Consider the following 72,089-nt stretch of genomic DNA (forward strand, 5'->3'; position numbering starts at 1 on the left):
TTGGCATGGCGAGTCTTGGTCTTGGCATGGCGAGTCTTGGTCTTGGTCTTGGCTTAGCGGGTCTTGGTCTTGGTTTGGCGGGTCTTGGTCTTGGTCTTGGTCTTGGCTTGGCGTGTCTTGGTTTGGCGTGTCTTGGTCTTGGCATGGCGTGTCTTGGTCTTGGCATGGCGTGTCTTGGTCTTGGCATGGCGTGTCTTGGTCTTGGCATGGCGTGTCTTGGTCTTGGCATGGCGTGTCTTGGTCTTGGCGTGGAGGGTCTTGGTCTTGGACTTGTTGAGCTGGTACCGGAGCTTGGCGTCGTGGAGCTGGTACCGGAACTTGGCGTCGTTGAGCTGGTACCGGAGCTTGGCGTCGTGGAGCTGGTACCAGAGCTTGGCGTCGTGGAGCTGGTACCGGAGCTTGGCGTCGTGGAGCTGGTACCGGAGCTTGGCGTCGTGGAGCTGGTACCGGAGCTTGGCGTCGTGGAGCTGGTACCGGAGCTTGGCGTCGTGGAGCTGGTACCGGAGCTTGGCGTCGTGGAGCTGGTACCGGAACTTGGCGTCGTGGAGCTGGTACCGGAGCTTGGCGTCGTGGAGCTACTGGTGCAGGTGGAGGTGGTCTAGCTGGGGGTTGCGGCTTGGCATGGTGAAAGACCGGTGGTGGTGGCCGTGCTGGAGGCTGTGGCTTGGCGGGTCGGTAGACTGGTGAGGGCGGTCGTGCTGGAGGCTGTGGCTTGACAGGTCGGAAGACTGGTGAGGGCGGTCGTGCTGGAGGCTGTGGCTTGACAGGTCGGAAGACTGGTGGTGGCGGCCGTGAGGGAGGCTGTGGCTTGACATGGTGATGCAGAGCCACCACACCTACACAGCTCCCGACCCCAGCCCCCCCCTCAAGGGGCGGATACCAGACGCGCTCCCTGCGGTCTGGAACTCTCTGTAGGGGTGGGCGGGGGAGGGCAGAAATTTCCCCTTTATTTTGGCCACAATATTTTTCTTTATCCCCCACCTGGGGTTGTGTGGGCGGACAAAAATAAAAAAATTGTGATGGGGGCGGGACTTGAGTCCTGGGGGGCGGGGCATGAGTCTTGGGGGGCGGGGCATGAAATTGGGATGGCTGTGACTGACTAGACCTGATGTTCAAAATCATATTTTGGTAGTGTTGAATCATGGTCATGGGATTGGAGTCTTTTGCTGGAGGTGAGTGATCAAAAGAAAAAGAGTTGAAAAAAAATTCCTGGTCTGTGACGTCATTTTGGAGCTGCGGAGCTGGCAGCAGCCTGCTTCCGCCCGGAGTGGGAGGAGCCTGGGGGAGCGCTGCGTGCGGTCTGCTCGCCTTCCCTGACGTCCTCGGTCTGGAGCGGCGCTTCCGGGATTGCGGTGACGCAGCCTCGTCCTCGGACCAAATGGAACTAATGGGAATAAGCTTCCCATTTGGCCCCCCACGTCAGGTCTCGCTCCGCCATGGCTCCTAACGACTCCCAACTTCCTTGTTCGACCAAATTATTTGCGGGAAAGCGATTAGCTGGAGTCATAATGTCATGACTTGGACTGTGGAGTTTTTGTTTTCCCAAGATGCAAAAGGATTTGGATCGGACATGGCTTGAAGGTAAATACATATTTAATAATATAACTATAAAGAAAGGATCAAACAAAAAGCGCGCACAGGGGCGGAGGTACAAAACTTGACTAATGAAAACAAAAGACTTGCACGGGGGCAAAAAACTATGAACAATAAAAAACACTAACTGTGGCAATAATAAACAAACTTACTTGGCATGGACATGAAGTGCGCAGACGTGGACAGAGTGTGACAGGGGGCATAAATGCGAGGATAGCAGGGTGAGAAAGGCTATGACTCCAGGACGAACAACAGAAAATCAAAAGCTTAAATAACACAGACATGATTAACAACAGGTGCGTGACTCAAAACAGGTGCGTGACATGACAGGTGAAACTAATGGGTAACTATGGTGACAAGACAATGGAGTGAAAAGACAGAAACTAAACAAAACATGACTTAAAACAAAACATGATTACACAAACATGACACTTTATTTATAAAGCACATTTAAAATTTACCACAGGGGTAGCCAAAGTGCTGTACAAAGGTCAAGTTAAAAGATAATACGTGAACCGAGCAAACACAACACAACACAAACAGAAGACGATAAAAAATAAATAAATAAAATAAATACAACATAAAAACAGGTTCACAGCAGATGTATTATGGGGCGCCATTGCAGGATGGATATCACTCAGTGTTAAAAGCCATGGAATAAAAGTATGTTTTTAAGAGAGATTTAAAAACAGGAAGAGAGGAGGCTTGTCTAACACTCAGAGGTAGGTCGTTCACCTCTAAGCTTCAGCCTTGTGTCAGGGACCGTCAGTAGCAGCTGATCGGCTGATCTTAGGGATCGGGTGGGGCAGTAAGGCTGAAGGAGGTCGGAGAGATATGTTGGCGCGAGGTTGTTTAGACATTTAAAAACAAATAGAAGGAGTTTAAAGTTGATTCGGTAACGCACAGGGAGCCAGTGAAGGGACGCTAATATAGCTGTCTCAGAAAATTAGAATATTGATAAAGTCCTTTATTTTCTGTAATGCAACTAAAAACATGAAAATGTACATTCTGGCTTCATTACACATCAACTGAAATATTGCAAGCCTTTTATTATTTTAATATTGCTGATTATGGCATACAACTTAAGAAGACTCAAAAATCCTATCTCAAAAAATTAGAATATTTCCTCAGACCAAGTAAAAAAAAAAAAATGTATAACAGCAAAACAAAATCAAACATTTGAAAATGTCAATTAATGCACTCAGTACTTGCTTAGGAACCCTTTTGCACGGATTACTGCATCAATGCGGCGTGGCATGGAGGCAACCAGCCTGTGGCATTGCTGAGGTGTTATGGATGCCCAGGATGCTTCAAGAGTGGCCTTTAGCTCATTTGCATTATTGGGTCTGGTGTCTTTCAGCTTCTTCTTCACAATACCCCACAAATTCTCTATGGGCTTCAGGTCAGGGGAGTTGGCAGGCCAATCGAGGACAGTAATGCCACGGTCAGTACACCAGTTACTGGTGGTTTTGGCACTGTGGGCAGGTGCCAGATCATGCTGGAAAATTAAATCATCATCTCCATAGAGCTTTTCAACAGATGGAAGAGGAGCAAAATCCAAGATGCTTGAAATCCAGTGTAAAGTTCCCACAGTCAGCAATGGTTTGGGGAGCCATGTCAGCTGCTGGTGTTGGTCCACTGTGTTTCATCAAGTCCAGAGTCAATGCAGCTGTGTACCAAGAGATTTTAGAGCACTACATGCTTCCATCTGTTGAAAAGCTCTTGGAGATGATGATTTCATTTTCCAGCATGATCTGGCACCTGCCCACAGTACCAAAACCACCAGTAACTGGTGTACTGACCATGGCATTACTTCATCACAATATTCTAATTTTCTGAGACAGTCCTGTATATGTATGTATATGTGTGTGTGTGTGTATATATATATATATATATATATATATATATATATATATGTATGTATGTATGTATGTATGTATGTATGTATGTATGTATGTATGTACCGTATTTTCCGCACCATAAGGCGCCCTGGGTTATAAGCCGCGCCTTCAATGAACGGCATATTTCAAAACTTTGTCCACCTATAAGCCGCCCCGTGTTGTAAGCCGCATCTAACTGCGCTAAAGGAATGTCAAAAAAACAGTCAAATAGGTCAGTCAAACTTTAATAATATATTAAAACCAGTGTGATGTGGGCGCGCATGGAATCGTATATCAACATGGACGGAGCTGCGTGAAAAAAGCCACCCGGCCTCTTCGCGTAAACTTAAACTTACCTTAACCACTCGCTCATCTTTTCTTCATCCATCCCTTCGAGTTAGCTTTTATGATGACGCCGGCTGGAAAGGTCTCTTTTGGCAAGGTCTTCCTTTTGAATATCACCATGGGTGGAAGTTAGCATGGCAAGCTAGAACCACAGTGAAGGATGACTTCTCATTCCCTGTGGTGCGAATATTCACCGTACGTGCTCCCGTTCCACAGTGCGGTTCACAGGAATATCAGTTGCTGTGAAATACGGTAGTAATCCGTGTGCGGATGGAGAGATTGCGTCCTTTCATGAACCGGATCCTTGTCGCTTAGTAGGAGCCATTTTGTGGTCTTTACAGATGTAAACAGGAAATGAAACGTACGGTGATATCCGCGCGTTTTTTCTTCTTCTTCCGGGGGCGGGTGGTTGCTTACAGTAGAAGAAGAAGCGCTTCCTGTTCTATGGGGGCGGGTGCTTACCTTGGCGGTTGCTTGCGTAGAAGAAGAAGCGCTTCCTGTTCTACCGGGAAAAAAGATGGCGGCTGTTTACCTAAGTTGCGAGATCGAAACTTTATGAAAATGAATCTTAATATTTATCCATATATAAAGCGCACCGGGTTAAAAGCCGCACTGTCAGCTTTTGAGTAAATTTGTGGTTTTTAGGTGCGGCTAATGGTGCGGAAAATACGGTATGTCATCTCTATTTAAACAAAAATAAATTAAATAAATAATAATAATAAATTACCTGCAACTTATTGGCCAAAGCAAATAGTTGAAGGGGGGAAATCAAACCCATCAGACTGCACTTTATAATCAAACTTGAATTATAATGAAAATAGACGGTCGCGACAAACAAAGCAGGCTAAATAGCCTTACATTGTAGCCAATCGGAAATGCGCTTCATTTGAAAGCGAGGCCAAATAATTAACACATAGTAGTATATCTCGAATAGAAAAAAACCACAATAAACAACGCAATTGCCTTAATTCCTTTGCATTGTAGTGCGCCCAAACAACACGTAACCATCAAAACTATTTAGCTGACCGAACTCAATATAGGTTAGACATGGGCTTATTTGGTATAGCCTATAGGTAACGTAGACTAATTCGTTTAACATATCCAACCGTATGTCTACTTACTTTTTTTTTGTTAGCACTATGCAGGAATAAAATGGCATCTACAGTGCCAGGATTCATGCGAGAGCGCCTGGCCTCTAAAATGCGCCCTGCTGCGCTGAAGGAGCGCTCACTTGCGCCACTTGTTGTTGGGACGCGGTGCCATCTTTTTCTTTTTTTCTTCTTCTTCTGTTGTGTTGTGTTGTGCTGCAGTGCCTGATGAATAATTGACTGTTTCAAAGAGTGCTGCTCGTTTTTCGTATGTGGGTAACAACATTTAACTATGTATATATATTTCCGAATTGGTTCAACCACCAACCGCCCGCATCTATTTAAAATCTGTTTTTACCCGCCCGACCCGCGGTTTATCCGCGGACTCCGCGGTTGTGTCCGCAAACCGCGCATCTCTAATATATATATATATATATATATATATATATATATATATATATATATATATATATATATATATATATATATATATATATATATACACATGATGATGATGACATTTTTAAAGAAAAAAACAGCCTGCATTGCAGCTTTGTGTTATTAGAGTCAACATTGCCACTTTTTCTCGTCACATTTCACTTGTTTGGTCTTTTATCCCCTATTTTTAAATTGTTGTTTACATAACATTTTTAATTGTGCTTCTGGTTCGTTACACATTAAATAAATAGCCCCTGGGCTACACTTTGGACACCTCCGCTCTAACGCATCCATAGTCAGACTGTGGTAGGAGGGCCACTGTTCGTACGCAAGCTAGGTACTCAAGAACACCAGATTTTCTTTTGTAAAATACTGTAATACAATCATATTACAGACACACATACAGTGGAACCTCTTTAAATCAACACCCCTTGGCGCCAACATAAGGCGGTTGTTGACATAACTGAAACCGAAAATAGCCATTGCATGCACATTTACCTGTGACTTTAGCAGAGACATTAGGATGAGTGATAAGGGATGTTCTTCCATTTTACGTATTTTTTGTGGGATTTTCATATAATTCCGACAAAAAACGAATTGTAGCAATTTCTTCCAAAAGAGATAATACAAAAACAATTAAGGAACTCATTTGTTAAACGCAATTTTTGAATGTAGAAAACTAGGGCTGGGCGATATGGCTGAAAACTATCACAAAAGACTGTTTTTATCGGTCAACATTTGTATGTATTGAGATTTTTTAAGGACCAGGACAAAAATATATTCACAAAAAACATTAATTGTACTGAGAATGTAACCTTCCTCTGATGATAATCCCCTCAGCTATCAAGGCGGAAAGGAAATGTCATCACAAGCAAGGAAAACACTCAAACAATATAAAAAAAATTGTAAAATCACATGGGGACGGCGTGGCGCCGTTGGGAGAGGTGGGAGAGTGGCCGTGCCAGCAAACTGAGGGTTCCTGGTTCAATCCCCACATTCTACCAACCGCGTCACGTCTGTTGTGTCCTTGAGCAAAATACTTCACCCTTGCTCACTCGTGTTAGGGCCTTGCATGGCAGCTCCCGCCATCAGTGTGTGTGAATGGGTGTATGTGGAAATAGTGTCAAAGCGCTTTGAGTACTTTGAAGGTAGAAAAGCGCTATACAAGTATAACCCATTTACATTGAACACTTAACAATAACCTTTTAAAATGAGGGTTTAAAAATAAGGAATAAGTAAGAAATGCTTAAGTGATGTAGTGCTTGTATCAAAATACTGTAAAGTGTGAAAATGTAAACAGCGAACCTGAGAAAAACTATTATTCTGCAGGTTTAATGTCAGGAAGTTACAGCTGTGTAACATTTATTTGGTCTGTTTTGCCTCTTTAAGTATAGAAAGGAATTTCTTATGTAGTAATTATTATTTACCTATCACTGGACCAAAATACTAATATTTTACTGTAGCACATGTTATGTTTTGTAATGTATTTTATTTATTCAGTCCTGCACTTTAGTTGCAACTTGTTTTTGTGTACCCGAATAGGAAATGGACGAGGGTTCAAAAGTACAGAAGTGAGCGCGGCTAAGGACTACGGTCTGTTTGAAAAACAAAAAGCAAAACTGCCATTCTGTCAAGGTAACGTTTCATGTTTTATCCACAATTTCTTCGCTCTCTGCAGCACTCATTGTGTTACTCTCTATATGCAGAGAATTAACCACAAGACGGGAAGCACGGTGGAAGAGGGGTTAGTGCATCTGCCTCACAATACGAAGGTCCTGAGTAGTCTTGGGTTCAATCCCGGGCTCGGGATCTTTCTGTGTGGAGTTTGCATGTTCTCCCCGTGACTGCGTGGGTTCCCTCCGGGTACTCCGGCTTCCTCCCACCTCCAAAGACATGCACCTGAGGATAGGTTGATTGGCAACACTAAATTGGCCTTAGTGTGTGGATGTGAGTGGGAATGTTGTCTGTCTATCTGTGTTGGCCCTGCGATGAGATGGCGACTTGTCCAGGGTGTACCCCGCCTTCCGCCCGATTGTAGCTGAGATAGGCTACAGCGCCCCCCGCGACCTCAAAGGGAATAAGCGGTAGAAAATGGATGGATAACCACAAGACACTAAGATGGTGCAACCAAACTTGATAGTTGATACTGTTACCTGATTAGCTGTTAGTGTGTCACTCCCACTGATCAGTGATCACTTCCTGCGTTGCTCGGTTACTAGAGCGCGAGTGCCTTTGTTCAAGCAACAAACCTTGCTTTGCAACTTCCAATTTCTTCCGACATAAAATAAAAAAATATTCTCACGTTTTATTGAACACATTTTTATTGATATTGAGGGAAAAAAGGGCAAAAACATAATTATATGAAAAGTGAGGTGTATGACTGTATTAGTCTTATCTAACTAAGCTGCTGACTACAATGACAATAAAGCTGTCTTTTGAAAATTACAAAAATAGGTGCAATTTTTATTTTCAGTAGTAAAATCCAGGCTTGCTTTTATTTTGAAGCCAAAGTAGGTGATGAATAGGAAGTCAGTGTTTGCATGTTTTAATGTTATGCAACTAGGTAGTATCATAAATTCCAGACTATAAGCCACAACTTTTTTCTTAAACTTTGAACCCTGCGGCCATATTATGGATTTTTTTCGCTGAAGGCCAAAATGCAAATAGCACTAAAAAGGTGTGCTATGGCGCCACCTTTTGGACTAGTTTGCTCACTGCAGGTTTTGCAATGTTCTGCTGTTTAGAGCTTTCAATCGGAACTGTTCCGTCTTCTAGTCGTGCATAGCGTTACTACTCGTACGGATTCTTCATTCATCACTCCAAGCAACATTTGTAAGTTTTCAATATAACTGAAACAATTATTACTTACTAAACTTCCCATGTGTGATGTCCGTAGGCGTGCTTTCAAGCATATTTGTATGTGCTTTCGTAATGTAATGAAGCCAGCGTCGTTAGTATTAGTTTATATGCTAAAACATTTACGAGTGTCTGTGTTAGTATTTTTAGCTTGCAATAGCATTCTGTTTGTGAATTTTTGTTGAAAGGTGATTTTATGGGGCTTGTTGGTCTAGTCGTATGATTCTCGCTTAGGGTGCTAGACGTCCCGGGTTCAATTCCCGGACAAGCCCTTAACAGTGTTTTTGAACTCTCAGCTCAATTTTCCAAACTGCGCACACTCAAGGGGTCAATCAAAATTGTAGTGAATCAAATTTGGTGGAGTTTGATACAGGGCTTGTTGGTCTAGTGGTATGATTCTCGCTTTGGGTGCAAGAGGTCCCAGGTTCAATTCCTGGACAAGCCCTAAGCAGTGTTTTTATACTCTTAGCTTAATTTTCCAAACTGCACACCCTCAAGGGATCAATGAAAATGTATAAAATCAAATACAGTGGGCCTCAAATTACGAGCTCTAATTCTTTACGAAAGAGTTTGTAACCCTTAGTTCTTTTTTTTTTTGCATCAAAATAGCCACACTTTTAAATTAGTGGTAAAAGTGCAATACACTAACGTAGTTTTAGATTGTGTTCCCTGTTAAAATCTCACAATTCATGAGAATTTTTGTGGAAAGTTAACTTTTTGGGGCTTGTTGGTCTAGTCCAGGGGTCGGCAACCCGCGGCTCTAGAGCCGCATGCTTTAGCGCCGCCCTATTGGCTCTCTGGAGCTTTTTCAAAAATGGAAAAAGATGAGGGGAAAAAATATATTTTTTGTTTTAATATGGTTTCTGTAGGAGGACAAACATGACACAAACCTCCCTAATTGTTATAAAGCACACTGTTTATATTAAACATGCTTCACTGACTCAAGTATTTGGCGAGCACCGTTTTGTCCCACTAATTTTGGCGGTCCTTGAACTCACCGTAGTTTGTTTACATGAATAACTTTCTCCGACTTTCGAGGACGTGTTTTATGCCACTTCTTTTTCTGTCTCGTTTTGTCCACCAAGCTTTTAACGTTGTGCATGAATGCACAAAGGTGAGTTTTGTTGATGTTATTGACTTGTGTGGAGTGCCAATCAGACATATTTGGTCACTGCAAGACTGCAAGCTAATCGATGCTACCATGCTATTTAGGCTAGCTATATATACATATTGCATCATTATGCCTAATTTCTAGCTATATTTGAGGTCATTTAGTTTCCTTTAAGTCATCTCAATTCAATGTATATCTCATGACACACTATCTGTATGTAATATGGCTTTTAATTTGTTGCGGCTCCAGACAGATTTGTTTTTGTATTTTTGGTCCAATATGGCTCTTTCAACATTTTGAGTTGCCGACCCCTGGTCTAGTCGTATGATTCTCGGGGTTCAATACCCGGACAAGCCCTTAACAGTGGTTTTGAAATCTCAGCTCAATTTTCCAAACTGTGCACACTCAAGGGATCAATGAAAATGTATAAAATCAAATACAGTGGGACCTCAAATTACGAGCTCTAATTGATTACGAAAGAGCTTGTAACCCTTAGTTATTTTTTGCATTAAAATAGCCATACCTTTAAATTAGTGGTAAAAGTGCAATATACTAACGTAGTTTTAGATTGTGTTCCCTGTTAAAATCTCACAATTCATGAGAACTTTTGTTGAAAGTTGATTTTTTGGGACTTGTTGGTCTAGTCCAGGGGTCGGCAACCCGCGGCTCCGGAGTCGCATGCGGCTCTTTGATCACTCCGATGCGGCTCAGCAGCTTACTTGCCGAACCCCTTGATTTTCCCGGGAGACTTCCGGATTTCAGTGCCTCTCGCAGAAAACTCCCGGGATTAATATTCACCGATTTTCACCTTTACAGTTATAATAAGGGAGTGCCATGATGGTACAGCATTTGGCGCCCTCTACAATCTGTATTAACAGCGTGCCAGCCCAACCACTTTATACAGTATGCATCTTCTGCTTGCACACGCACGTGACAGCAAGGCATACTTGGTCAACAGCCACACACCATATAAAACAACTTTAACACTCTTACTAATAATGCGCCACACTTTGAACCAAAACCAAACAAGAATGACAAACACATTTCGGGAGAACATCTGCACCTTAACACAACATAAACACAACAGAACAAATACCCAGAATCCCATGCAGCCCTGACTTTTCCGGGCTACATTATACACCCCTGCTACCACCAAACCCCGCCCCCACCCCAACCCTGCTCCCTCACACATCAACCCCCCCTGTGTGTCGGTTGAGGTGGGCGGGGTTTGGTAGCGGGGTGTGTATAATGTATCCCGGAAGAGTTAGGGCTGCATGGGATTCTGGGTATTTGTCCTGTTGTGTTTATGTTGTGTTACGGTGCAGATGTTCTCCCGAAATGTGTTTGTCATTCTTGTTTGGTGTGGGTTCACAGTGTGGCGCATTATTAGTAAGAGTGTTAAAGTTTTTTTTATACCGCCACCGTCAGTATAACCTGTGTGGTTTTTGACCAAGTATGCCTTGCTGTCACCTACGTGAGCAAGCGGAAGCCTCATACAACGTGTGGCCGATCAGGCACGCTGGTTGTAGTGGGTGCTATATGCTGTACCATCACGGCACGCATGACGCTGACAAGTAAAACCCGCGTGCCGCACCAGCATTCAAATTCCATATTAAAGTGTGGGCAGCGTGTCTGAGACCACTGGTTTATACATAGCACAAAGCAAAAAAAAAAACTTTGTTTGTATGCAGTGTTATTTCATTTTAAATTTCAAAAAAATTTTGTGGCTCCCATTGTTTTCTATAAGTTGTGAAACTGGTCAAAATGGCTCTTTGACTGGTAAAGGTTGCCGATCCCTGGTCTAGTCGTATGATTTTCTCTTGGGGTACGAGAGGTACCGGGTTCAATTCCCGGACAAGCCCTTAACAGTGCTTTAGAACTCTCAGCTCAATTTTCCATACTGCGACACTCAAGGGATCAATTAAAATGTAGCTTATAACCCTTAGTTCTTTTTTTTTGCATCAAAGTAGCCATACCTTTAAATTAGTGGTAAAAGTGCAATACACTAATGTAGTTTTAGACTGTGTTCCCTGTTAAAATTTCACTATTCATGAGAATTTTTGTTGAAAGGGGATTTTATGGGGTTTGTTAGTCTCGTCGTATGATTCTCGCTTAGGTTACGAGAGGTTCCGGGTTCAATTCCCAGACAAGCCCTTAACAGTGTTTTTGAACTCTCAGTTCAATTTTCCAAATTACGCACACTCAAGGGATCAAATAAAATGTAGCTTGTAACCTTTAGTTCTTTTTTTGCATCAAAATAGCCATATCTTTAAATTAGTGGTAAAAGTTCAATTCCCGGACAAACTTTTAACAGTGCTTTAAACTCTCAGCTCAATTTTCCAAAACTGCGCATACTCAAGGGATCAACGAAAATGTAGCTAGTAACCCTTAGTTTGTTTTTTTGCATCAAAATAGCCATACCTTTAAATTAGTGGTACATATAAACTCACATAGATACATCATTGCAGGCATTTTTAAACATAATGCATGTTTGGTTTTGGAGTTATGTTTATATAACTTGTGTCTTTACAAACCTTACAAAATGTTTTTTTTCCAGTAAAACTTACAAATATACCTTTCTCCAGGCATTATTAGCCTTTGAGCATGTTTGTTTTAGGAGTTATGTTTAAATAACTGTCATTTTGAATGTGGCAGTTATATTGTCATTATGAGTAAAACCTAATTTTTGTATTTGTAAACCTTACCAAAATACCGGATTCTGGTAAAACTCATGTATATAAAATATAAATATAATATAAATAATATAAAATATTACAGGCATTTTTAGACATAATGCATGTTTAATTTTGGAGTTATGTGTATATAACTTTCATATTTAGTATGACAGCTATACTGTCATATTAAAAAAACATCTTGTGTCTTTGCAAACCTTACAAAAGATACTTTTTCTATTAAAACTAACAACGAAACATGTCTCCAGGCATTATTAGAAATGTTGCATGTTTGGTGTAGGACTTATGTTAAAAAACATTTGTATTGCTTTTTTTGCATTATCTCTGGATTTAAGAACATTACTGTCATATTGAGTAAAAAAAACACTTTTAGTGTTTGCAAGCCTTAAAAAAGCATATGTTTCGAGTAAAACTCAAAAGGATGCATTGTTTTAAGCTTTATTAGCCTTTTTGCATGTGGTTAGGAAGTTATGTTTAAATAACTGTCATTATACTGTCATTAGTGTAAAACCTAATTTTTGTATTTGTAAACCTTACCAAATTACCTGATTCTGGTAAAACTTACAATGATACCATATTTTAGGCATTTTTAGACATAATGCATGTTTACTTTTGGAGTTATGTTTATATAACTTTCATATTTAGTATGACAGTTATACTGTCATATTTAAATAAAAAAACTAACTTGCATCGTTGTAAACCTTACAAAATATGATTTTTCTAGTAAAACTAATGTCTCCAGGCATTATTAGACATTTTGCATGTTTGGTGTAGGAATTATGTTGAAAAACATTTGTATTGCTTTTTTGGCATTATCTCAGGATTTTAAGAACATTACTGTCATAATGAGTAAAAAACTACTATTTGTGTTTGCAAGCCTTAAAAAAGCATATGTTTTGAGTAAAACTCACAAGGATGCATTGTTTAGGCTTTATTAGCCTATTTGCATGTGTGGTTAGGAAGTAATGTTTAAATAACTGTCAAATTGAATGTAGCAGTTATACTGTCATTATGAGAAAAACCCAATTTTTGTATTTGTAAACCTTACCGAATTACCTAATTCTGGAAAAACTAGCATATATACAATATTACAGGCATTTTTAGACATAATGCATGTTCAGTTTTGGAGTTATGTTTATATAACTTTCATATTTGGTATGAAAGTTATACTGTCATATTGAATCAAAAAAACTAACTTGCGTCTTTGCAAAACTTACAAAAGATACTTTTTCTAGTAAACCTAACAAAGATACATGTCTCCAGGCATTATTAGAAATGTTGCATATTTGGTGTAGGAATTATGTTAAAAAAACATTTTTATTGCTTTTTTCGCATTATCTCAGGATTTTAAGAACATTACTGTCATATTGAGGATATAACTACTTTTAGTGTTTGCAAGCCTTAAAAAAGCATATGTTTCGAGTAAAACTCACAAGGATGTATTGTTTTAGGCTTTATTAGCCTATTTGCATGTGTGGTTATAAAGTTATGTTTAAATAACTGTCAAATTGAATTTAGCAGTTATACTGTCATTATGAGAAAAACCCAATTTTTGTATTTGTAAACCTTACCAAATTACCTGATTCTGGAAAAACTAGCATAGATACAATATTACAGGCATTTTTAGACATAATGCATGTTCAGTTTTGGAGTTATGTTTATATAACTTTCATATTTGGTATGAAAGTTATACTGTCATATTGAATCAAAAAAACTAACTTGCGTCTTTGCAAAACTTACAAAAGATACTTTTTCTAGTAAAACTAACAAAGATACATGTCTCCAGGCATTATTAGAAATGTTGCATGTTTGGTGTAGGAATTATGTTAAAAAACATTTTTATTGCTTTTTTCGCATTATCTCAGGATTTTAAGAACATTACTGTCATATTGAGGATATAACTACTTTTAGTGTTTGCAAGCCTTAAAAAAGTATATGTTTCGAGTAAAACTCACAAGGATGCATTGTTTTAGGCTTTATTAGCCTATTTGCATGTGTGGTTATAAAGTTATGTTTAAATAACTGTCAAATTGAATTTAGCAGTTATACTGTCATTATGAGAAAAACCCAATTTTTGTATTTGTAAACCTTACCAAATTACCTGATTCTGGTAAAACTCACATAGATACAATATTACAGGCATTTTTAGGCATAATGCATGTTCAGTTTTGGAGTTATGTTCATACAACATTCATATTTGGTATGGCAGTTATACTGTCATATTTAAATAAAAAACTAACTTGCATCGTTGCAAACCTTACAAAATATGATTTTTTTTTTTAGTAAAACTAACAAAGATACATGTCTCCAGGCATTATTAGACACGTTGCATGTTTGGTGTAGGAATTATGTTGAAAAACATTTGTATTGCTTTTTTCGCATTATCTCAGGATTTTAAGAACATTACTGCCATATTGAGTAAAAAACTACTTTTTGTGTTTGCAAGCCTTAAAATAGCATATGTTTCGAGTAAAACTCACAAGGATGCATTGTTTTAGCCTTTATTAGCCTATTTGCATGTGTGGTTAGAAAGTTATGTTTAAATAACTGTCAAATTGAATGTAGCAGTTATACTGTCATTATGAGAAAAAACGAATTTTTGTATTTGTAAACCTTACCAAATTACCTGATTCTGGTTAAACTCACATAGATACAATATTTTAGGCATTTTTCGACATTATGCATGTTCAGTTTTGGAGTTATGTTTATATAACTTTCATATTTGGTATGACAGTTATACTGTCATATTGAATTAAAAAAACTAACTTGCGTCTTTGCAAAACTTACAAAAGATAATTTTTCTAGTAAAACCAACAAAGATACATGTCTTCAGGCATTATTAAACATGTTGCATGTTTGGTGTAGGAATTATGTTGAAAAACATTTTTATTGCTTTTTTCGCATTATCTCAGGATTTTAAGAACATTACTGTCATATTGAGGATAAAACTAATTTTAGTGTTCGCAAGCCTAAAAAAGCATATGTTTCGAGTAAAACTCACAAGGATGCATTGTTTTAGGCTTTATTAGCCTTTTTGCATGTGTGGTTAGGAAGTTATGTTTAAATAACTGTCAAATTGAATGTAGCAGTTATCTGTCATTATGAGTAAACCCTAATTTATGTAATTGTAAACCTTACCAAATTATCTGATTCTTGTAAAACTCACATAGATACATTATTTTAGGTATTTTTAGACATAATGCATGTTCAATTTTTGGAGTTATGTTTATATAACTTTCATAATTGGTATGACAGTTATACTGTCATATTGAATTAAAAAAACTAATTTGCGTCTTTGCAAAACTTACAAAATATATTTTTTCTAGTAAAACTAACAAAGATACATGTCTTCAGGCATTATTAGACATGTTGCATGTTTGGTGTATTGCCTATTTCGCATTATCTCAGGATTTTAAGAACATTACTGTCATAATGAGTAAAAAACTACTTTTTGTGTTTGCAAGCCTTATAATAGCATTTGTTTCGTGTAAAACTTACAAGGATGCATTGTTTTAGACTTTATTAGGCGTGGCGAAGTTGGTAGAGTGGCCGTGCCAGCAATCGGAGGGTTGCTGGCTTCTGGGTTTCAATCCCCACTTTCTACCATCCTAGTCATGTCCGTTGTGTCCTGAGCAAGACACTTCACCCCTTGCTCCTGATGGCTGCTGGTTAGCGCCTTGCATGGCAGCTCCCGCCATCAGTGTGTGAATGTGTGTGTGAATGGATGAATGTGGAAATACTGTCAAAGCGCTTTGAGTACCTTGAAGGTAGAAAAGCGCTATAAAGTTAAAGTTAAAGTTAAAGTACCAATGATTGTCACACAAGAATAACCCATTTATTTGCATGTGTGGTTAGGAAGTTATGTTAAAAAAACTGTCAAATTGAATGTAGCAGTTATACTGTCATTATGAGAAAAAACGAATTTTTGTATTTGTAAACCTTACCAAATTACCTGATTCTGGTTAAACTCACATAGATACAATATTTTAGGCATTTTTCGACATTATGCATGTTCAGTTTTGGAGTTATGTTTATATAACTTTCATATTTGGTATGACAGTTATACTGTCATATTGAATAAAAAAAACTAACTTGCGTCTTTGCAAAACTTACAAAAGATAATTTTTCTAGTAAAACTAACAAAGATACATGTCTTCAGGCATTATTAAACATGTTGCATGTTTGGTGTAGGAATTATGTTGAAAAACATTTTTATTGCTTTTTTCGCATTATCTCAGGATTTTAAGAACATTACTGTCATATTGAGGATAAAACTAATTTTAGTGTTCGCAAGCCTAAAAAAGCATATGTTTCGAGTAAAACTCACAAGGATGCATTGTTTTAGGCTTTATTAGCCTTTTTGCATGTGTGGTTAGGAAGTTATGTTTAAATAACTGTCAAATTGAATGTAGCAGTTATCTGTCATTATGAGTAAACCCTAATTTATGTAATTGTAAACCTTACCAAATTATCTGATTCTTGTAAAACTCACATAGATACAATATTTTAGGCATTTTTAGACATAATGCATGTTCATTTTTGGAGTTATGTTTATATAACTTTTACATTTAGTATGACATTTGTACTGTCATATTGAATTAAAAAAACTAACTTGCGTCGTTGCAAAACTTACAAAAGATAAATTTTCTAGTAAAACTAACAAAAGATACATGTCTCCAGTTATTATTAGACATGTTGCATGTTTGGTGTAGGAATTATGTTGAAAACATTTTTATTGCTTTTTTCGCATTATCTCAGGATTTTAAGAACATTACTGGCATATTGAGTAAAAAACTACTATGACAGTATACTGTCACATTTAATCTGACTGTTATTTAAACATAACTCCTAAACCATGCATGCAAAATGTCTAATAATGCCTGGAGAAATGTATCTTTGTAAGTTTTACTGGAAAAAAACTAGTTTGTAAGGTTTGTAAAGACACAAGTTAGCTTTTTTTTACTCAATATGACAGTATAACAATCCGTCTAAAAATGCCTGTAATATTGAATCTATGTGAGTTTTACCAGAATCAGGTATTTTGGAAAGGTTTACAAATACAAAAATTGGGTTTTACTAATAATGACAGTATAACTGCCATATTCAAAATAACAGTTATTTAAACATAACTCTTAAAACAAATATGCTAAATGGCTAATAATGCCTGGAGAAATGTATATTTGTGAGTTTAACTGGAAAAAAAAATTGTGTTAGGTTTGTAAAGACACAAGTTAGTTTTTTTTACTCAATATGACAGTATAACTGTCATACTAAATGTAAAAGTTATATAAACATAACTCCAAAACCAAACATGCATTATGTCTAAAAATGCCAGTAATATTGTATCCATGTAAGTTTTACTAGAATCAGTTGTTTTTGTAAGGTTTGCAAATACAAAATATTGGTTTTACTCACTATGACAGTATAATGTCACATTCAATCTGACAGTTATTTAAACATAACTCCTAAACGACACATGCAAAATGGCTAATAATGCCTGGAGAAATGTATCTTTGTGAGTTTTACTGGGAAAAAAATATTTTGTAAGGTTTGTAAAGACACAAGTTAGGTTTTTTTTATTCAATATGTTTGTATAACTGTCATAATAAATGTAAAAGTTATATAAACACAACTCCAAAACCAAACATGCAATCCGTCTAAAAATGCCTGTAATATTGAATCTATGTGACTTTTACTAGAATCAAGTATTTTGTTAAGGTTTACAAATACAAATATTAGGTTTTACTCACTATGACAGTATACTGTCACATTCAATCTGACAGTTATTTAAACATAACTCCTAAACCACACATGCAAAATGACTAATAATGCCTGGAGAAATGTATCTTTGTAAGTTTTACTGGAAAACAAATAGTTTGTAAGGTTTGTAAAGACACGAGTTAGTTTTTTTTTACTCAATATGACAGTGTAACTGTCGTACTAAATATGAAAGTTAAATAAACATAACTCCAAAACTAAACTTGCAATCGGTCTAAAAATGCTTGTAATATTGAATCTATGTGAGTTTTACCAGAATCAGGTATTTTGGTAAGGTTTACAAATACAAAAATTGTGTTTTACTCATAATAACAGTATAACTGCCATCTTCAAAATAACAGTTATTTAAACATAACTCCTAAACCAAACATGCTAAATGGCTAAAAATGCCTGGAGAAATGAATCTTTGTGAGTTTTACTGGAAAAAAAATATTTTGTAAGGTTTGTAAAGACACAGGTTAGTTTTTTTTACTCAATATGACAGCATAACAGTCATACTAAATATGAAAGTTAAATAAACATAACTCCAAAACCAAACTTGCAATCCGTCTAAAAATGCCTGTAATTTTGAATCTATGTGAGTTTTACCAGAATCAGATATTTTGGTAAGGTTTACAAATACAAAACTCATAATGCAACATTTACTATAATAATTTACATAATTTAATAATTTACATAATTTACTCATAACTGCAACATTTGATATGACAGTTATTTTAACATAACTCTTAAACCACACATGCAAAATGGCAAATACTGCCTGGAAGTTGTACTAGAAAAAAATATTTTTTAAGGTTTGTAAAGACAAAAGTTATTTTTTTTACTCAATATGATGATATAACTGTCATACTAAATATGAAAGTTATATAAACATAATTCCAAAACCAAACATGCATTATGTCTAAAAATGCCTGTAATATTGTATCCATGCGAGTTTTACTAGAAACAGTTGTTTTTGTAAGGTTTGCAAATACAAAATATTGGTTTTACTCACTATGACAGTATACTGTCACATTCAATCTGACAGTTATTTAAACATAACTCCTAAACCTCACATGCAATTTGGTTAATAATGCCTGGAGAAATGTATCTTTCTGAGTTTTACTGGAAAAAAAAAAGTTTTGTAAGGTTTGTAAAGACACAAGTTAGTTGTTTTTTTACTCAATATGACAGTATAACTGTCATACTAAATGTTACAAATGTATAAACATAACATCGTTGCAAACCTTACAAAATATAATTTTTCTAGTAAAACTAACAAAGATGCATGTCTCCAGGTATTATTAGACAGAGCCGATCAGTTTACGTTCACGCGCAGGTGTAGCGAGGCGCGCTCCCGTATCAAATGCTGGTGCGCGAGCCCGGTTATTGGACAGCTGTGTCAAATCAAGGAGTACAAAAGACGCCAGCGCAGGGTGGAGAAAGGTTTAGTTCATTACAGTTAACCCAGAGTTGTGCCAAAAGTGTACCAAAACCAAAAGCTGAACGGATAGCCGGTAAGATTGCACTTTAATTCTCTTTGTAGGTGTGGCACACTTGTTATGCTGGTGAGATGGGGGGGTGCAGGGGAGTTGTGTGCATGTAGCGTGCTTAGTCTGGAGGCTAAATACACACAGTGTTTTATGTAACTGTTGTTTAGTAAGGAAGTGTTGATAATATTTGCTTAGTTTGATTGTTGGAGCAGTTTGCTTCATCAGGAAGGTGAAGTCGCTTAATTTAAAGTGTTAGATTTAACTGTGTTGGATCATTGACTGCTGGTGAAGGCATAGAAAAAGGGGCATTTTTCTACCTGTAGACAGTGTTTAAGATTGAGTGTTTCACTGCTAAATTAATAATATATGTATATTGGATATGGATTTTAAATATGTATCTAAAATAGGTGGTTAATTGGCTACTTATTTATGTATTTAAATATTGGGTTTTCTGCTGCATTTATCTATTGTGTTTCTGGTGTTTAAATGTATTTTATATGTATCTTGCTGCATTTATGTTGAGACAATTTATTTAAAGTCTGTGTTAACTTAAAGGGAAAACATTATTCCATTTTCTTGCACTTGTTTAATAGTTAAGAATTTGATAGCCTAATTAATAATTGTAAATTATGGGACTGATAATTGATTGATTTTTTACAGCATGTTAGTTTTGTGGTGTTTTGTCCTTAAAGGTTTTTCACCTACTAAAGGCTACCAAAGGCTACTAAAGACAGCTAAAGAAACTAAAGTCTACTAACCCTGCTAAAGACTGCTAAAAAGACTAAAGAAGAAAAAAGGTTTCTTTGTTGGAAAAACTGTTGCAAACCAAAGGAAAATAGAAGGAAAAAAAAAAACTACGTCTGGTCTTTTGAGTGAAATCCAAAAGCCACATTCAGCATTGGTACATCCCTTCAAGTGTGGGATAAGCACAGTGAAAAGAGCAAAACACTTGACAATGTTGTATAAACATAACTCCAAAACCAAACATGCATTATATCTAAAAAAAGCCTGTAATATTGTATCTATGTGAGTTTTACCAGAATCGGGTATTTTGGTAAGGTTTACAAATACAAAAATCAGGTTTTACTCACTATGACAGTACTGCCACATTCAATCTGACAGTTATTTAAACATAACTCCTATACCACACATGCAAAATAGCCAATAATGCCTGGATAAACGTATGTTTGTGAGTTTCACTGGAAAAAAAAAATATTTTGTAAGGTTTATAAAGACACAAGTTAGTTTTTTTCACTCAATATGACAGTATAACTGTCATACTAAATGTAAAAGTTATATAAACATAACTCCAAAACCAAACATGCAATCTGTCTAAAAATGCCTGTAATATTGAATCTGTGAGTTTTACTAGAATCAGGTATTTTGGTAAGGTTTACAAATACAAAAATTAGGTTTTACTCATAATGACAGTATAACTGCCACACGCAATATGACAGTTATGTAAACATAACTCCTAAACCACACATGCAAAATGGCTATTAATGCCTGGAGAAATGTATGTTTGTGAGTTTCACTGGAAAAAAAAATATTTTGTAAGGTTTGTAAAGACACAAGTTACTTTTTTTTACTCAATATGACAGTATAACTGTCATACTAAATGTGAAAGTTATATAAACATAATGTTGTGTTTTACTGAGGGGAGATGACGGCTCAGAGACACCAGGGGGCAGTATGTACAATTTATTTATTATATATAATAAATATATATAATAATAATAAACAATACAACTAAACTATAGATATGGAGTGTGTGACTAAAATACAAGAGTGTGTGTGGTGTAAGACTATGTGTAGAATTTAACTGAAGTGAGTGTTACCAACGTGTTGAACGAGATACGAGGAAGTCCAGGGGGCAGGCAGATGATCCGGGGGCAGAGAGAGACGTCAGAATCCAGGGGCGAGCAAGAGGTCGAGGAACGAAAGAGGCAGTCAGAGTCCAGAGGGAGATCCAGGGAAAAAGGTGAGATGCACAGCTCACTTTCCAGGTGACGAAGGGTAGGTACACCATGAGAAAAACTAAGTTCCCGCGACGATCCTTGGGTCCACTGGTCCTTTATTGATCTCGCTCTGATCAGTCGCAGGTGTGCAGATTGCCAGCGAGTGATTGCAGCTGGTGGCTGCAGCAGGGCGGAGACGCGCGCGGCGCGTCCCTGGATGTGCGCACCCGTGGGCGTGTCCCGAGGTGCGCACAGACGGATGAGCGGCGTTGGCAGGAGCCTGAGCCGTAACAGTATCCCCCCCCTATGGACAGATTCCAGATGTCCAACATACTCACGAAACAAGGGAGGGTGGAGGGGAGAACTGGTGGTGGGTCGCCGGCCCCAGTGTCCCCGAATCCACCGAGGACGAGTCTGATGGCGGCGGCGAGAAGAACGCCGCTGAAGCCGGCGAGGCGGGCGACCAAGGGACGGCCACCATCTTGGCCGTCGGGAAGGCGGACGTGATTGGCGCCATGGTGCGTCTCGCCGGAAACAAGGATATGACATCGGCGGCGGTGTGGAGGAAGACGTCATCGGCGAGGCAGGCGTGGAGGAAGACGTCATCGGCGAGGCAGGCGTGGAGGAAGACGTCATCGGCGGCGTGGAAGTGGCAGACGTCATCGGCGGCGTGGAAGCGGCAGACGTCATCGGCGGCGTGGAAGCGGCAGACGTCATCGGCGGCGTGGAAGCGGCAGACGTCATCGGCGGCGTGGAAGCGGCAGACGTCATCGGCGCCATGGAAGCGGCAGACGTCAAAGGCGTGGAAGCAGCGGACGTCAAAGCCGGAGACGAGGAGGGCAGCTGAGGAGCTGGCCGAGGTGCTGAAGTCGTCGGAACAGGCCGAGGTGCTGGAGTCGGCGGAGCAGGCCGAGGTGCTGTAGTCGGCGGAGCAGGCCGAGGTGCTGGAGTTGGCAGAGCAGGCTGAGGTGCTGAGGTCGAGGCCAGCCTGGGAGCTGGTGGAGACGTGGGGGCCAGCCTGGGAGCTGGTGGAGACGTGGGGGCCAGCCTGGGGACTGGTGCTAGCTCGGACGCTAGCCGAGGGGCTGGTGCTAGCTCGGACGCTAGCCGAGGGGCTGGTGCTAGCTCGGACGCTAGCCGAGGGGCTGGTGCTAGCTCGGACGCTAGCCGAGGGGCTGGTGCTAGCTCGGACGCTAGCCGAGGGGCTGGTGCTAGCTCGGACGCTAGCCGAGGGGCAGGTGCTAGCTCGGACGCTAGCCGAGGGGCAGGTGCTATCTCGGACGCTAGCCGAGGGGCAGGTGCTAGCTCGGACGCTAGCCGAGGGGCAGGTGCTAGCTCGGACGCTAGCCGAGGGACAGGTGCTAGCTCGGACGCTAGCCGAGGGACAGGTGCTAGCTCGGACGCTAGCCGAGGGACAGGTGCTAGCTCGGACGCTAGCCGAGGGACAGGTGCTAGCTCGGACGCTAGCCGAGGGACAGGTGCTAGCTCGGACGCTAGCCGAGGGACAGGTGCTAGCTCGGACGCTAGCCGAGGGACAGGTGCTAGCTCGGACGCTAGCTGAGGGACAGGTGCTAGCTCGGACGCTAGCCGAGGGACAGGTGCTAGCTCGGACGCTAGCCGAGGGACAGGTGCTAGCTCGGACGCTAGCCGAGGGACAGGTGCTAGCTCAGACGCTAGCTCGGGGACAAGTGCTAGCTCGGACGCTAGCTCGGGGACAAGTGCTGGTAGCGTGGTTGGTGGGTGCGGCCAGGCAAACTGAAAGATCGATGGTAGCGGTCTTGCTGGCCGCAGCTGTGCTACCTCACCAGCACGGCTGTCGGTACCATTCCCCCCCTCCAAAGGCGGATTCCAGACGCTTCCTGCTGACTGAGTCTCTAAGGGTGGGAGGAGGGTGTCCAGGCGACGAGAAAATTCCTCCTTGCTTATCTCGCTACTGAACATGCCTTTCCAAGACTGCTCGGCAGGACAAGACAAATCCTCTGGTTTGAAGCGAAAAAAAGAAAAAGACATGGTGAATGGGGCAAGAGGCAGAAAAAAAAAAAAAATTCACAGGGGCGGAACTAAAGTCACTGGGGAGGGGCTAAGGAACTGTGCCGTCAGGTCCTTTAATAATTTTGGCGGGAACTTACTGTTGTGTTTTACTGAGGGGAGATGACGGCTCAGAGACACCAGGGGGCAGTATGTACAATTTATTTATTATATATAATAAATATATATAATAATAATAAACAATACAACTAAACTATAGATATGGAGTGTGTGACTAAAATACAAGAGTGTGTGTGGTGTAAGACTATGTGTAGAATTTAACTGAAGTGAGTGTTACCAACGTGTTGAACGAGATACGAGGAAGTCCAGGGGGCAGGCAGATGATCCGGGGGCAGAGAGAGACGTCAGAATCCAGGGGCGAGCAAGAGGTCGAGGAACGAAAGAGGCAGTCAGAGTCCAGAGGGAGATCCAGGGAAAAAGGTGAGATGCACAGCTCACTTTCCAGGTGACGAAGGGTAGGTACACCATGAGAAAAACTAAGTTCCCGCGACGATCCTTGGGTCCACTGGTCCTTTATTGATCTCGCTCTGATCAGTCGCAGGTGTGCAGATTGCCAGCGAGTGATTGCAGCTGGTGGCTGCAGCAGGGCGGAGACGTGCGCGGCGCGTCCCTGGATGTGCGCACCCGTGGGCGTGTCCCGAGGTGCGCACAGACGGATGAGCGGCGTTGGCAGGAGCCTGAGCCGTAACACATAACTCCAAAACCAAACATGCATTATGTCTAAAAATGCCTGTAATATTGTATCCATGTGAGTTTTACTAGAATCAGTTTTCTTTGTAAGGTTTGCAAATACAAAATATTGGTTTTACTCACTATGACAGTACTGCCACATTCCATCTGGCAGTTATTTAAACATAACTCCTAAACCACACATGCAAAATGGCTAATAATTCCTGGATACATGTATTTGTGGAGGGGTGTGGGCCACGCGTTGCCTGTGGGCGGGTCATGTGGAAGAGCCGGCTGTGAAGCAGATGACAGGTGAGTGGATGTTTCAGCTGGAACGAGTTATCTAATCACCTGTCTCTTTATTAGCAGCGTTGGTGAGCTGAAAAGCTAGAGGGAAGCTGGAAGGCGAGAGAGAAAGGAAGGAGAAAGACTTGTTGAACTGAAAGAGGTAAAAGACTTTTGAACTGGAAAGAAAAATAAAAACATTGTAACTTCGGTAACGCCTGGCCAAAGTGTCGGTCCCTGTGACAGAGTTGTCACATTTGGCGCCCAATAAAGCAAGGACCGAGAAAGAAATGTCAGCCCCAACCCCCCTGGAAGCGCTCGGAAGAGTGTTGGCGGAGATGTCACCGGCCAGCCAGCAGCAGATGGAGACGGGCCGCCAGCAGACCCAGATCCTGCAGGTGCTGGTGAGCCAGGCGAGAGGAGGCTTGAAAAACAACCGCCATGCTGCGGATGACGGAAGGCGAAGACCCACTGGTGTTCCTCGACCTCTTCGAGGCCATGGCAACAGCGTGCGAATGGCCAGAGACCGAGTGGGGGGTGAAGCTGCTGCCGCTGCTGGCGGGGAAGGCACAACGGGCGGCGCATAGTCTCCCAGCGGAAGTCCGGGTGCACTTCCCCAAGCTCCGTCGCGCAATATTAGACCGGGTCGGGAGTCACCCGGAGGACCACCGACGCCGGTTCCGCGCAATGCGACTGGGTCCCGAGGACCGCCCAATTGCACTGGCGCAGCAGCTTCAAGACGTGGCCACCCGGTGGCTCGAACCACAGCTAGAAGAGAGTCGGATGTTCGAGCGTTTCGTCCTGGAGCAGTTCCTCGACGCCATCCCCTCCAGGATGGCAGTATGGGTGCGGTACCACCGTCCGCGGGACCTGATGGCCGCAGTGGTCCTGGCCGAGGACCACCTGGCGGTCCACTGGCAGCTGAAGACGCCCGGAAAACCCACCCCAGCGCCACGGGCGGGAGAACTGCCCGTCCCAGCCCCGCGGAGACGACTTGCGCAACCGGAGGGGGCGACCTGGACCCACGAGCAGGTTCCTGGCCCTGACATGGCCACCTCGTACCACACCACACCCATTCCAGCCAACAGCAGTATCAAGGGGGGGTTTGAGGGGTTATAACATTCCCTATGCTCCTTCGTTGCAGGGCACCGGCGTTGCTGAAAGGGGGCTTCCCCCGCAGACGGCACCTCGAACACCAGGGCCGGTGTGCTGGGGGTGCGGACAGCCCGGTCACGTGAGGCGAGATTGCTCCCTGATGGAGGTGGGACAGGTGATGCGGGTTGTCGGTCCCCCAGCGCCCGCCCCCGATCCAGGGGAGATGTACTGTGTCCCGGTAAGGGTACAAGGGAGTACATATCGGGCAATGGTGGATTCGGGCTGTAGACAGTCCATGATCCACCAAAACCTGGTTCGACACGGGGGCAAATAAGGTGTATTCTTGGGGATGTGCACACGTATCCCATTTTTTTTGTCCCTGATACCAAATTTGGTATCAGGGACAAAAGCATAGTGTCAAGGTTGCGGTAAGCACGCATCTTACGCATCCCGTAATATTAGGGACAAATTGGCCGGGATTTAATTTTCTAGTGACGCAATGTGTGGGGATGCGTTCACGGGGTGTAGGAAAGAGGAGTATCCGCGCGTTTCTCTGTGGCGACGCGGGTTCATCCGACACTGCCGAGTGGGAACCGGCGGGGGCTTCGCGGGAAGTCCCCCCGGGGCCCCATTGGCACCCTACGGAGGATTTTCCCCTCGAGCAGTCCCGTGATGAAACCTTGCGCGCGGCCTGGGACCAGGTGGATTACATCGACGGTCAGCTGGTGCGCCCAGGAAAAGCACGGATATACCCCCACTTTTCGAATATTAGGTACAGGTTATATACAGAGTGACCCGTGACACTCAAACCAGAGAAGAATCCACCCAGTTGTTGGTGCCAAAACGCCACCGGGAAATGGTTTTCCAGGTGGCGTATTTTAACCCCATGTCTGGCCACATGGGCTACGATAAAACACTCAATCGGGTCATGGTCCGATTCTATTGGCCGGGCATTCGGGTAGACATGCGCTGCTGGTGCGCTGCCTGCCCGGACTGCCCGGACTGCCCGGACTGCCAGCTGGTGAATCCAGCGGCCATCCGGAAGGCGCCCTTGCGCCCATTGCCGCTTATGGAGGTCCCATTCGAGAGAATTGGAATGGACCTCATCGGACCATTTCACCCGAGCACACGGGGATACCGCTTTGTGCTAGTCCTGGTGGATTACACAACGCGCTATCCCGAAGCAGTGCCTCTGCAGTCTATCTCCGCCAAGAGCATGGCGCAAGCGCTGTTTCAGGTCATCTCCCGAGTCGGAATCCCGAAAGAAGTTCTGACTGACCAGGGCACGTCCTTTATGTCGCGCACAATAAAGGAACTATACGGATTATTGGGAATTAAAGCGATCCGCACCAGTGCGTACCACCCACAAACAAACGGGCTGGTGGAGCGGTTAAACAAGACGCTGAAAACCATGATCCGTAAGGTCACGCACAAGGACAAACCAAATTGGGATAAATGACTAGAGCCCCTAATGTTTGCGATGCGGGAGGTACCTCAGGCCTCCATTGGCTTTACGCCCTTTGAATTATTATACGGCAGGAGGACGCGCGTAGTGCTGGAAATAATTAAGGAAAGCTGGGAGGAGGGGCCAAGCTCCAGCAAAAACGAAATCCAGTATGTCATGGACATGCGAGCAAAACTCCACACGGTGGGGCACTTGTCACGCGAGAATTTGCTCCGTGCCCAGGAACGTCAGCAGCGCACGTATAACAGGGGGACTCGGCTAAGAAAATTTTCACCGGGAGAAAAAGTGCTTGTATTTCTCCCAACTTCCAGCTCCTAATTACTTGAGCGCTGGCAAGGTCCTTTTGAGGTCACACAGCAAGTGGGTGATGTGGACTACGAGGTTCGGCGCTCGGACCGGGCCGGAGGCACCCAAATTTACCATCTAAACCTACTGAAGGCATGGAGGGAGGCGGAGCCTGTTTCCATGGTGACGGTAGTGAGGGAGGAGGAGGAGAGGTCCCGCGCTCGGACCCGCCCTCTCATCTGCCCTGTGACAACCAGCTCACATTAGCGCAGAGAGCGGATGTTGCTAAGCTGCAGCGACGCTTTTCTGATGTGTTCTCCTCGGCCCAACCGCACGGGCCGCATTCAACATCATATTGAGTGTTGCGGTGCGATCTCGGCCATACAAGCTCCCCGAACACAAGCGCAAAGTGGTTCGGGAAGAATTAAAATCCATGCTGGAGTTGGGTGTAATAGAAGAATCCCACAGTGCGTGGTGCAGCCCCATCGTTCTGGTAGGGAAGAAGGATGGGTCGGTGTGCTTCCACCGACCCATCCTTGCGGTAATCATTCACCTTGATTACCGCAAGGTGAATGAACTATCACGGTTCGACGCGTACCCAATGCCTCGGGTTGACGAGCTCCTGGATCGGCTAGGCACCGCTCGCTTTTTCACGACACTGGATTTAACCAAGGGCTACCGGCAGATTGTCTTGTCACCAGAGGCCCGGGAGAAAACGTCCTTCTCCACTCCGGAAGGTTTATACCAATTCGTGACACTTCCGTTTGGCTTGTTCAGTGCGCCCGCCGCATTCCAGCGTCTCATGGACCGAGTGCTGCGCCCGCATGCGGCATACGCGGCGGCCTATTTGGATGACGTCATCATCCAGAATCGCAGCTGGGAAGAACATGTGCGGCGGGTGGGAGCGGTGCTCGAGTCCCTGAGGCGGACGGGGCTCACCGCGCAGTTGGCCGGAGGGAGGTACAGTATCTGGGGTACCACTTGAGGGAGGGGGGAGACAGGTGCGACCACAGATGAACAAGACAGCGGCTATCGCAGCCTGTCCCCTCCCAAGACAAAAAAAGAGGTGAGGCGGTTTTTGGGGCTGGCGGGCTTCTACCGCCGGTTCATTCCCCGGTTTTTGGACCTGACCAGCCCACTGACTGACCTCACCCGGAAAGTGGCTCCAGAACTGGTCCAGTGGTCGGAGCAGTGCCAGCAGGTGTTTGAGAAGGTTAAAAAAGCCCTCTGCGAGGAGCCGGTACTGTGCATGCCTAACTTTGCCATCCCCTTCTGTCTGCAGGCAGACGCGTCGGGCAGGGGGCTGGGGGCGCTACTGTCCCAGTGAGTGGGGGGCGTCGACCGCCCCGTCCTGTACATCAGCCGAAAACTCTCGGACCGGAAGGCGAGGTACAGCACGGTAGAGAGGGAGTGCCTCGCCATCCGGTGGGCGGTCGGGGCCTTCGGTACTACCTGTTGGGGCGCGCCTTCAGCCTCTGCTCGGGTCACAAACCGCTCCAATGGCCCCGCCGCATGAAGGATGCCAATGCGAGGATCACCCGGCGGTACCTCGCGTTGCAACCCTACAACTTCCAGGTGGTCCACAGGCCGGGGGCCCAGATGGACGTGGCAAACTCCCCCCGTAGAGGGCCGCGAGAGGAAGTCGGCGCGGCGGGACGGCTGCCGGCCTGAGACTGGCGGTGGAGGCATGTTTGAGGGGGCGTGGTCCACGCGTCGCCTGTGGGCAGGGCATGTGCAGGAGCCGGCTTTGAAGCAGATGACAGGTGAGTGGATGTCTCAGCTGGAACGAGTTATCTAATCACCTGTCTCTTTCTTTATTAGCAGCGTTGGTGACCGCAGAGGGGGAGCTGAAAATTTAAAGGGAAGCCAGGAGGCGAGAGAGAAGGGAAGGAGAAAGACTTGTTGAACTGAAAGAGGAAAAAGACTTTTGAACTGGAAAGAAAAATAAAAACATTGTAACCTTGGTAACGCCTGGCCACAGTTTGTCGGTCCTGGAGAGAACCCTGCGACACACAGTTGTCAGTTTTTTTTGTGAGTTTTACTGGAAAAAATTATTTTGTAAGGTTTGTAAAGACACAATTTAGTTTTTTTTACTCCAGATGACAGTAAAACTGTCATACTAAATGTAAAAGTTTTATAAACATAACTCCAAAACTAAACATGCATTATGTCTAAAAATGCCTGTAATATTTTAACTTAGTAAGTTTTACCAGAATCAGGTATTTTGGTAAGGTTTACAAATACAAAAATTAGGTTTTACTCATAACGACAGTATAACTGCTACACTCAATTTGACAGTTATTTAAACATAACTTCCTAATCACACATGCAAAATGGCTAATAAAGCCTAAAACATTGCATCCTTGTGAGTTTTACTCAAACCATATGCTTTTTTAAGGCTTGCAAACACTAAAAGTAGTTATTTACTCAATATGACAGTAATGTTCTTAAAATCCTGAGATAATGCGAAAAAAGCAATAAAAATGTTTTTCAACATAATTAATACACTAAACATGCAAAATGTCTAATAATGCCTGGAGACATGTATCTTTGTTAGTTTTACCAAAACATTTTTATTTTGTAAGGTTTGCAACGACACAATTTAGTTTTTTTTAATTCAGCATGACAGTATAACTGTCTTACTAAATGTAAAAAATATATAAACATAACTCCAAAACCAAACATGCCTTATGTCTAAAAATGCCTGTGATTTTGAATCCATGTGAGTTTTACTAGAAATAGGTATTTTGGTAAGGTTTACAAATACAACAATTAGGTTTTACTCATAATGACAGTATAACTGCCAAATTCAAAATGACAGTTATTTTAACAAAACTCCTAAACCAAACATGCTAAATGGCTAATAATGCCTGGAGAAAGGTATATTTGTGAGTTTTACTGGAAAAGAAAAAAAATTTTTTAAGGTTTGTAAAGACACAAGTTAGTTTTGTTTACTCAATATGTCAGTATAACTCTCATACTAAATGTAAAAGTTATATAAACATAACTCCAAACCCAAACATGCATTATGTCTAAAAATCCTTGTAATGATGTAGACATGTGAGTTTTACTAGAATCAGTTGTTTTTGTAAGTTTTGCAAATACAAAATATTGGTTTTACTCACTATGACAGTATACTGTCACATTTAATCTGACAGATGTTTAAACATAACTACTAAACCACACATGCAAAATGGCTAATAATGCCTGGAGGAATGTATCATTGTGAGTTTTACTGTAAACAAATAGTTTGTAAAGTTTTTAAAGACACAACTTTGTTTTTGTTTTTTTTTTACTTAATATGACAGTGTAACTGTCATTCTAAATATGAAAGTTATATAAACATAACTCCAAAACAAAACTTGCAATCCGTCTAAAAATGCCTGTAATATTGAATCTATGTGAGTTTTACCAGAATCAGGTATTTTGGTAAAGTTTGCAAATACAAAAATTAGGTTTTACTCATAATGACAGTATAACTGCCACGTTCAAAATGACAGTTATTTAAACATAACTCCTAAACCAAACATGCTAAATGGCTAATAATGCCTGGAGAAATGCATCTTTGTGAGTTTTTACTCCATATGACAGTATAACTGTCATACTAAATGTAAACGTTATATAATCCTAACTCCAAAACCAAACATGCATTATGTCTAAAAACGCCTGTAACATTGTATCCATGTGAGTTTTACTAGAATCAGTTGTTTTTGTAAGGTTTGCAAATACAAAATATTGGTTTTACTCACTATGACAGTATACTGTCACATTTAATCTGACAGTTATTTAAACATAACTCCTAAACCACACATACAAAATGACTAATAATGCCTTGAAAAATTTATCTTTGTGAGTTTTACTAAAAAAAAATATTTTGTAAAGTTTGTAATGCACAAGTTTTTTTTTTTTTTTACTCAATATGACAGTATAACTGGCATACTATCTATGAAAGTTATATAAACATAACTCCAAAACCAAACATGCATTATGTCTAAAAATGCCTGTAATATTGTATATATGTTAGTTTTACTACAAACAGGTATTTTGGTAATGTTTACAAATACAAAAATTAAGTTTTACTCATAATGACAGTATAACTGCCACACGCAATATGACAGTTATTTAAACATAACTCCTAAACCACACATGCTAAATGGCTAATAATGCCTGGAGAAATGTGCCTTTGTGAGTTTTACTGGAAAAAAAATATTTTGTAATTTTTGTAAAGACACAAATTAGTTTTTTTTACTCCATATGACAGTATAACCGTCATACTAAATGTAAAAGTTATATGAACATAACTCCAAAACCAAACATGCATTATGTCTAAAAATGCTTATAATATTGTATCCATGTGAGTTTTAATAGAATCAGTTGTTTTTGTAAAGTTTGCAAATAGAAAATTTTGGTTTTACTCACTATGACAGTATACTGTCACATTCAATCCGACTGTTATTTAAACATAAATTCTAAACCACGGATGCAAAATGGCTAATAATGCCTTTAGAAATGTATCTTAGTGAGTTTTCCTGGAAAAAAAAAAAAATTTGTAAGGTTTGAAAAGACACAAGTTATTTTTTTGTACTCAATATGACAGTATAACTGTCATACTAAATGTAAACGTTATACAAACATAACTCCAAAACCAAACATGCATTCTATCTAAAAAATGCCTGTAATATTGTATCCAAGTGAGTTTTACAAGAATCAGTTTTTTTTGTAAGTTTTTCAAATACAAAATATTGGTTTTACTCACTATGACAGTATACTGCTGTCATATTAAGTAAAAAAAAAAACTAACTTGTGTCTTTACAAACATTACAAAATATTTTTTTTCCAGTAAAACTCACAAAGATACATTTCTCCAGGCATTATTAGCCATTATGCATGTGTGGTTTAGGAGATGTTTAAATAACTGTGAGATTGAATGTGACAGTATACTGTTATAGTGAGTAAAACCAATATTTTGTATTTGCAAACCTTACAAAAACAACTGATTCTGGTAAAACTCACATGGATACAATGTTACAGGTATTTTTAGACATAATGCATGTTTGGTTTTGGGGTTATGTTTATGTACATTCTACATTTAGTATGACAGTTATACTGTCATTTTGAATGTGGCAGTTATACTGTCGGTACGAGTAAAACCTAATTTTTGTATTTGTAAACCTTACCAAAATACCTGATTCTGGTAAAACTCACATATATTCAATATTACAGGCATTTTTAGACGTATAGCAAGTTTGGTTTTGGAGTTACGTTTATATAACTTTCATATTTAGTATGACAGTTATACTGTCATATTGAGTAAAAAAAAAAACTAACTTGTGTTTTTACAAACCTTACAAAATATTTATTTTCCAATAAAACTCACAAAGATACATTTCTCCAGGCATTATTAACCAAATTGCATGTGTGGTTTAGGAGTTATGTTTAAATAACTGTCAGATTGAATGTGACAGTATACTGTTATAGTGAGTAAAACCAATATTTTGTATTTGCAAACCTTACAAAAACAACTGATTCTGGTAAAACTCACATGGATACAATGTTACAGGTATTTTTAGACATAATGCATGTTTGGTTTTGGGGTTATGTTTATGTACATTCTACATTTAGTATGACAGTTATACTGTCATTTTGAATGTGGCAGTTATACTGTCGGTACGAGTAAAACCTAATTTTTGTATTTGTAAACCTTACCAAAATACCTGATTCTGGTAAAACTCACATATATTCAATATTACAGGCATTTTTAGACGTATAGCAAGTTTGGTTTTGGAGTTACGTTTATATAACTTTCATATTTAGTATGACAGTTATACTGTCATATTGAGTAAAAAAAAAACTAACTTGTGTTTTTACAAACCTTACAAAATATTTATTTTCCAGTAAAACTCACAAAGATACATTTCTCCAGGCATTATTAACCAAATTGCATGTGTGGTTTAGGAGTTATGTTTAAATAACTGTCAGATTGAATGTGACAGTATACTGTTATAGTGAGTAAAACCAATATTTTGTATTTGCAAACCTTACAAAAACAACTGATTCTGGTAAAACTCACATGGATACAATGTTACAGGTATTTTTAGACATAATGCATGTTTGGTTTTGGGGTTATGTTTATGTACATTCTACATTTAGTATGACAGTTATACTGTCATTTTGAATGCGGCAGTTATACTGTCGGTACGAGTAAAACCTAATTTTTGTATTTGTAAACCTTACCAAAATACCTGATTCTGGTAAAACTCACATATATTCAATATTACAGGCATTTTTAGACGTATAGCAAGTTTGGTTTTGGAGTTACGTTTATATAACTTTCATATTTAGTATGACAGTTATACTGTCATATTGAGTAAAAAAAAAACTAACTTGTGTTTTTACAAACCTTACAAAATATTTATTTTCCAGTAAAACTCACAAAGATACATTTCTCCAGGCATTATTAACCAAATTGCATGTGTGGTTTAGGAGTTATGTTTAAATAACTGTCAGATTGAATGTGACAGTATACTGTTATAGTGAGTAAAACCAATATTTTGTATTTGCAAACCTTACAAAAATAACTGATTCTGGTAAAACTCACATGGATACAATGTTACAGGTATTTTTAGACATAATGCATGTTTGGTTTTGGGGTTATGTTTATGTACATTCTACATTTAGTATGACAGTTATACTGTCATTTTGAATGTGGCAGTTATACTGTCGGTACGAGTAAAACCTAATTTTTGTATTTGTAAACCTTACCAAAATACCTGATTCTGGTAAAACTCACATATATTCAATATTACAGGCATTTTTAGACGTATAGCAAGTTTGGTTTTGGAGTTACGTTTATATAACTTTCATATTTAGTATGACAGTTATACTGTCATATTGAGTAAAAAAAAAACTAACTTGTGTTTTTATAAACCTTACAAAATATTTATTTTCCAATAAAACTCACAAAGATACATTTCTCCAGGCATTATTAACCAAATTGCATGTGTGGTTTAGGAGTTATGTTTAAATAACTGTCAGATTGAATGTGACAGTATACTGTTATAGTGAGCAAAAAAAACAATATTTTGTATTTGCAAACCTTACAAAAACAACTGATTCTGGTAAAACTCACATGGATACAATGTTACAGGTATTTTTAGACATAATGCATGTTTGGTTTTGGGGTTATGTTTATATAACTTTTATATTTAGTTTAACAGTAATACTGTCATATTGAGTAAACAAAACTAACTTTTGTCTTTACAAACCTTACAAAAATTTGTTTTCCAGTAAAACGCACAAAGATAAATTTCTCCACGCATTATTAACCATTTTGCATGTGTGGTTTAGGAGTTATGTTTACATAACCGTCATATTGAAATTGACAGTTATACTGTCATTATGAGTAAAACCTAATTTGTGTATATGTATACCTTATTCTGGTAAAACTTACATAGATACAATACTACAGGCATTTTTAGACATAATGCATGTTTGGTTTTGGAGTTATGTTTATGTACATTTTTCCAGGTATTATTAGCCATTTATCATGTTTGGTTTAGGAGTTATTTTTAAATAACCGTCATTTTGAATGTGGCAGTTATACTGTCGATATGAGTAAAACCTAATTTTTGTATTTGTAAACCTTACCAAAATACCTGATTTTAGAAAAACTCACATAGATTCAATATTACAGGCAGTTTAAGACGGATTGCAAGTTTGGTTTAGGAGTTTGGTTTTGGAATTATGTTTATATAAATTTCATATTTAGTATGATAGTTATACCATCATATTGAGTAAAAAAACTAACTTTTTTATTTACAAACCTTAGAAAATATTTTTTTCTAGTAAAACTCACAAATATACATTTCTCCAAGCATTATTAGCCATTTTGCATCTGTGGTTTAAGAGTTATGCTAAAATAACTGTCATATAAAATGTTGCAGTTATACTGTCATAATGAGTAAAACCCAAGTTTTGTATTTGTAAACCTTACCAAAATATCTGATTCTGGTAAAACTCACATAGATTCAATATTACAGGCATTTTTAGACGGATTGCAAGTTTGATTTTGGAGTTATGTTTATTTAACTTTCATATTTACTATTACAGTCATACTGTCATACTAAGTAAAAAAAACTAACTTGAGTCTTTACAAACCTTAAAAAATATTTTTTTCCCCAGGAAAACTCACAAAGATGAATTTTCCAGGCATTATAAGCCATTTAGCATGTTTGTTTTAAGAGTAATGTTTAAATAACTGTCATTTTGAATGTGGCAGTTATACTGTCATTATGAGTAAAACCTAATTTTTGTATTTGTAAACTTTACCAAAATACCTATTTCTGGTAAAACTCACATAGATTCAATATTACAGGCATTTTTAGAAAGGTTGCAAGTTTGGTTTTGGAGTTATGTTTATTTAACTTTCATATTTAGTATGACAGTTATACTGTCATATTGAGTAAAAAAAATAAAAATAAAAAACTTTTGTCTTTACAAACCTTACAAAATATTTTTTTCCAGTAAAACTTACAAAGATACATTTCTCCAGGCATTATTAGTCATTTTGCATGTGTGGTTTAGGAGTTATGTTTAAATAACTGTCAGAGTGAATGTGACAGTATACAGTCATAGTGAGTAAAACCAATATTTTGTATTTGCAAACCTTACAAAAACAACTGATTCTAGTAAAACTCACATGGAAACAATGTTACAGGTATTTTTAGACATAATGCATGTTTGGTTTTGGAGTTATGTTTATATACATTTTACATTTAGTATGACAGTTATACTGTCAAATGGAGTAAAAAACAACTAACTTGTGTCTTTACAAACCTTACAAAAAAAAAATGTTTTCCAGTAAAACTCACAAAGATGCATTTCTCCAGGCATTATTAGCTATTTATCATGTTTGGTTTAGGAGTTATGTTAAAATAACTGTCATTTTGAATGTGGCAGTTATACTGTCATTATGAGTAAAACCTAATTTTTGTATTTGTCAACCTTACAAAAATACCTGATCCTGGTAAAACTCACATAGATTCAATATTACAGGCATTTTTAGACGGATTGCAAGTTTTGTTTTGGAGTTATGTTTATATAACTTTCATATTTAGTATGACAGCTATACTGTCAAATTGAGTAAAAAAAAACAACTCACTTGTGTTTTTACAAACCTTACAAAATATTTGTTTTCCAGTAAAACTCACAAAAATACATTTCTCCAGGCATTATTAGCCATTTTGCATCTGTGGTTTAGAAATTATGTTTAAATAACAGTCAGATTGAATGTGACAGTATACTGTCATAGTGAGTAAAACCAACACTTTGTATTTGCAAACCTTACAAAAACAACTGATTCTACTAAAACTCACATAGATACAATATTATAGGCATTTTTAGACAAAATGCAATTTGTGTTTTGGAGTTATGTGTATATAACTTTCACATTTAGTAGGACAGTTATACCATCATATTGAGTAAAAAACAAAAACTTGTGTCTTTACAAACATTACAATTTATTTTTTTCCAGTGAAACTCACAAAGATACATTTCTGCAGGCATTATTAACCATTTCGCATGTGTCGTTTAAATAACTGTCATATTGAGTGTAGATTCAATATTACAGGCATTTTTAGACGGATTGCCAGTTTGGTTTTGGAGTTTTGTTAATACAATTTTTATATTTAGTATGACAGTTAAACTGTCATATTGAGTAAAAAAAACTAACTTGTGTCTTTACAAACCTTACAAAATATTTTTTCCCCAGTAAAACTCACAAAGATACATTTCTCCAGGCATTATTAACCAATTTGTATGTGTGGTTTAGGAGTTATGTTTACATAACTGTCATTTGAACGTGGCAGTTATACTGTCATTATGAGTAAAACCTAATTTTTGTATATGTAAACTTTACCGAAATACTTGATTCTGTTAAAACTCACATAGATACAATATTACAGGCGTTTTTAGACATAATGCATGTTTGGTTTTGGAGTTATGTTTATATAACTTTCATATTTAGTATGACAGTTATATCATCATATTGAGTAAAAAAAAACTAACTTGTGTCTTTATGAACCTTACAAATTCTTTTTTTCCAGTAAAACTCACAAAGATACATTTCTCCAGACATTATTAGCCATTTATTAGCATGTTAGGATTAGGAGAGATAACTGTCAGATTGAATGTGACAGTTATTTTTAAAACTGTCATAGTGAGTAAAACCAATATTTTGTATTTGCAAAACTTACAGAAACAACTGATTTTAGTAAAGCTCACATGGATACAATATTACAGGCATTTTTAGACATAATGTTTGGTTTTGGAGTTATGTTAATATAACTTTTACATTTAGTATGACAGTTATACTGTCATATTGGTTTTAAAAAAAAACTAACTTGTGTCTTTACAAACCTTACAAAAACAACTGATTCTAGTAAAACTCACATGGATACAATATTACAGGCATTTTTAGACATAATGCATCTTTGGTTTTGAAATTATGTTTATATAACTTTTACATTTAGTTTAACAGTAATACTGTCATATTGAGTAAAAAAAACTAACTTTTTTCTTTACAAACCTTAAAAAACATTTTTTTCCAGTAAAACTCACAAAGATACATTTCTCCAGGCAGTATTAACCATTTTGCATGTGTGGTTTAGGAGTTATGTTTACATAACTTTCATATTGAAATTGGCAGTTATACTGTCATTATGAGTAAAACCTCATTTGTGTATATGTAAACCTTACCAATATAACTTATTCTGGTAAAACTTACATAGATACAATACTACAGGCATTTTTAGACATAATGCATGTTTGGTTTTGGAGTTATGTTTATATACATTTTTCCAGGCATTATTAGCCATTTATCATGTTTGATTTAGGAGTTATGTTTAAATAACCGTCATTTTGAACTTGGCAGTTATAATGTCGATATGAGTAAAACTTATTTTTGTATTTGTAAACCTTACCAAAATACCTGATTTTAGAAAAACTCACATAGATTCAATATTACAGGCAGTTTAAGACGGATTGCAAGTTTGGTTTAGGAGTTTGGTTTTGGAATTATGTTTATATAAATTTCATATTTAGTATGACAGTTATACCATCATATTGAGTAAAAAAAACTAACTTTTTTCTTTACAAACTTTACAAAATATTTTTTTCTAGTAGCCATTTTGCATGTGTGGTTTAAGAGTTATGTTAAAATAACTGTCATATAAAATGTTGCAGTTATACTGTCATAATGAGTAAAACCCAAGTTTTGTATTTGTAAACCTTTCTAAAATATCTGATTCTGGTAAAACTCACATAGATTCAATATTACAGGCATTTTTAGACAGATTATAAGTTTGATTTTGGAGTTATGTTTATTTAACTTTCATATTTAGTATTACAGTCATACTGTCATACTAGTTAGTCCTGGGCATGACGTTAAAGTGCATCCGGCAGTGGAGGCTCTTCTTTGGGGGATCTTGGGGCACTAGGAGGTTAAGCCCTTAACTACTGTTACCCCAGGTGGCCCTTGGCAAAGGCCTAGTACCTGACTGCCCCCTAGCCAGGGATACGGCGAAGACCCGCTGCCTTGTGGGTAAGTCTAGGAAGACAAAGGCTAGGGGAGCACACCCTGAAAGAAAAGCAATGTGGTTGGCGGCACACGACAGGCGGCCCTCCAAAAAACTGGAGCTCCGGCAGCCTCCTGCAACTGTGGAAGAGTGCTGGTCGTCCTGTTTTCCCCTTGCCACCGGATCCCACCCTCTCACAGTGAAGAAGTGCTGCTGGGACATGCGCACCCCCAGTGGCACTTTAAACAAGCTCCTCAGCGCAGGTATTCATCTCTGCCTCGGTGAGACCAGCTACCGGAAATTAAACAAAGTCTGGTGGCGATGGGGTGTCTGATAACGGGAGCAGGTATGAATGCACCGGAAGCTCCTAGTCAGAACCCTGCACATCAGCGGTACAGGGCTATCTATGGTCGCTAGTAGCTGAAATTGAGTGGCAGCTGCTCTCTGCAGACCCCTGTACGCCTGAGCAGCCCTATTTAGGATTGCACTGCTCACCCCAACTGGGGAAAGGCCTACAAAAGGTGGCCCAAACATTGCCCACTCAAAACCATCCTGGACAGGCTACCGCACCTGTCGGGAATTCCACTCCGCAGTCGAAATAAAGCAAAGAAAATAATCCCTCTTAAACTGGCATCATGGAACATAAGGACACTCCTGGACACTAGCGTTACCACTGATAGACCCCAGCGCAGAACTGCACTCATTGCAGCGGAACTTAACCACTACAATGTTGATATTGCTGCACTTAGTGAAACCAGACTCCTGGATGAAGGATCCCTGAAGGAAGAAGGGAAAGGTTACACTTTCTTCTGGAAAGGATACCCTCCAGGAGGGGAGCATCAGCACGGTGTGGGAATTGCAATAAAAAACAGCCTCCTACCAAAACTCCCAGAAGCACTGGTTGGCATAAGTGAAAGGCTCATGTCACTCAGGATCCCTCTGGCTAAGAAAAGATATGCCACCCTTCTTAGTGCCTACGCACCGACGCTACCATCAAAGGAAGATGTTAAAGACCGCTTCTACCGGGCATTAGATGAGGCCCTCTGTCGCACACCTAAGGAGGACAAGATCTTTTTGTTGGGCGATTTCAATGCCAGAGTGGGGAAGGACAACAAGGTGTGGAGTGGTGTTATTGGCAGGCATGGCATTGGACAAGCCAATGCTAACGGCCTACGGCTGCTAAGCCTCTGTGCTGAGCATGACTTGACCATCACAAACACCATCTTCCAACTAAAAATTAAGCACAAAACATCCTGGATGCACCCACGCTCCAAACATTGGCACCTGATTGATTACACCATTGTGAGACGCTCAGACATAAAAGACGTATCACTAACTCGTGCAATGAGAGGAGCTGAGTGTTGGACCGACCACCGGCTCATCATAACCAGGCTCCGGGTGCAAGTACGCCCTGCTATCCGTCTTCAAAAGTCAGGGAAGAAGAGGCTTGACTGTACCCAGCTAGCAGATCCTATGGCTCGGGACAATCTCCATCTCTCTCTGGCCAAAAACCTGGAAGACATCGAGCATATTCTGGAGAGTGATGACTCCATTGACGACAAATGGACCTCTATCAGCTCCAGGCTCTATGAGGCAGCATCCCAATCCATTGGCTATAAGCGCAGAAAGCATCAGGACTGGTTTGATGACAACACAGCCACAATAACCACCATGCTCAAACACATGCACACAGCACACAATGCTGTACTCAACAACCTCACTTCAGGTGTGCTCCGACAACAATGGCAAACATCCAGAAGGGAGGTGCAGTCAAAATTGCGTGCCCTGAAGAATGAGTGGTGGATATCAAAGGCAGCTGAAATACAATCTCATGCTAACAAAAATGATATGCACAACTTTTACGATGCAATGAAAACCATCTACGGCCCAAGAAACTGCGCTGTCTCCCCGCTAAAGTCTAACGATGGTACAACCCTCATAAAACACCAGAAGCTCATCACCAAAAGATGGGCAGAACATTTTGAAACTCTGCTAAATCAGCCCACCCCAACAGACCCCTCAGTTCTGGAGGAACTACCTGACTACCCAACCATCCATGACCTTGACCTTCCACCAACCTTTGGAGAGGTTAAGAGTGCAATAAGATCTCTGAAAGACAACAAGACCCCTGGTCCTGACAGCATCCTTGCAGAGATCTTCAAGCAAGGAGGCTACCTTTCCATCCCTGCCCTTTTCCTTGTCATCAGCAAAGTGTGGAAGCATGAAACTGTCCCTCAGCAGTGGAGAGATGCCAATATTATCACCATCTACAAAGGCAAGGGGGACAAGTCTCTCTGTGGCAACAGTCGTGGCATTTCACTTCTGGCTGTTGCTGGTAAAGTCCTGGCTAAAGTCATGCTACACAGGCTGGTGAACAACATCACGGAAGACCTGTTGCCGGAGTCACAATGTGGTTTCAGGAAGAACAGGAGCACTGTGGACATGGTGTTCACAACACGGCAGCTTCAGGAGAAGTGTAGGGAGCAGCACCAGGACCTCTTTGTTGCTTTCATTGATCTGTCGAAGGCTTTTGACACCGTCAACAGGGAGCTTCTCTGGAATATCCTCCTGAAGTCCGGCTGCCCACAGAAGTTTGTCAACATCCTAAGGCAATTCCATGAAGGTATGATGTCACGTGTGACTATTGGCGGCCAGGAATCAGAACCTTTTAAGGTGTGCACCAGTGTATGCCAGGGATGTGTTCTTGCTCCAGTCTTGTTTAATCTCTTCCTCCTGTGTGTGACACTGTTGCTTCATGAGAGGATCAAGAAGGACACTGTCGACTTCCGACTCTACGGGAACCTGTTTAACATCCGGAGGCTCCAAGCAGTCACAAAAGTCACACCAGTGCAAGTCATTGAACTCCAATACGCAGATGACTGCGCAGTTGTGGCCCACACACCAGAAGCGCTGCAAGCTACCCTCTCAGCCGCTGCAAGTGCTTATGGCAGACTGGGCCTCTCTGTCAACGTGACAAAAACCGAGGTAATATGCCAGTGGGCATCCACCCCTCCACCTCATCTACCAACCTTCACCATCGACAATAAACCACTAGCAGTAGTGGACTCTTTCAAATACCTTGGCAGCTTTCTCTCTGATGATTGCAGTATCGACAGGGAGGTTCAAAACCGGATCAAGCAGGCGTCAGCATCTTTTGGCAGACTCAGGGGAAGGGTCTTCCAGAACAAAGACCTTAAGCTACATACCAAGGTAGCGGTCTATTTAGCTGTGGTCATGACGACCCTCCTCTACAGCTGTGAAGCGTGGACCCTGTACAGCCGCCACCTCAGGATGCTGGAGGCCTTCCACATCAGGTGCTTACAATGCATCCTGGGGATATCCTGGAAGGACAGAGTGCCCCACACTGAAATACTCTGCAAGACCAACTGCACCAGTGTGGAGGCTACAGTCACCCAGCACCAACTTCGCTGGCTAGGCCACGTTATCAGGATGCCAGAAGAACGCTTACCACGCAAGGTGCTTTATGGTCAGCTTCATCTTGGTCACCGCTTGGCAGGAGGCCCAAAAAAGCGTTATAAAGATCAAATGAAGACTGTCATGAAGAAATGCGGCCTGAACCCGACCCAGCTGGAGGACACTGCAGCCCAATGTTCCACCTGGCGGCAGCTCCTCCAACAAGGAGTTCATAAGCTTGAGGAGGACCGAAGTGGTCGACGAGCCAGGAAGCGTCAAAAAAGGCATGAAGCCATTGCCACATCTGCACCCCCAGTCAGTGCCTTCACCTGCTCTGTTTGCGGCAGATCATGTGGATCACGGATTGGACTATTCAGCCACATGAGGACTCACAAAACATAGAGATGGATTGTTGTCATCGGATACGATGGAGAACCTTAAGCAAGTAAGTAAGCATACTAAGTAAAAAAAACTAACTTGAGTCTTTACAAACCTAATTTTTTTTTTTTCCAGTAAAACTCACAAAGATGAATTTTTCAGGCATTATATAGCATGTTTGTTTTAGGAGTAATGTTTAAAAAACTGTCATTTTGAATGTGGCAGTTATACTGTCATTATGAGTAAAACCTCATTTTTGTATTTGTAAACCTTACCAAAATACCTGATTCTGGTAAAACTCACATAGATTCAATATTACAGGCATTTTTAGAAAGGTTGCAAGTTTGGTTTTGGAGTTATGTTTATTTAACTTTCTTAATTAGTATGACAGTTATACTGTCATATTAAGTAAAAAAAATAATAACTTGTGTCTTTACAAACCTTACAAAAACATTTTTTTCCAGTAAAACTTACAAAGATACATTTCTCCAGGCATTATTAGTCATTTTGCATGTGTGGTTTAGAAATTATGTTTAAATAACTGTCAGATTGAATGTGACAGTATACTGTCATAGTGAGTAAAACCAAAATGTTGTATTTGCAAACCTTACAAAAACAACTGATTCTAGTAAAACTCACATGGAAACAATGTTACAGGTATTTTTTAGACATAATGCATGTTTTGTTTTGGAGTTATGTTTATATATATTTTACATTTAGTATGACAGTTATACCATCATATTTAATTAAAAAAAAAAAAACTTGTGTCTTTACAAACATTACAATTTATTTTTTTCCAGTGAAACTCACAAAGATACATTTCTCCAGGCATTATTAACCATTTCGCATGTGTCGTTTGAATAACTGTCATATTGAGTGTGGCAGTTATACTGTCATTATTAGTAAAACCTAATTTTTGTATTTGTAAACCTTACCAAAATACCTGATTCAAGTAAAACTTACATAGATTCAATATTACAGGCATTTTTAGAAAGGTTGCAAGTTTGGTTTTGGAGTTTTGTTAATACAATTTTCATATTTAGTATGACAGTTAAACTGTCATATTGAGAAGAAAAACTAACTTGTGTCTTTACAAACCTTACAATATATTTTTTTTCCCAGTAAAACTCACAAAGATACATTTCACCAGGCATTATTAACCAATTTGCATGTGTGGTTTAGGAGTTATGTTTACATAACTGCCATATTGAATCTGGCAGTTATACTGTCATTATGAGTAAAACCTAATTTTTGTATTTGTAAACCTTACCAAAATACTTGATTCCTGTAAAACTCACATAGATACAATATTACAGGCGTTTTTAGACATAATGCATGTTTGGTTTTGGAGTTAGGTTTATATAACTTTGACATTTAGTTTGACAGGTATACTGTCTTTTTGAGTTAAAAAAAACAACTAACTTGTGTCTTTACAAACCTTACAAATTGTTGTTTTTTTCCAGTAAAACTCACAAAGATACCTTTCTCCAGGCATTTTTAGCCATTTAGCATGTTTGGTTTAGGAGATATGTTTACAAAAACTGTCATTTGGAATGTGCAGTTATACTGTCATTATGAGTAAAACCTTAATTTATGTAATTATAAACCTTACCAAATTACCTGATTCTTGTAAAACTCACATAGATACAATATTTTAGGCATTTTTAGAAATAGTGCATGTTTACTTTTGGAGTTATGTTTATATAACTTTCATATTTAGTATGACAGTTATACTGTCGTATTGAAATAAAAAAACCTCATTTGCATCGTTGCAAACCTTACAAAATATATTTTTCTAGTAAAACTAACAAAGATACATGTCTCCAGGCATTAATAGCCACTTTTCATGTTTGGTGTAGGAATTATGTTAAAAAACATTTTTATTGCTTTTTTCGCATTATCTCTGGATTTTAAGAACATTACTGTCATATGAGTAAAAAAAACAACTTTTAGTGTTTGCAAGCCTTAAAAAAAGCATATGTTTCGAGTTAAACTCACAAAGATGCATTGTTTTAGGCTTTATTAGCCTTTTTGCATGTGTGGTTAGGAAGTTATGTTTAAATAACTGTCAAATTGAATGTAGCAGTTATAATGTCATTTTGAGTAAAACCTATATTTTGTATTTGTAAACCTTACCAATTTACCTGATTCTGGTAAAACTCATAGATACAATATACAGGCATTTATAGACATAATGCATCTTTATACTGTCATAGTGAATTAGAAAAAATAACTTGCGTTTTTACAAAACTTACAAAAGATACATTTTCTAGTAAAACTAACAACGATACATGTCCCCAGGCATTATAAGAAATGTTTATGTTTGGTGTAGGAATTATGTTAAAAAACATTTTTATTGCATTTTTCGCATTATCTCAGGATTTTAAGAACATTACTGTCATATTGAGGATAAAACTACTTTTAGTGTTTGCAAGCTTTAAAAAAAGCATGTTTCGAGTAAATTTCACAAGGATGCATTTTTTAAGGCTTTATTAGCCTTTTTATGTGTGGTTAGGAAGTTATGTTTAAATAACTGTCAAATTGAATGTAGCAGTTATCTGTCATTATGAGTAAACCTTAATTTATTTAATTGTAAACCTTACCAAATTACCTGATTCTTGTAAAACTCACACAGATACAATATTTTAGGCATTTGTAGACTAATACATGTTCAGTTTTGGAGTTATGTTTATATAAAGTTCATATTTGGTATGACAGTTATACTGTCATATTGAATTAAAAAAACTAACTTGCGTCTTTGCAAAACTTCCAAAAGATAATTTTTCTAGTTAAACTAACAAAGATAAATGTCTCCAGGCATTATAAGACATGTTGCATGTTTAGTGTAGGAATTATGTTGAAAAACATTTTTATTGCTTTTTTCGCATTATCTCAGGATTTTAAGAACATTACAGTCATAATGAGTTAAAAAACTACATTTTGTGTTTGCAAGCCTTAAAATAGCATATGTTTCGAGTAAAACTCACAAGGATGCATTGTTTTAGGCTTTATTAGCCCATTTGCATGTGTGGTTAGGAAGTTTTGTTGAAATAACTGTCAAATTGAATGTAGCAGTTATACTGTCATTATGAGTAAAAGCTAATTTTTGTATTTGTAAACTTTAACAAATTAACTTTTTCTGGTAAAACTCATAATGATACAATATTTTAGGCATTTTTAGAAATAGTGCATGTTTACTTTTGGAGTTATGTTTATATAACTTTCATATTTAGTATGACATTTATACTGTCATAGTGAATTTAAAAAACTAACTTGCGTTGTTGCAAAACTTACAAAATATTATTGTTCTAGTAAAACTAACAAAGATACATGTCCCCAGGCATTATTAGAAATGTTGCATGTTTGGTGTAGGAATTATGTTAAAAAAACATTTTTATTGCTTTTTTCGCATTATCTCAGGATTTTAAGAACATTAGTGTCATATTGAGGATAAAACTAGTTTTAGTGTTTGCAAGCATCAGAAAAAGCATGTTTCGACAAAAACTCACAAGGATGCATTGTTTAAGGTTTTATTAGCCTTTTTGCATGTGTGGTTAGGAATTATGTTTAAATAACTGTCAAATTGAATGTAGCAGTAATACAGTCTTATGAGAAAAACCCAATTTTTGTATTTGTAAACCTTACCAAATTACCTGATTCTGGTAAAACTCACATAGATACAATATTACAGGCATTTTTAGACATAATGCATGTTCAATTTTGGAGTTATGTTTATATAACTTTCATATTTGGTATGACAGTTATACTGTCATATTGAATTAAAAAAACTAACTTGCGTCTTTGCAAAACTTACAAAAGATAACTTTTCTAGTAAAACCAACAAAGATACATGTCTCCAGGCATTATTAGAAATATTGCATGTTTGGTGTAGAAATTATGTTAAAAAACATTTTTATTGCTTAATTCGCATGATTTTAAGAACATTAAAAAAGTTTTAAAAAATTTTAAAAAAAGCATATGTTTCGAGTAAAACTCACAAGGATGCATTGTTTTAGGCTTTATTAGCCTTTTGCATGTGTGGTTAGGAAGTTTTGTTTAAATAACTGTCAAATTGAATGTAGCAGTTATACTGTCATTATGAGTAAAAGCTAATTTTTGTATTTGTAAACTTTAACAAATTAACTTTTTCTGGTAAAACTCACAATGATACAATATTTTAGGCATTTTTAGAAATAGTGCATGTTTACTTTTGGAGTTATGTTTATATAACTTTCATATTTAGTATGACAGTTATACTGTCATATTGGGGGAAAAAAAGTAAACCTTACCAAATTACCTGATTCTGGTAAAACTCACATAGATACAATATTACAGGCATTTTTAGACATAATGCATGTTCAATTTTGGAGTTATGTTTATATAACTTTCATATTTGGTATGACAGTTATACTGTCATATTGAATTAAAAAAACTAACTTGCATCGTTGCAAACCTTACAAAATATATTTTTACTAGTAAAACTAACAAAGATACATGTCTCCAGGCATTATTAGACACTTTGCATGTTTGGTGTAGGAATTATGTTAAAAAACATTTTTATTGCTTTTTTCGCATTATCTCATGATTTTAAGAACATAACTGTCATAATGAGTAAAAAACTACATTTTGTGTTTGCAAACCTTAAAATAGCATATGTTTCAGGTAAAACTCACAAAGATGCATTGTTTTAGGCTTTATTAGCCTATTTGCATGTGTGATTAGGAAGTTATATTTAAATAACTGTCGAATTGAATGTAGCAGTTATACTGTCATTTTGAGTAAAACCTATATTTTGTATTTGTAAACCTTACCAATTTGCCTGATTCTGGTAAAACTCACATAGATAAAATATTACAATCATTTTTAGACATAATGCATCATTAGTTTTGGAGTTATATTTATATAACTTTTACATTTATACAGTCATAGTGAATTAAAAAAACTAACTTGCGTCTTTGCAAAATTTACAAAAGATTATTTTTCTAGTAAAACTAACAAAGATACATGTCCCCAGGCATTATTAGAAATGTTGCATGTTTGGTGTAGGAATTATGTTAAAAAACATTTTTATTGCTTAATTCGCATTATCTCAGGCTTTTAAGAACATTAGTGTCATATTGAGGATAAAACTACTTTTAGTGTTTGCAAGCCTTAAAAAAAGCATATGTTTCGAGTATAACTCACAAGGATGCATTGTTTAAGGCTTTATTAGCCTTTTTGCATGTGTGATTAGGAAGTTATGTTTAAATAACTGTCGAATTTAATGTAGCAGATATACTGTCATTTTGAGTAAAACCTAAATTTTGTATTTGTAAACCTTACCAGTTTGCCTGATCTGGTAAAACTCACATAGATAAAATTTTACAAGCATTTTTAGACATAATGCATCTTTAGTTTTTGAGTTATATTTATATAACTTTTACATTTAGTATGACATTTATACTGTCATAGTGAATTAAAAAAACTAACTTGCGTTGTTGCAAAACTTACAAAAGATTATTTTTCTAGTAAAACTAACAAAGATACATGTCCCCAGGCATTATTCGAAATGTTGCATGTTTGGTGTAGGAATTATGTTAAAAAAACATTTTTATTGCTTTCTTAGCATTATCTCAGGATTTTAAGAACATCAGTGTCATATTGAGGATAAAACTACTTTTAGTGTTTGCAAGCCTTAAAAAAAGCATATGTTTCGAGTATAACTCACAAGGATGCATTGTTTAAGGCTTTATTAGCCTTTTTGCATGTGTGATTAGGAAGTTATGTTTAAATAACTGTCAAATTGAATGTAGCAGTTATCTGTCATTATGAGTAAACCTTAATTTATGTAAGTGTAAACCTTACTAAATTACCTGATTCTTGTAAAACTCACATAGATACAATATTTTAGGCATTTTTAGACATAATGCATGTTCAGTTTGGAGTTATGTTTATATAACCTTCATATTTGTTATGACAGTTATACTGTCATATTGAATAAAAAAAACAACAACTTGCGTCTTTGCAAAACTTACAAAAAATATTTTTTCTAGTAAAAGTAACAAAGATACTTGTCTCCAGGCATAATTAGACAATTTGCATGTTTGGTGTAGCAATTATGTTAAAAAAACATTTGTATTGCTTATTTCGCATTATCTCAGGATATTAAGAAAATTACTGTCATTTGAGGATAAAACTAGTTTTAGTGTTTGCAAAGATCAGAAAAAGCATGTTTCGAGTAAAAACTCACAAGGATGCATTTTTTAAGGCTTTTTGCATGTGTGGTTAGGAATTATGTTTAAATATCTGTCAAATTGAATGTAGCAGTTATCTGTCATTATGAGTAAACCTTAATTTATGTATTTGTAAACCTTACCAAATTACCCGATTCTGGTAAAACACACATAGATACAATATTACAGGCATTTTTAGACATAATGCATGTTCAGTTTTGGAGTTATGTTTATATAACTTTCATATTTGGTATGACAGTTATACTGTCATATTGAATTAAAAAAACTAACTTGCGTCTTTGCAAAACTTACAAAAGAGAATTTTTCTAGTAAAACTAACAAAGATACATGTCTCCAGGCATTATTAGAAATATTGCATGTTTGGTGTAGGAATTATGTTAAAAAACATTTTTATTGCTTAATTCGCATTATCTCATGATTTTAAGAACATTGCTGTCATATTGAGGATAAAACTACTTTTAGTGTTTGCAAGCCTTAAAAAAAGCATATGTTTCGAGTAAAACTGAAGGATGCATTGTTTAAGGCTTTATTAGCCTTTTTGCATGTGTGAATAGGAAGTTATGTTTAAATAACTGTCATTTTGAATGTGGCAGTTATCCGTCATTATGAGTAAAACCTAATTTTTTTATTTGTAAACCTTACGAAAATACCTGATTCTAATAAAACTCACATAGATTCAATATTACAGGCATTTTTAGACGGTTTTGGACTTATGTTTATATAACTTTAATATTTATTATGACATTTATACTGTTATAATAAGTAAAAAACAACTAACTTCTGTCTTTACAAATTTTACAATTTTTTTTTTCAGAAAAACACATTTCTCCAGGCGTTATTAACCAATTTGCATGTTTGGTTTAGAAGTTATGTTTAAATAACTGTCAGAGTGAATGTGACAGAATACGGTCATAGTAAATAAAACCAGTATTTTGTATTTGCAAAACATACAAAAACACAACTGATTCTAGTAAAACTCACATGGATACAATATTAAAGGCATTTTTAGACATAATGCATGTTTGGTTTTGGAGTAATATTTATATAACTTTCACATTAAATATGACAGTATAACTGTCATATTGAGTAAAAAAAACTATTTTTTCAGGCATTAACCATTTTGCATGTGTGGTTTTGGAGTTATGTTTACATAACTGTCATATTGAATGTGGCAGCTATACTGTCATTATGAGTAAAACCTAATTTTTGTATATGTATACCTTACCAAAATACCTGATTCTGGTTAAACTCACATAGATACAATATAACAGGCATTTTTAGTTGGTTTTGTAGTTATGTTCATTTATTTATATTTAGTATGACAGTTATACCATCATATTGAGTAAAAAAACAAAAAACGTGTGTCTTTATAAACCTTACAAATTCTTTTTTTCCAGTAAAAGTCACAAAGATTCCTTTCTCTAGGCATTATTAGCCATTTAGCATGTGTGGTTTAGGAGTTCTGTTTAAATAACTGTCATATTGCGTGTGGCAGTTATACTGTCATTATGAGTCAAACTTAATTTTTGTATTTGTAAACCTTACCAAAATACCTGATTGTAGTAAAACTCACATAGATACAATATTACAGGCTTTTTTTTTTTTTAGACATAATGCATGTTTGGTTTAGGAGTTATGTTTATATAACTTTCATATTTAGTATGACAGTTATACCAACATATTAAATAAATAAAAAACTAACTTGTGTCTTTACAAACCTTACAAAATATTTTTTTTTTTCAGTAAAACTCACAAAGGTACATTTCTCCAAGCCTTATTAGCCATTTAGCATGTGTAATTTAGGAGTTATGTTTAAATAACTGGCATATTGCATGTGGCAGTTATTCTGTCATTATGAGTAAAACTTAATTTTTGTATTTGTAACCTTACCAAAATATCTGATTGTAGTAGAACTCACATAGATTCAATATTACAGGCATTTTTAGATGAATTGCAAGTTTTGTTTTGGAGTTATGTTTATAAAACTTTTATATTTAGTATGACAGTTATACTGTCATATTGAGTAAAAAAAACAACTAATTTGTGTTTTTACACACCTTACAAAATATTTTTTTTCCAGTAAAATTCACAGAGATACATTTTTCCAGGCATTATTAGTCGTTTTGCATGTGTGGTTTAGGAGTTATGTTTAAATAACTGTCAGATTGAATGTGACAGTATACTGTCATAGTTAGTAAAACCAATATTTTGTATTTGCAAACCTTACAAAAACAACTGATTCTAATAAAACTCACATAGATTTAATATTACAGGCATTTTTAGACGGACTGCATGTTTGGTTTTGAAGTTATGTTTATATAACTTTCAAATTTAGTAAGACAAAGTTATATCATCATATTGAGTAATAAAAACTAACTTGTTACTATGCAAACCTTACAAAATAGTTTTTTCCAGTAAAACTCACAAAAATACATTTCTCCAGGCATTATTAGCTATTTTGCATTTGTGGTTTAGAATTTAAGAAGATCTCTATGAGGAACACTGACAAGGAACCCAGATTTCTGTTGTGATCCGCTGCCCGGATCATATTTTTTATTTACGTTTTCAAGATACTTGTGTTTTTGGTTAGTTTTGGACTCCTTGAGTACCTGTTTTGTACACCTGAGGTTGTTGCCATGGCTGCTTATTATTTTCACCTGCCGCGCTTGTTCCCGACACGCACCTGTTTGTCATCACTGACATTATTATTTAAGTCTGTCCTCCCTGTCATTCGTTCTGGCTTCGTAGTTTGTTTTCGTGCAACAGTTGACGACTTTTGTTCCTGCTCTGTACCTGTTAGCTTCCATGCTAAATTCCTTTGTTTTTACCTTCTAGCTCCCATGCTAGCTCTTTTAGTTTTTGCCTTATGTGCTATGAGCACCCTTTTTCTTTGTTCCAGTATAATTTAGTCCGGTAAATAAATCATTTATTTTACCTTCACGCTGTGTCCGAAGTCCGTTGCATCCTGGGAGAACGAAACCCCGCATCACCATGCGCCCCGGTCGTCACAGTACGAAGCCAGCAAAAAGAAGTTCTTTCGCATCGGGCCTGACGGAGGTGGATGAAGAAGGTGCGTGGATGGTCCTCCGAGCGATGGAGGCAGAGACGCTCCGCTGCAATCCAGATGAGGAGATGATATGGGGACCTGGAGGTGTTCTGGTCCCGATCGACTCCATCTGGCCCGGGGAGGTCCGCTCTCAGCCCGCTCGCAACGCGTCAGCGAAGGCGGAAGTCGCACAAGACGGCTTCAGCTCGCGACAGAGACGCGCCACCCCCGCAATTCTTCCCTCCGGAACACAGCCAAGCAGCTCAGGATTCCCCTCCGCCGATGTTTGGTAATCCCATCACTCACTTTGCCAAACATTTCACTGATTGGGCTGTCAGTCAGCTGGAGACCCGCACGGATGACGTCATCCCGTCCACTGGTGATGACGTCATAGACGAAGACATTTTTTTAAATTCAGTCAATTCTTTCTGTCAGCCGCCTCCAAATGACTTTAATTCAACAATTAAATACTATCAGGACATTTTTGTTAATTATAAGTCTAGTCAGTACCAGTCACATTCTGGTTTTCAAGCCCCACCCCCTATGGCTCAAGTTCCGCCCACTCCTCTGTTTTCTCCCTCTTGGTCGTCCCTACAGTCAGCTATTGAAGAGCAGTATAGACATTTTGAACAATCAAAAGGGGAGGAACCTACCCCCCTCCTCACCTCCTCCCTCCCACCCCTAAAGACTGTTCCAGACTGTACAAGACGCGTCTGGGATCCGCTTCTTGAGGGGGGGGCTAGTACTGGGTGCTTTGCTAGTGGGCGGGCACAGCTGCACCCAGCCAAGCCCAAACCTCCATGCCGGCCTCCACCACCAGACCTTCGGCATGCTAAGCTGCAACCCCCGGCCAGGCCACCTCCGCCAAAGTCACGCCCAGCACCTGCTCTAAGGCTGGTTCTCGCACCAGCACCGAATCCAAGTCTGGTTTCCACACCAGCACCGACTCAAAGTCTGGTTTCCGCACCAGCACCTGTTTCAACGACGACAGCCCGGACGCCTGCCACTCTGACGCCACCATCATCCCTGGTGGTCCTGCAAACACCATCCTCTCCACCTCCTGCTCCATCGCTGCAATGCACACGAGACCCCGCAGAGACCGACCAAGTAAAAAGGGCATTGCACCAACAGGCCAAACAACTTGGACAACAGGAGGAACAGTTTGGCGTTCTTGGGGCTTGCGTCAATGCCATGGCGGAACGCCAAGACGCCCGCCTTGATGTTTTGGAGAGACAGCTGGGCAGTATTCTCACCGCGCTGCAGGTGATGATTCCCCCTACGGCCAACCCAGCAGCCCAGCTGAGACATCCACCACTCGCAGATTCTCCGTTGCCTGATTCGTCCTTGGCTCCGCCCACGCCGACAGACGAGCCGCCTGCTCCGCCTCTGGCTCCGCCCACGCCGACAGACGAGCCGCCTGCTCCGCCTCTGGCTCCGCCCACGCCGACGGCGCCTCCTACTTCCATGGCGACGGCGCCTCCTGCTTCCATGGCGACGGCGCCTCCTGCTTCCATGGCGACGGCGCCTCCTGCTTCCATGGCGACGGCGCCTCCTGCTTCCATGGCGACGGCGCCTCCTGCTTCCACGGCGACGGCGCCTCCTGCTTCCACGGCGACGGCGCCTCTTGCTTCCACGGCGACGGCGCCTCCTGCTTCCACGGCGACGTCGCCTCCTGCTTCCACGGCGACGGCGCCTCCTGCTTCCACGGCGACGGCGCCTCCTGCTTCCACGGCGACGACGCCTCCTGTTTCCACGGCGATGACGACGCCTCCTGTTTCCACGGCGACGACGACGCCTCCTGTTTCCACGGCGACGACGACGCTTCCTCCTGCTTCCACGGCGACGACGACGCTTCCTCCTGCTTCCACGGCGACGACGACACTTCCTCCTGCTTCCACGGCGACGACGACGCTTCCTCCTGCTTCCACGGCGACGACGACGCTTCCTCCTGCTTCCACGGCAACGTCTGCTCTCTCCTCGTCGTCTCAGCGACCTCGGGTGGTCTGGCGGCGCAAGCGGCGCTCTCGGAGGTTAGAGTATGGACGCCAGTGGCGCAAACAGCAGCGACACCCGAGACGTAGTCGCAGAACTCTCCGGCTGCTGAACTTCTGGCGCCACTCACGTCCACCTTCTCGGCAGCCACAAATGTGGCCTTTTCGTGGTCGCCCGCCTCGCCTCCGGCAGCGGCGTTCCATTCGCCGCCGCCACCTGACTTGTCCCCGGTGGATTCGGGGACATGTGACCTGGCGACCCTCCGCCAAATCCTCCCTCCACCCTCCCTGGACTCTTGAACTTTGTTATAGTTGGGGGGGTTTTAGTTTTTCAAAGGGACATCTGGAATCTGTCCCTTAAGGGGGGGGTACTGTTGTGATCCGCTGCCCGGATCATATTTTTTATTTACGTTTTCAAGATACTTGTGTTTTTGGTTAGTTTTGGACTCCTTGAGTACCTGTTTTGTACACCTGAGTTTGTTACCATGGCTGCTTATTATTTTCACCTGCCGCGCTTGTTCCCGACACGCACCTGTTTGTCATCACTGACATTATTATTTAAGTCTGTCCTCCCTGTCATTCGTTCTGGCTTCGTAGTTTGTTTTTGTGCAACAGTTGACGACTTTTGTTCCTGCTCTGTACCTGTTAGCTTCCATGCTAAATTCCTTTGTTTTTACCTTCTAGCTCCCATGCTTGCTCTTTTAGTTTTTGCCTTATGTGCTATGAGCACCCTTTTTCTTTGTTCCAGTATAATTTAGTCCGGTAAATAAATCATTTATTTTACCTTCACGCTGTGTCCGAAGTCCGTTGCATCCTGGGAGAACGAAACCCCGCATCACCATGCGCCCCGGTCGTCACAATTTCCCTCGAACGGACACGGGTCACCGGGGCCCCCCTCTGGAGCCAGGCCCGGAGGTGGGGCACGATGGCGAGCGCCTGTCCCCATGGGGCCCGGTCGAGCACAGCCTGAAGAGGCAACGTGGGTTCCCCCTCCAATGGGCTCACCACCCATAGCAGGGGTCATAGAGGTCGGGTGCGATGTGAGCTGGGCGGCAGCCGAAGACTTGGCGGTCCGATCCTCGGCTACAGAAGCTAGCTCTTGGGACGTGGAACGTCACCTCGCTGGGGGGGAAAGAGCCCGAGCTAGTGCGCGAGGTGGAGAAATTCCGACTAGATATAGTCGGACTCACTTCGACGCACAGCAAGGGCTCTGGAACCAGTTCTCTCGAGAGGGGCTGGACTCTCTTCCACTCTGGCGTTGCCGGCAGTGAGAGGCGACGGGCTGGGGTGGCAATTCTTGTTTCCCCCCGGCTCAGAGCCTGCACTTTGGAGTTCAACCCGGTGGACGAGAGGGTAGCTTCCCTCCGCCTTCGGGTGGGGGAACGGGTCCTGACTGTGGTTTGCGCTTACGCGCCAAACCGCAGCTCAGAGTACCCACCCTTTTTGGATTCACTCGAGGGAGTACTTGAGATTGCTCCCCTGGGTGATTCCCTCGTTCTTTTGGGGGACTTTAATGCTCATGTTGGCAGCGACAGTGAAACCTGGAGAGGCGTGATTGGGAAGAATGGCTGCCCGGATCTGAACCCGAGTGGTGTTTTGTTATTGGACTTTTGTGCCCGTCACAGATTGTCCATAACGAACACCATGTTCAAACATAAGGGTGTCCATATGTGCACTTGGCACCAGGACACCCTAGGCCGCAGTTCCATGATCGACTTTGTAGTTGTGTGATCGGATTTGCGGCCTCATGTTTTGGACACTCGGGTGAAGAGAGGGGCGGAGCTTTCTACCGATCACCACCTGGTGGTGAGTTGGCTGCGATGGTGGGGGAGGATGCCGGACAGACCTGGCAGGCCCAAACGCATTGTGAGGGTTTGCTGGGAACGTCTGGCAAAGTCTCCTGTCAGAGAGAGTTTCAATTCCCACCTCCAGAAGAACTTTGAACATGTCACGAGGGAGGTACTGGACATTGAGTCCGAATGGACCATGTTCCGCGCCTCTATTGTCGAGGCGGCTGATTGGAGCTGTGGCCGCAAGGTAGTTGGTGCCTGTCGTGGCGGTAATCCTAGAACCCGTTGGTGGACACCGGCGGTGAGGGATGCCGTCAAGCTGAAGAAGGAGTCCTATCGGGTTCTTTTGGCTCATAGGACTCCTGAGGCAGCGGACAGGTACCGACAGGCCAAGCGGTGTGCGGCTAAGCGGTGTGCGGCTTCAGCGGTCGCAGAGGCAAAAACTCGGACATGGGAGAAGTTCGGGGAAGCCATGGAAAGCGACTTCCGGACGACTTCGAAGCAATTCTGGACCACCATCCGCCGCCTCAGGAAGGGGAAGCAGTGTACTATCAACACCGTGTATGGCGAGGATGGTGTTCTGCTGACATCGACTGCGGATGTTGTGGATCGGTGGAAGGAATACTTCGAAGAACTCCTCAATCCCACCAACACGTCTTCCTATGAGGAAGCAGTGCCTGGGGAGTCTGTGGTGGGCTCTCCTATTTCTGGGGCTGAGGTTGCTGAGGTAGTTAAAAAGCTGCTCGGTGGCAAGGCCCCGGGGGTGGATGAGATCCGCCTGGTGTTCCTTAAGGCTCTGGATGCTGTGGGGCTGTCTTGGTTGACAAGACTCTGCAGCATCGCGTGGACATCGGGGGCGGTACCTCTGGATTGGCAGACCGGGGTAGTGGTTTCTCTCTTTAAGAAGGGGAACCGGAGGGTGTGTTCTAACTATCGTGGGATAACACTCCTCAGCCTTCCCGGTAAGGTCTATTCGGGTGTACTGGAGAGGAGGCTACGCCGGATAGTCGAACCTCGGATTCAGGAGGAACAGTGTGGTTTTCGTCCTGGTCGTGGAACTGTGGACCAGCTCTATACTCTCGGCAGGGTCCTTGAGGGTGCATGGGAGTTTGCCCAACCAGTGTACATGTGTTTTGTGGACTTGGAGAAGGCATTCGACCGTGTCCCTCGGGAAGTCCTGTGGGGAGTGCTCAGGGAGTATGGGGTATCGGACTGTCTGATTGTGGCAGTCCGCTCCCTGTATGCTCAGTGCCAGAGCTTGGTCCGCATTGCCGGCAGAAAGTCGGACACGTTTCCAGTGAGGGTTGGACTCCGCCAAGGCTGCCCTTTGTCACCGATTCTGTTTATAACTTTTATGGACAGAATTTCTAGGCGCAGTCAAGGCGTTGAGGGGATCTGGTTTGGTGGCTGCAGGATTAGGTCTCTGCCTTTTGCAGATGATGTGGTCCTGATGGCTTCATCTGGCCAGGATCTTCAGCTCTCGCTGGATCGGTTCGCAGCCGAGTGTGAAGCGACAGGGATGAGAATCAGCACCTCCAAGTCTGAGTCCATGGTTCTCGCCCGGAAAAGGGTGGAGTGCCATCTCCGGGTTGGGGAGGAAATTTTGCCCCAAGTGGAGGAGTTCAAGTACCTCGGAGTCTTGTTCACGAGTGAGGGAAGAGTGGATCGTGAGATCGACAGGCGGATCGGTGCGGCGTCTTCAGTAATGCGGACGCTGTATCGATCCGTTGTGGTGAAGAAGGAGCTGAGCCGGAAGGCAAAGCTCTCAATTTACCGGTCGAACTACGTTCCCATCCTCACCTATGGTCATGAGCTTTGGGTTATGACCGAAAGGACAAGATCACGGGTACAAGCGGCCGAAATGAGTTTCCTCCGCCGGGTGGCGGGGCTCTCCCTTAGAGATAGGGTGAGAAGCTCTGCAATCCGGGGGGAGCTCAAAGTAAAGCCGCTGCTCCTCCACATCGAGAGGAGCCAGATGAGGTGGTTCGGGCATCTGGTCAGGATGCCACCCGAGTGCCTCCCTAGGGAGGTGTTTAGGGCACGTCCGACCGGTAGGAGGCCGCGGGGAAGACCCAGGACACGTTGGGAAGACTATGGGGTCCCACGGGAAGAGCTGGACAAAGTGGCTGGGGAGAGGGAAGTCTGGGCTTCCCTGCTTAGGCTGCTGCCCCCGCGACCCGACATCGGATAAGCGGAAGAAGATGGATGGATGGATGGATGGTTTAGAATTTATGTTTATTTTTTTTATTTTTTTTAAATTTTTTTATTTTTTTATTTTTTTTGTGTCCTGTCCAGCTTCTCAGGCAAATCATATAGTTGATGTAGATGCCCATGTCGGCTGTTCAGATTTACTTTACAAAAGAGAAGTGTAGGATACTTCTCTTGTTGCCTTATTTGTATTTGACTTTATTAAATGTATTTATATTATCATTTAGTGCAGCCGGGCCGGAGCAGGAGGGGATAGAAAGAGAAAAAAAAAAAGAAGACAGAGGGGGAAATTGTGGGGACAAGAGGGGGATTAGATAGAGAGACAAAAACAACAACAGCAAACAACAACAACAACAACAATAGAGCAACATCAGCAAATACGACATGTACAAATATGATGGTAAAAGTAAAAGCAAATAAGCAGTTAGCGAAAAATAAAAAATAATACAGAAATGACAATGAGCATTATTACACTACAAATGGATCAATACAAACACCAATAGAAATAGCGCTATTGATAATGAACAATACCAATAATTTACCTTTATTATCAACAATACAGTTGTTTAAATGCAACAATACATATACGTAATGATAACTTGAGATACGAAAGAATGCAGGAAAATGGAGGGGGAGAAAGAGAAGCAAACTACATTAACCTTGTAGATTGTTATAGTCACAATAGGTTAAGCTTTGTCAGTGTGCCATATGTTACACCCAGTTTACCCTAGGGCAACAACGTTAATATATGTTTGATGAAACGTGATTATGTGCATGAGTGTAAGTATGCATATGTACTTGTATATGTACAGAATGTGTATATGTGTTTGTACAATGAATGTATATGTACAGAATGTGTATGTGTGTTTGTACAGTGAATGTATATGTACAGTATGTGTATGTGTATGTTTGTATATTGAATGTGCATGTGGATGTACGAACTTTAGGTAGGTAAATATGTACTGTATTTGTGTATGCATGTGGGAGCGTAGGTACCTATGTACGTATGTGAGCATATGTGAATTTGCATGTACAATACATTCGACTCCCAGAGTGCGTGGGAGCCAGAGCACGGCCCCATCACCCCCGAGAGCCCAACCCACAAACAGTAGGCGTGGTGCCCAGGGAACCAGGGACCACCGCCCCCACGCAGCCAAGCCGGCCAGCGACAGGAACCCCAGAGCCCGGCCCACCGTACCGCCCACAAGGGCCAGCAGCAGGCCGCAGACAGACGCACCCGGCAGAGGACAGGGCACGAGAAAAGCAGGGGACAGCCAGACCCCAAGCCAGCGAGAGACCACACCCCACACGGGCAGAAAGGCGAGACGCCCCGCCCGAGGGACCCAGAGACTCCCCGCAACCGGACGGAAAGACCGCCCCCGCCCCACCGGCAACCGGGCCCCCACGAGCCCACCCCCCACCCCCGGAGAGCGCGGCGAGGCCAGTCCCCGGCCACCCCACCCAAATCGGCCACCCAGGCACAGGGCCACGGGAACCACCCACCCCACCTGCAGGGACCCCAACAATGGAGATGGAACAACCAGCAACCGCCCCGCCGAGCCCCCCCTCTGAAGGAGGGGAAAATTAAAAAATAATATTAATAAAATATATAAAAAAAATAATAAATAAATAAATAAATAAATAAAAGAATTAAAAGAAGATCACAGACATGCTGACAAACAAGGTCACTACCCCAGCAACTGGCCGACTCGCAGCACCTCGGAATACCTTGCAGCACCAAGCTACCACAATAGACGCAAGGACTAGGCCCAACAGGCCCCAACCAAGACGGGCACCCAGAAGGGATGGACAGCGGGACCCAGGAGCTCCAGACACGCAGTTCGGATGCAGTAGCCTGAGGCGTCGACCCCCGTCTGACAGGCAGGCCCAGAGCGTACCCCCAGAAATATACATACATACATACATATATACATACACATACACACATACATGTATACATACCCACACATACACATATATACATATACATACACATAGGTACACAAACACATATATATACATACATACATACACACACATATACATACATATACACAGTTCGTCAGCCCCGACAGCCATCACGCGCACGCGCTGCCACCAGTCACAACATCAGCCACACCCTTGCACCAGACCCAGCAGCCACGGGCGCCCACACCACAAACAAACGGCAGCAGAAACAACAGCCGCAATAACCCCAGACAGCCAGCACCAGCCAATCAAATCAAAGCGATCAAAAAAAACTGCGACCAGCAACCACACGCCACCAGGACCACGGAGACCAGCCGGCGCCAGCCCGCCAGTCAGCCCGAACGCCAACACGCAAACAAGAAAAAAAGTAAAAAAAGAAGAAAAAAAAGAAAAAAAAAAAGAAAAAAAAAAGAAAAAAAAAAAGAATTTATGTTTAAATAACAGTCAGATTGAATGTAACAGTATACTCACAAAGTGTATGTATCACAAAGATACATTTCTCCAGGCATTATTAGTCATTTTGTATGTGTGGTTTGGGAGTTATGTTTAAATAACTGTCAGATTAAATGTGGCAGTTATACTGTCATAGTGAGTAAAACCGATATTTTGTATTTGCAAACCTTACAAAAACAACTGATTTTAGTAAAACTCACATGGATACAATGTTACAGGCATTTTTAGATATAATGCATGTTTGGTTTTGGAGTTAAGTTTATATATTTTTTACATTTAGTATGACAATTATACTGTCAAATTGAGTAAAAAAAAACCTAACTTGTGTCTTTACATACCTTACAAAATATTTGTTTTCCAGTAAAACTCACAAATATACCTTTCTCCAGGCATAATTAGCCATTTAGCATGTTTTGTTGAGGAGTTATGTTTAAAGAACTGTCATGTGGCAGTTATACTGGTGGTGGTTGGTTGGCGCAAATTGCAGCCACGCTTCCGTCAGTCTACCCCAGGGCAGCTGTGGCTATGAAAGTAGCTTACCACCACCTGGTGTGAATGATTGATGGGTTCTACATGTTAAGCAACTTTGGGTACTTAGAAAAGCGCTATATAAATCCCAGTTATTATTATTAGTTATTACTGTCATTATGAGTAAAACCTAATTTTTGTATTTGTAAACCTTACCAAAATACCTGATTCTGGTAAAACTCACATAGATTCAATATTACAGGCATTTAAGACGGATTGCAAGTTTGGTCTTGGAGTTATGTTTTTTATAACTTTCATATTTAGTATGACAGCTATTCTGTCATATTTAGTAAAAAAAAACTAACTTTTGTTTTTATAAACCTTACAAAACATTTTTTTCCAGAAAAATTCACAGATATATATTTTTGAGGCATTTTTGTCATTTTGAATTTGTGGTTTAGGAGTTATGTTTCAATAACTGTCAAATTGAATGTGACAGTATACTGTCATCGTGAGTAAAACCAATATTTTGTGTTTGCAAAACTTACAAAAACAACTGATTCTAGTAAAACTCACATAGATACATCATTGCAGGCATTTTTAGACATAATGCATGTTTGGTTTTGGAGTTATCTTTATATAACTTTGACATTTAGTATGACAGTTATACTGTCTTTCGAGTTAAAAAAACTAACTTGTCTTTACAAACCTTACAAAATGTTTTTTTTCTCAGTAAAACTTACAAAGATACCTTTCTCCAGGCATTATTAGCCATTTAGCATGTTTGGTTTCGGAGTTATGTTTAAAAAACTGTCATTTGGAATGTGGCAGTTATACTGTCATTATGAGTAAAACCTAACTTTTGTATTTGTAAACCTTACCAAAATACTTGATTCTAGTAATACACGCACAAATTCAATATTACAGGCATTTTTAGACAGATTGCATGTTTGGTTTTGGAGTTATGTTTATATAACTTTCATATTAAGTAAAACAAAACTAACTTGTCTTTAAAAACCTTACAATTTTTTTTTCCCAGTTAAACTCACAAAGATACACTTTTCCAGGCATTATTAACCAATTTGCATGTGATTTAGGAGTTATGTTTAAATAACTGTCATGTTGAGTGTGACAGTATACTGTCATCGTGAGTAAAAACAATATTTTGTATTTGCAAACCTTACAAAAACAACTGATTTTAGTAAAACTCACATGAATACAATATTACAGGCATTTTTAGACATAATGTATGTTTGGTTTTGGAGTTATGTTTATATTACTTTCATATTAAGTCTGACAGTTATACCATCATATTGAGTAAAAAAAACTAACTTGTGTCTTTACAAACCTTAAAAATGATTTGTTTCCAGTAAAACTCACAAAGATACATTTGTCCAGGCATTATTAGCCTTTGAGTATGTTTGGTTTAGGAGTTATGTTTAAATAACTGTCATTTTGAATGTGGCAGTTATATTGTCATTATGAGTAAAACCTAATTTTTGTATTTGTAAACCTTACCAAAATATCTGAATCTGGTAAAACTCACATCGATTCAATATCACAGGCATTTTAAGACATAATGCATGTTTACTTTTGGAGTTATGTGTATATAACTTTCATATTTAGTATGACAGCTATACTTTCATATTACATTTAAAAAAAATATCTTGTGTCTTTGCAAACCTTACAAAAGATACTTTTTTTAGTAAAACTAACAAAGATATAAGTCTCCATTTGTGTTTTCAAGCCTTAAAAAAGCATATGTTTCGTGTAAAACTCACAAGGATGCATTGTTTTAGGCTTTATTAGCCTTTTTGCATGTGTGGTTAGGAAGTTATGTTTAAATAAATGTCAAATTGAATGTAGTAGTTATACTGTCATAATGAGTAAAACCAATTTTTTGTATTTGTAAACCTTAACAAATTAACTTATTCTGCAAAAACTCACAATGATACAATATTTTAGGCATTTTTAGACATAATGCATGCTCAGTTTTGGAGTTATATTTATATAACTTTTATATTTGGTATGACATATACTGTCATATTGAATTAAAAAAACTAAATTAAAACTAAATAAAACTAATTTTTCTAATAAAACTAACAAAGATACATGTCTTCAGCCATTATTAGACATGTTGCATGTTTGGTGTAGGAAATATGTTGAAAAACATTGTATTGCTTATTTCGTATTATCTCAGTTACTGTCATATTGAGTAAAAAACTACTTTTAGTGTTTGCAAACTTTAAAAAAAAGCATATGTTTCGAGTAAAACTCACAAGGATGCATTGTTTTATGATTTATTAGCCTTTTTGCATGTGTGGTTAGGAAGTTATGTTTAAAAAACTGTCAAATTTAATTTATCAGTTATACTGTCATTTTGAGAAAAACCCAGATTTTGTATTTTTAAACCTTACCAAATTACCTGATTCTGGTAGAACTCACATAGATACAATATTACAGGCATTGTTAGACATAATGCATGTTCAGTTTTGGAGTTATGTTTATATAACTTTCATATTTAGTATGACAGTTTTACTGTCGTTATGAATAAAAAAAAACTAACTTGCGTCATGTAAAAACTTACAAAAGATATTTTTTCTATTGAAACTAACAAGGATACATGTCTCCAGGATTTATTTGACATTTTGCATGTTTGGTGTAGGAATTATGAAGAAAAACATTTTTATTGCTTTTTTCGCATTATCTCAGGATTTTAAGAACATTACTGTCATATTTAGTAAAAAACTACTTTTTGTGTTTGCAAGCCTTAAAATAGCATATGTTTCGAGTAAAACTCACAAGGATGCATTGTTTTAGGCTTTATTAGCCTATTTGCATGTGTGAGTAAACCTTATTTTAAATAATTGTAAACCTTACCAAATTACCTGATTCTGGTAAAACTCACATAGATACAATATTACATATACGTACATTACAGGCATTTTTAGACATAATGCATGTTCAGTTTTGGAGTTATGTTTATATAACTTTCATATTTAGTATGACAGTTATACTGTCATTATGAATAAAAAAAAAAAAACTTGCGTCATGTAAAAACTTACAAAAGATCATTTTTCTATTGAAACTAACAAGGATACATGTCTCCAGGAATTATTAAACATTTTGCATGTTTGGTGTAGGAATTATGATGAAAAACATTTGTATTGCTTTTTTCGCATTATCTCAGGATTTTAAGAACATTACTGTCATATTTAGTAAAAAACTACTTTTTGTGTTTGCAAGCCTTAAAATAGCATATGCTTCGAGTAAAACTCACAAGGATGCATTGTTTTAGGCTTTATTAGCCTATTTGCATGTGTGAGTAAACCTTATTTTATGTAATTGTAAACCTTACCAAATTACCTGATTCTGGTAAAACTCACATAGATACAATATTACATATACGTATATTACAGGCATTTTTAGACGTTTTGCATGTTTGGTGTAGGAATTATGATGAAAAACATTTTTATTGCTTTTTTCGCATTATCTCAGGATTTTAAGAACATTACTGTCATATTTAGTAAAAAACTACTTTTTGTGTTTGCAAGCCTTAAAATAGCATATGATTCGAGCAGTGCCGGCCCAAGCCTCCATGGGGCCCTAAGCAAAATTTGATTTTGGGGCCCTCTATTTCTGCCAATAATATTGATTGATCATTCACACACCTACTATAAACTTATTGCGGCTCTGGCAGTGTTGTTTACATTATTGTCAGCCTGGCATGTCTTTACAAATGACATGTCATTTATAAAGATATGGGGGTGGCCCAGTTAAGAACATAAATAATACCAATGAATGAACGAATGATGTCCAGAGTGCCACATATGGTTCCTAATCTTAAAATGTAGAAAACATTCAGCTACAAGAGTGGCCTGGGGTTGAACAGTCCAAGTGATAAAGCTTTGTATTTACAGTAAAAGTGTCATCTTGTCTCATCAGTCTTGTACATATTAGTCTTTAATTACTAGTTTATATTTTTAGTTAATTGTTCATATTTAATGTTTACTTTTTACAAAGAGAGCGCAGTCTACTGAAGTTAAATTCCATGTGTGTTAAACATAACTGGACAATAAAGCTGATTCTGATTCACTTTATTATTTTGGTAACAAAAACCTGAAACAGCAATGTGCAAAAATGTTGACCTAAAATTCTGTTTTTGTACAATAATATATCTTTGATAATTTAGAAATCATCAGTCAGACTTGTACATGGAAAAAAATAAAAAATAATAATTTTTTGTTAATTGCTTTTGGGGGCCCCCTGGTGGCCGCGGGGCCCTAAGCAAGCGCTTAGTACGCTTATGCCTTGGGCCGGCTCTGCTCAAGCCCTCTAAGTGCAAGCTCTTTCAGCGTGAGGTGAAATTCTTGGGACATGTGGTGGATCGGGATGGAGTGAGACGGGACCCAGGTAAAATTAAGGCAGGACAGGACTGGGCCGCTCCGACCACTGTCAAGGAAGTGAGAGCGTTTCTTGGATTGGCAGGCTATTACCAACGTTTTGTGGCTGGGTTTGCTAAAATAGCCCGTCCCCTAAATAAATGTCGGTGGGACGGCCTCACTGGCAAGAAGGCACAGGCCCACAAAATAGTGTGGACACCAGAGTGTCAGACGTTCTTTGAAGAGCTAAAAAAGGCTTTGACCGACAGTTGCCTGCCCGCTATGCAGACGAGAGTTACCCCCGTTGCAGGGACTGACAACGATAATGTATGGGGGGATGTGATGGGACATAAGTAGGGGATTTTACTTTTTTTGTTTCATTGTCATGCATGTCTGAGTGTTTTTATTGTTGTAGATTTTAATTTCATGTTTTTACATTTTACAATTTGATTGTATTTTTAATTGCATGTTTTTACACTTTGAGGACTTTGACTGTATTTTTAATTGCATAATTTTATTCCTTGTGGACTTTGCTGGCATTTTAAGACGTTGCCCCTTTTAGCTTGTTGCCCCTGACAACCAAAGTGCCCAATCGAACGACACCTGAAATCAGACGCACCTGTGGAGCATTAGGGCTGCACACATGTAAAAAGGAGCGACCAGGAGGATCGTCAGGCTTAACAAGGAGAACCGGGTGAACGCGCGCAGGTTGAGAAGGAATCCCCAGACTATACCCAGCAGACCCGCAGGCTACCGAAAAGAACCCCCAGAATCCCACAATACGCAGGGGCAGAGGAAACTCTGCCTCCAAAGTAAGTGTCGTGCCTTGTGGATTTGCAGGGGTATTTAACTGCCTTGGGCTGTGGGCTTGTGGCTCGTGTGTCGTGCGCTGGCTGTGTGGTTCTGTGAGCAGGAGCAATCGAACACGATTCATAAACCAAAGATGTATTATGTCTAAAAATGCCTGTAATATTTTATCCATGTGAGTTACTACAATCAGTTGTTTTTGTAAGGTTTGCAAATACAACAATTAGGTTTTACACATAATGACAGTATAACTGCCACACTCAATTTGAAAGTTATTAAAACATAACTCCTAAACTACACAAGAACATTTTCTAATAGTGCATAAAGAAATGCATCTTTTGTGAGTTTTACTAGTAACATTTTCTTTTGTAAGCATTGCAAAGACACAAGTTAGTTTGTTTTACTCACTATGACTTTACTGTCACACTCAAAATGACAGTTATTTAAAAATAACTCCTAAACCGCACATACAAAATGGCTAATAATGCCTGTAGAAATGTATCTTTGAGTTTTACTGGGAAAAATATTTTGTAAGGTTTGTAAAGACACAAGTTAGGTTTTTTTTTTTACTCAATATGACAGTATTACTGTAATATTAAATATGAAAGTTACACAACTCCAAAAACAAATATGAATTATGTCTAAAAATGCCTGTGATATTGTATCTGAGTTTTACTAGAATCAATTGTTTTTGTAAGGTTTGCAAATACACAATTTAGGTTTTACTCACTATGACAGTTATTTAAACATAAATCCTAAACAACAAATGCAAATAGCTAATGCTTGGAGAACTGTATCTTTGTTATAGAGAGCCTGCTGACCAACAGCATCTCTGTCTGGACTGGAGCCTGCAGTGCCTCAGATTGGAAGTCTCTCCAGAGAGTGGTGAGGACGGCGGAAAAGATCTTCAGGAATCCTCTTCCTCCTATCCAGGCGATCGCAAAAAGCGCTGCCTGACCAGGGCTCAGAAAATTTGCAAAGACTCCTCCCACCCCCACCAAGGACTGTTTTCACTGCTGGACTCTAGAAAGGGGTTCCGCAGCCTCCGAAGCAGAACCTCCAGCTTCTGTAACAGCTTCTTCCCTCAGGCCGTAAGACTCTTGAATGCATTATAATTAAATTATTCCCTCAACTCCCCTCGAAATGGATTAACTCGCTGGAATAAAAAAAAACCCAATATAACATACACTCATAAACGTGGGCGCATGTGGAAAAAGTGCAATATATTTATCTGCACAGTAATCTTTTTATTTATTTATTTATATATATTTAAATATATTTATTTATTTTATATATATATTTATATTTATTTATGTATATATGCACCTTATTGCTTTTTTAAACTGCACTACCATGAGTTTATGTAACGAAATTGTGTTATCTGTGCTGTAAAGTTCAAATTTGAATGACAATAAAAAGAAAGTCTAAGTCTTTACCAGAATAATGATCTTTTGTAAGGTTTGCAAAGACGCAAGTTAGTTGTTTTTTTACTCAATATAACAGTATAGCTGTCATACTATATATGAAAGTTATATAAACATTACTCCAAAACCAAACATGTATTATGTCTAAAAATGCCTGTAATATTGTATCTGTGTGAGTTTTACTAGAATCAGTTGTTTTTGTAAGGTTTTCAAATACCAAAATTAGGTTTAACACTTAATAACTGTATTACTGCCACACTCAATACGACAGTTATTTAAACATAACTCCTAAACTACACATGAACATTTTCTAATAATGCATGAAGAAACGTATCTTTGAGTTTTCCTATTAACATTTTCTTTTGTAAGGTTTGCAAAGACACAAGTTAGTTTGTTTTACTCACTATGACTTTACGGTCACACTCCATATGACAGTTATTTAAACATAACTTCTAAACCACACATGCAAAATGACTAATAATGCCTGTTGAAATGCATCTTTGAGTTTTACTGGGAAAAAACATATTTTGTAAGGTTTGTAAAGACACAAGTTAGTTTTTTTTATTAAATATAACAGTATAGCGATCATACATATGAAAGTTATAGAAACATAACTCCAAAACCAAACATGCATTATGTCTAAAAATGCCTGCAATATTGTATCTGAGTTTTACTAGAATCAGTTGTTTTTGAAAGGTTTGCAAATACAAAATTTAGGTTTAAATCACTATGACAGTTATTTAAACATAACTCCTAAACAACAAATGCAAAATAGCTAATAATGCTTGGAGAGATTGGTTATAGAGAACCTGCTGACCAACAGCATCTCTGTCTGGACTGGAGCCTGCAGTGCCTCAGACTGGAAGTATCTCCAGAGAGTGGTGAGGACCGCGGAAAAGATCTTCAGGAATCCTCTTCCTCCTATCCAGGAGATCGCAAAAAGCGCTGCCTGACCAGGGCTCAGAAAATTTGCAAAGACTCCTCCCACCCCCACCAAGGACAGTTTTCACTGCTGGACTCTAGAAAGAGGTTCCGCAGCCTCCGAAGCAGAACCTCCAGCTTCTTCCCTCAGGCCGTAAGACTCTTGAACGCATCATAATTAAATCATCTCAACTCCCCTCAAAATGAATTAACTCGCTGGAATAAAAAAAACAATATAACATACACCCAAAAACGTGGGCGCATGTGGAAAAAGTGCAATATATTTATCTGCACAGTAATCTATATATCTATATCTATTTATATGTATTTATTATATATATATATATATTTATATATTATTTATATTTATTTATTTATATATGCACCTTATTGCTTTTTTTCCCTGCACTACCATGAGCTTATGTAACGAAATTTTGTTATCTGTGCTGTAAAGTTCAAATTTAAATGACAATAAAAAGAAAGTCTAGGTCTTTACCGGAATAATGATCTTTTGTAAGGTTTGCAAAGACACAAGTTAGTTTTTTTTTTACTCAATATGACAGTATAACAGTCATACTAAATATGAAAGTTGTAAAAACATAACTCCAAAACCAAACAACCAATCCGTCTAAAAATGCATGTTATATTGAATCTATGTGAGTTTTACCAGATTCAGGTATTTTGGTAAGGTTTACATCTACAAAAATTAGGTTTTACTCATGACAGTATACCTGCCACATTCAATTTGACATTTATTTAAACATAACTCTTAAACCACACATGCACAATGGCTAATAATACCTGGGGAAATGTCTCTTTGTGAGTTTTACTAGAAAAAATATATTTTGTAAGGTTTGTAAAGACACAAGTTAGTTTTTTTTACTCAATATAACAGTATAGCTGTCATACTATATATGAAAGTTATATAAACATTACTCCAAAACCAAACATGTATTATGTCTGAAAATGCCTGTAATATTGTATCTGTGTGAGTTTTACTAGAATCAGTTGTTTTTGTAAGGTTTTCAAATACCAAAATTAGGTTTTGTTTACTTTGACAGTTATTTAAACATAACTCCTAAACAACAAATGCGAAATGGCTAATAATGCTTGGAGAAATGGATCTTTGTTTGTTTTACTAGAATGATTATATTTTGTAAAGTTTGCAAAGACACAAGTTAGTTTTTTTTACTTAATATGACAGTATAACTGTCATACTAAATCCATCCATTTTCTTCCGCTTATCCGAGGTCGGGTTGCGGGGGCAGCAGCCTAAGCAGAGAAGCCCAGACTTCCCTCTCCCAAGCCACTTCGTCCAGCTCTTCTCGGGGGATCCTGAGGCGTTCCCAGGCCAGCAGGATTACATAATCTTCCCAATGTGTCCTCTGTCTTCCCCGTGAATCAATGTGAGTTTTACTAGAATCAGTTGTTTTTGTAAGGTTTGCAAAAACAAAAATTAGGTTTAACACTTAATGACTGTATGACTGCCACACTCAATATGACAGTTATTTAAATATAACTCCTAAACTACACATGAGCATTTTCTAATAATGCATGAAGAAATGTATCTTTGTGAGTTTTACTAGTAACATTTTCTTTTGTAAGGTTTGCAGACACAAGTTTGTTTGTTTTACTCAATATGACAGTATAACTGTCATACTAAATATGAAAGTTGTATAAACATATCTCCAAAACCAAACATGCAATCCATCTAAAGATGCCTGTAATATTGAATCTATGAAAAATAGTTTTTTTACTCAATATGACAGTATAACTGTCATACTAAATCCATCCATTTTCTTCCGCTTATCCGAGGTTGGGTTGCGGGGCAGCAGCCTAAGCAGAGAAGCCCAGACTTCCCTCTCCCCAGCCACTTTGTCCAGCTCTTCTCGGGGGATTCCGAGGCGTTCCCAGGCCAGCCTGAGACATAGTCTTCCCAATGTGTCCTGGGTCTTCCCCGTGGCCTCCTGCCGATCGGACTTGCCCTAACGAAAAAAGCAATAAAAATGTATTCAAACATGTGAAATGTCTAAAAATGCCTGAAATATTGAATCTTTGTGAGTTTTACTAGAATCAGTTGTTTTTGTAAGGTTTGCAAATACAACAATTTTTTGTTTTACTGGAAAAACATAGTTTGTAATGTTTGTAAAGAAACACGTTAGTTTTACTCAAGATGACAGTATAACTGTCATAATACATATGAAAGTTATATAAACATAATTCCAAAACCAAACATGCATTATGTCTAAAAATACCTGTAAAATTATATCCATGTGAGTTTTACTAGAATCATTTTTTTTTGTCGTTACTAAATCCATCCATTTTCTTCCGCTTAACCGAGGTCGGGTTGCGGGGGCAGCAGCCTAAACAGAGAAGCCAAGACTTTCCTCTCCCCAGCCACTTCTTCCAGCTCTTCTCGGGGGATTCTGAGGCGTTCCCAGGCCAGCCGGGAGACATAATCTTCCCAATGTGTCCTGGGTCTTCCCCGTGGCCTCCTGCCGGTCGGACTTGCCCTAAACACTTCCCTCGGGAGGCATTCGGGTGGCATCCTGAGCAGTTGCCCGAACCACCTCACCTGGCTCCTCTCAATGTGGAGGAGCAGCGCTTTACTCTGAGTTCCTCCCGGGTGACAGAGCTTCTTATTCTATCTCTAAGGGAGAGACCCGCCACCCGGCGGAGGAAACTCTATTTGGCCGCTTGTACCCGTGATCTTGTCTTTTCGGTCATAACCATGACCATGGGTGCAGGATGGGAATGTAGATCCATCCATCCATCCATCTTCTTCCGCTTATCCGAGGTCGGGTCGCGGGGGCAGCAACCTAAGCAGGGAAGCCCAGACTTCCCTCTCCCCAGCCACTTCGTCCAGCTCTTCCTGTGGAACCCCGAGGCGTTCCCAGGCCAGCCGGGAGACATAGTCTTCCCAACGTGTCCTGGGTCTTACCCGCGGCCTCCTACCGGTCGGACGTGCCCTAAACACCTCCCTAGGGAGGCGTTCGGGTGGCATCCTGACCAGATGCCTGAACCACCTCATCTGGCTCCTCTCGATGTGGAGGAGCAGCGGCTTTACTTTGAGCTCCCCCCGGATGGCAGAGCTTCTCACCCTATCTCTAAGGGAGAGCCCCGCCACCCGGCGGAGGAAACTCATTTCGGCCGCTTGTACCCGGGATCTTGTCCTTTCGTTCATAACCCAAAGCTCATGACCATAGGTGAGGATGGGAACGTAGATCGACCGGTAAATTGAGAGCTTTGCCTTCCGGCTCAGCTCCTTCTTCACCACAACGGATCGATACAGCGTCCGCATTACTGAAGACGCCGCACCAATCCGCCTGTCGATCTCACGATCCACTCTTCCCTCACTCGTGAACAAGACTCCGAGGTACTTGAACTCCTCCACTTGGGGCAAGATCTCCTCCCCAACCCGGAGATGGCACTCCACCCTTTTCCGGGCGAGAACCATGGACTCGGACTTGGAGGTGCTGATTCCCATCCCAGTCGCTTCACACTCGGCTGCGAACCGATCCAGTGAGAGCTGAAGATCTTGGCCGGAGGAAGCCATCAGGACCACATCATCTGCAAATAGCAGAGACCTAATCCTGCAGCCACCAAACCAGATACCCTCAACGCCCTGACTGTGCCTAGAAATTCTGTCCATAAAGGTTATGAACAGAATCGGTGACAAAGGGCAGCCTTGGCGGAGTCCAACCCTCACTGGAAAAGTGTCCGACTTACTGCCGGCAATGCGGACCAAGCTCTGGCACCGAGCATACAGGGAGCGGACCGCCACAATCAGACAGTCCGTTACCCCATACTCTCTGAGCACTCCCCACAGGACTTCCCGAGGGACACGGTCGAATGCCTTCTCCAAGTCCACAAAACACATGTAGACTGGTAGGGCAAACTCCCATGCACCCTCAAGGACCCTGCCAAGAGTATAGAGCTGGTCCACAGTTCCACGACCAGGACGAAAACCACA

General features: G+C 39.8%; 1 protein-coding gene, 1 long non-coding RNA gene and 1 other non-coding gene across 5 annotated transcripts; all 3 read left to right on the top strand.

Moving 5' to 3' along the window:
- The first annotated feature begins 1,188 nt into the window (after positions 1-1,188).
- On the top strand, positions 1,189-7,652 carry LOC133621344 (uncharacterized). Its single transcript, XR_009817646.2, has 3 exons — positions 1,189-1,581; positions 6,887-6,979; positions 7,051-7,652. It is a non-coding gene; the product is annotated as an uncharacterized lncRNA (long non-coding RNA).
- Positions 7,653-8,016: 364 nt separating this feature from the next.
- Positions 8,017-29,041, top strand: LOC133620904 (zinc finger protein 213-like). 3 transcript variants are annotated; one of them, XM_061982540.2, is made up of 3 exons: positions 8,017-8,176; positions 24,297-25,247; positions 25,360-25,713. In XM_061982540.2, the coding sequence occupies exons 2-3, from the start codon at positions 24,657-24,659 to the stop codon at positions 25,642-25,644; spliced, it is 876 nt and encodes a 291-aa protein (XP_061838524.1). In that variant the 5' UTR covers positions 8,017-8,176; positions 24,297-24,656; the 3' UTR covers positions 25,645-25,713. The 3 variants fall into 3 exon arrangements, with proteins under 3 accessions (XP_061838524.1, XP_072771685.1, XP_061838526.1); XM_072915584.1 differs by having other exon boundaries at positions 24,300-25,247; XM_061982542.2 differs by lacking the exon at positions 8,017-8,176 and adding an exon at positions 28,343-29,041 and having other exon boundaries at positions 22,808-25,247; positions 25,360-25,548.
- On the top strand, positions 8,574-8,645 carry trnap-ugg (transfer RNA proline (anticodon UGG)). Its single transcript has one exon. It is a non-coding gene; the product is annotated as a tRNA-Pro (tRNA).
- Positions 29,042-72,089: the final 43,048 nt, after the last annotated feature.

The sequence above is a fragment of the Nerophis lumbriciformis genome, linkage group LG21 (assembly GCF_033978685.3).
Source record: "Nerophis lumbriciformis linkage group LG21, RoL_Nlum_v2.1, whole genome shotgun sequence".
Taxonomy (NCBI): Eukaryota; Metazoa; Chordata; class Actinopteri; order Syngnathiformes; family Syngnathidae; genus Nerophis; species Nerophis lumbriciformis.

Excerpts from the sequence above, each read along its gene's own strand:
- LOC133620904 (XM_061982540.2), top strand. The coding sequence starts at position 24,657 with ATGCTGCGGATGACGGAAGGCGAAGACCCACTGGTGTTCCTCGACCTC. Across the intron at positions 25,248-25,359 it reads CGACCTGGACCCACGAGCAG|GGCACCGGCGTTGCTGAAAG; the intron begins GTTCCTGGCCCT and ends CCTTCGTTGCAG.